At 52.3% G+C, this 66,970-nt stretch overlaps 6 protein-coding genes and 1 long non-coding RNA gene across 11 annotated transcripts in view; 4 read left to right on the top strand and 3 right to left on the bottom strand.

The window, feature by feature from the left end:
* The window catches only part of SIK2 (salt inducible kinase 2), a 40,681-nt gene extending 34,566 nt beyond the window's left edge, over positions 1–6,115 (top strand). For both annotated transcript variants that reach the window (XM_041471406.1, XM_041471405.1), the window contains 5 exons: positions 127–411; positions 615–778; positions 1,230–1,352; positions 1,908–1,999; positions 2,450–6,115. In XM_041471406.1, coding sequence (XP_041327340.1) covers positions 127–411; positions 615–778; positions 1,230–1,352; positions 1,908–1,999; positions 2,450–3,020 — 1,235 coding nt within the window. In that variant the 3' untranslated portion in view covers positions 3,021–6,115. The remainder of the gene's footprint in view (positions 1–126; positions 412–614; positions 779–1,229; positions 1,353–1,907; positions 2,000–2,449) is intronic.
* Positions 6,116–17,554: 11,439 nt separating this feature from the next.
* Positions 17,555–36,854, bottom strand: ALG9 (ALG9 alpha-1,2-mannosyltransferase). Of its 3 annotated transcripts, none has more exons than XM_041471412.1 (15): positions 36,724–36,854; positions 36,433–36,571; positions 36,052–36,186; positions 35,721–35,791; positions 34,755–34,843; positions 34,245–34,380; positions 33,868–33,955; positions 33,649–33,754; positions 29,983–30,105; positions 28,351–28,505; positions 26,583–26,712; positions 25,808–25,955; positions 25,286–25,415; positions 22,701–22,831; positions 17,555–18,385 (listed from the first exon to the last, which is right to left on the bottom strand). In XM_041471412.1, the coding sequence occupies exons 1-15, from the start codon at positions 36,819–36,821 to the stop codon at positions 18,265–18,267; spliced, it is 1,800 nt and encodes a 599-aa protein (XP_041327346.1). In that variant the 5' UTR covers positions 36,822–36,854; the 3' UTR covers positions 17,555–18,264. The 3 variants fall into 3 exon arrangements, with proteins under 3 accessions (XP_041327346.1, XP_041327347.1, XP_041327348.1); XM_041471413.1 differs by having other exon boundaries at positions 26,583–26,688; XM_041471414.1 differs by lacking the exons at positions 34,755–34,843; positions 36,433–36,571; positions 36,724–36,854 and having other exon boundaries at positions 36,052–36,118.
* Positions 36,855–38,152: 1,298 nt separating this feature from the next.
* On the bottom strand, positions 38,153–42,385 carry FDXACB1 (ferredoxin-fold anticodon binding domain containing 1). 2 transcript variants are annotated; one of them, XM_041471428.1, is made up of 5 exons: positions 41,988–42,385; positions 40,837–40,993; positions 40,494–40,697; positions 39,910–40,068; positions 38,153–39,591 (listed from the first exon to the last, which is right to left on the bottom strand). In XM_041471428.1, exons 1-5 carry the CDS (start codon positions 42,226–42,228, stop codon positions 38,433–38,435), a joined length of 1,920 nt encoding a protein of 639 aa, XP_041327362.1. In that variant the 5' UTR covers positions 42,229–42,385; the 3' UTR covers positions 38,153–38,432. The 2 variants fall into 2 exon arrangements, with proteins under 2 accessions (XP_041327362.1, XP_041327363.1); XM_041471429.1 differs by having other exon boundaries at positions 41,992–42,385.
* A 2,840-nt stretch (positions 42,386–45,225) lies between these two features.
* CRYAB (crystallin alpha B) lies at positions 45,226–48,015 on the bottom strand. Its single transcript, XM_041471404.1, has 3 exons — positions 47,552–48,015; positions 46,520–46,642; positions 45,226–45,570 (listed from the first exon to the last, which is right to left on the bottom strand). Exons 1-3 carry the CDS (start codon positions 47,747–47,749, stop codon positions 45,367–45,369), a joined length of 525 nt encoding a protein of 174 aa, XP_041327338.1. The 5' UTR covers positions 47,750–48,015; the 3' UTR covers positions 45,226–45,366.
* Positions 48,016–49,640: 1,625 nt separating this feature from the next.
* Positions 49,641–51,660, top strand: HSPB2 (heat shock protein family B (small) member 2). The gene is made up of 2 exons (XM_041471424.1): positions 49,641–49,877; positions 50,773–51,660. Exons 1-2 carry the CDS (start codon positions 49,784–49,786, stop codon positions 51,222–51,224), a joined length of 546 nt encoding a protein of 181 aa, XP_041327358.1. The 5' UTR covers positions 49,641–49,783; the 3' UTR covers positions 51,225–51,660.
* Positions 51,661–54,938: 3,278 nt separating this feature from the next.
* On the top strand, positions 54,939–58,888 carry LOC121355749. Its single transcript, XR_005955460.1, has 3 exons — positions 54,939–55,036; positions 57,885–57,925; positions 58,591–58,888. It is a non-coding gene; the product is annotated as an uncharacterized LOC121355749 (long non-coding RNA).
* A 4,531-nt stretch (positions 58,889–63,419) lies between these two features.
* Positions 63,420–66,970, top strand: part of DIXDC1 (DIX domain containing 1) — a 24,637-nt gene continuing 21,086 nt past the window's right edge. The window contains exon 1 of the mRNA XM_041471410.1: positions 63,420–63,589. Coding sequence (XP_041327344.1) covers positions 63,530–63,589 — 60 coding nt within the window. The 5' untranslated portion in view covers positions 63,420–63,529. The remainder of the gene's footprint in view (positions 63,590–66,970) is intronic.

Below are 66,970 nucleotides of genomic sequence, written 5' to 3'. Positions count from 1 at the left end.
ATTCCTTTGTCAAAATTGATTTCTTTGGCTGTTCACTCTAAGATAGCCACTGCTGGCAGGAGTAGCTTGAGTCAGTGGTGCTGATTCTCACTTTTATCCTGGTTTTTGGGTTTTTTTTTGTCCCAGGGAAGGTCTATTCCTTGGATGAGAACTCCTCCCTGGGCAGCATCGACTCGGAGTACGACATGGGCTCCATGCAGAGGGATCTCAAATTCCTGGGAGAGACCCCTTCCCTGAAGGAGATGGTGCTGAGCAGCCAGCACGCCCCACGGGTGCCCTCCCCATTCCTGGGGCTCAGGCCTGCCAACCCGGCCATGCAGGCCCTGAGCTCCCAAAAACGAGAGGCTCACAACCGCTCCCCCGTCAGCTTCCGCGAGGGCCGCAGGGCCTCCGACACCTCCCTCACCCAAGGTAACTCCTCTGCAGAGCAGCTGCTCTGTTCAGTAGCCATCATCTCTTTTAATATTCTGGTTTAATGGCAGTGACAGCCTGGCACAGCGGGAAGTGCCCTCCGTGCTCGGCTGTGGCTCGGTTTGTCGCTCGGCTGATCGGTGCTAAACAGAAAATCGGATTTTTCTCACAAGGGGTTTTTGCTCATCTCTTCTCCTCTCCAGGAATTGTAGCATTTAGGCAGCACCTCCAGAACCTGGCACGAACCAAAGGAATCCTGGAGCTGAACAAAGTCCAGCTGCTCTATGAACAAATGGGATCAGAGGAAGAGCCCTCCCTGACGTCAGCTGCCACCCAGCTGCAGGACCTCGTTAACAGCCCTGCACAGGTAATTAAAGCAGAAATCGAGCTCCATCTTAATGCTGTGGGATAGATCAGGAGAGGATGAGGTGGTGTGGAGATCTGGGAACAGCTAATTGACAGATTAAATGTCCTATTCTCCTTTCTGCCTTCCCAGAGTGGAGAATTTGCAGCCTTTGCCCATCCTTGTGTCAGTGAGGGGCTCTGCCAGCTTTCCAAACCCAACAGTCACTGCTTTCACTCTGAAGGGTGTTTGGGATTTAGCAAAGGCCAGTGACACCTTTTCTTGGTGGAGGTACAATTGCAAGAAGCAGATTGCAATTACACACAAATTGATTTGCAGAGTGAATTTTAAAGAGATCCCAGTGAGTTTTTTTGAGTGGAACAGGAACCACAGAATCTCTGGCAGGGAAAACCCTTAAAGCAAGGGTTAAGGGAGCCTTTTCTGCCCATGCAGCTTGTTCCTCTTCCCCCTGCAGGAGGAAGGCTCCCAGCAGCAGCAGCAGCAGGAGGCTCCAGCTGCTTTCCCCAGTGGTGCACAGACCCCACTGCTGTCCCGAAGGCAGAGCCTGGAGACTCAGTACCTGAAACACCGGCTGCAGGTACCCCTTCCCTTCCCTTCCCTTCCCTTCCCTTCCCTTCCCTTCCCAGCAGCTGAACTGGGAGCTGCTCCGTGTTTTTGTGGTGTCAGGCACTGACCCTAATGATGCAAAAAGTGCATTCTTGCTGTTTTCCTCCCCAGCCTGGCAGTGTTTAGTAACTGCTGCTGAATACAGATTATTGCTGTAACATCCCAAAAAGGTTCTGCATCAGCACCTGAGGAGCCACTTCTTAACCCCCTGGGCCTTCCTCTTCCACACTCCCTTCATTTCAAACCCATTTTCATATACCTTTAGATCATAAAAAACTGGTTTTTCCCTAGTTTTCCAGCTTGTAGTTTCTTCCACTTGGGAAAAAAGCTTTCCATGGATTTTTATGGCATAATCTCTCCTGCAAAAACATTGCCTAAGGGTTAGAAGCCAATGGGCAGCATTATGGGTTTAGAGAGTGGCTCTGTGGACAGCTGGGCAGTTACAGGGGTATAAAATCTTTCTGCTGCTTTCTGGACTCATTCATTAAATCAAAAGCCATCTAAAGCAGCTCTGCTTTCCCTGCAGAAGCCCACTCTGCTCTCCAAAGCTCCCAACACTTGCCAGCTCTACTGCAAAGAACTGCCCCGGAGTCTGGAACAGCAGCTCCAGGAGCACAGGTGAGAATCCCCCAAATTATGCAGAAAAATTACTCTCAAGAGCAATAAAAGAACTGGAACTCTCTTTGTCCATTTAGAAATTATCTGAAAAAGCAAAGTTTCACTTCAAAGCTTATTTTAAAAGCAAAACTTCTTTTAAAAGCAAGAACAAGTCTTTCCATGTGTTTACCAATTTCTCTGCCTGATCCTCATCTCCCAAATTCCCCAGAGCAGTGAACAGCAGGCTTTAAAATACAAACACAGTGCATCTCATTCGTAACAAAGTGAATTAAACAATGCATGGGGTTAGCTTAAAAATTTGATAGCGTGCTCAGAGGAGATGTGTGATAACACTGAAAAGGGTAACTTCGATGTGTGTAAAAGTCAACGAGCAGGCTTGCCCGGGGATTTGGAGCTGTGTGAGCTGCCCAAATGACCAAAATAACTGTTTTTTTTCTGTCCTGGCTGCAGGCTGCACCAGAAGAGGCTGTTCCTGCAGAAGCAGTCCCAGCTGCAGGCCTACTTTAACCAGATGCAGATAGCAGAGAGCTCGTACCCCCGGGCCAGCCCGCTGCCCCTGCCCTGCCCGGAGGAGCTGCAGCCCCAGCAGCAGCAGCAGCAGCAGCCCCAGCAGCAGCAGCAGCAGCAGCAGCCAGCCCAGTTCAGCCTGCAGCAGCCCCTGAGCCCCGTGCTGGAGCCTTCCTCGGGGCAGATGCATTTCGAGCCCTTCCTCAGGCAGTACCCCAAGGTGCAGCTGGAGCCGCCGCCCCCCAGCCCATCCCGGCTGTCCCCCCCGGGCCAGGGGCAGCCAGCACAGCCCCTCCCGTTCCCCTACCAGACTTGTGAGCTGCCTGCTGTCCCCTCTGCCGAGCAGTGCCACCTCTCCCAGAGCAGTGGAGCGTTGCCTGAGAGCCAGAGCAGCTCTGCAGAGGCACAGCCCGGCTACGACTCCCTGCCCCTGTCAGAACTGCCCGGACTCTTTGATTGTGAGATGATGGAGGCTGTGGATCCCCAGCACGGTGGTTATGTCCTGGTGAATTAGCACCCAGGGCATACTGGAAGGACAAAAGGAGAAGCATGTCAATTTTTGGTTGGTTTTTATTTTTTTTTCCCCACCGTTCCTACCCCCTCCCCACCCCCGTCGAAGTTTTTCGACCCTCGAATTGACAGGGGAACTGAAAATCCACCTGGCTGGAAGGAAAAAAAAAATAGCAGGAGGTGTTTGGCCCCAGTGGCAGGGGCTGGAGAACAGGGAGTGCAGCTTCATCCCACAAAGTCTGCGTAGAAGGAGGCAAAAAAGGTGAATTTCAGAGGAAGGAAATCGCCCCTTCTGAAAAAATTCGGGGAGTCTGTCAGCATTCATCCACCATCCACTCGGAGAGAGGAGAGTGAGTGCACACTTTTCGTACTTCTTGGCAATAAAAGCAATAGTTTTCACTGAAATTCAGGGTAGATTTGGGTCTGCGCTGATGGCAACTGAAATCCTCTGGAGAACAGGAGCACGAGGTGGAATTCAAGGGAAGTTGCACTTTGGTTGGGCTCCTGGTCTGGGATTACTCCGTGGCCAGCCCTGAGCGTCTCAGGCAGCCTCCACTTCCTCCTGCTGGCACCTAACCAGGATTTCCCAAGCCTGCCAAGGAGCTCTTCACTGTCTGCTGAAGGAATCTGGAGCAAGGGACACCTTGATTTTGTCAAAAGAAACCTGGGATTGTGTGGAGAGACCTCTGGGTGGGGATCGGAATTCTGGAGGATCAAGGATGAGCCAACAGAAGGTAAGAGAGCCATGAGAGAGAGAGCAAAAGCTGCAGGAAATGGCATTAAAAATACAATATCCACCTGGGTGGCTTTTGAAATCACCCCCTATTTCAGGAGGGCTCTGTCCTGGAGAAGTTCTGCTCGCTGGAAAGGATCCACCTGTCCCTGGGTTGCATTTTAAAAACAAACAAGCAAACAAAACTGTGTTTTGAATTTGCAGTATGTGTTGCTGGTGGTTTCTTGAGCTTTGTATATTTGGACAATTATTTAGGGTTTTAGAACTTTAAGGATAAAAAAAAACAATGAGCTTATAAAAAGTAAAAAAAACACCCCTGTGAAGTGATAGTGCTGTGCCTTTTTCAGTTCTTTATCAGCCTATATGCTTTTTTCTGAAGAAAGTAGACAATACCCCATTTATATCCCTGCTGTGGCCAAAGTCCCTTCAGAGCACACGTCCCACCATGTGGGACATGTTTTAACTTCCTTAGTGTTTGAATGGCTCGTGTATATAGGACACTGAAAGTATCACAGCAATATTTCAGCATCAATCTGTTGATGTCTCCACCATTTCAAGGAGATGCTCCAGCTCCAGCAGGAGCTGTGTCTCCAGAACTTTCCACTCATGAAATCCCAGTCACAGGAGGGGGGTGGCTCAGGGAGCTGCAGGAGGATGAGATCTCCAGTTTGGGGTTTGGCTCTGCCCCTCAAGTGTGGCCAGGCCAGCCCTTTCCTGAGCAAACATTAAGCACAATTGCAGCTTCATCAAAGCACAAAGAGCGGGAGGAACTGTGCTGATCACACCAGAGTTTGCTGGAAGGTTTGGTCTTTGATACTGCAAATCCCCAGGGCGGAGGGAGGTGAAAATCAGCGTTTACAGCAATAAGACCACATTAAAACATGGACTAGGAGGGGTTTAGCCACTGTGTGTGAAGGGAGAAGGGTTTAGCAGGTGACAGAAGGCACCCGGTCCGTGTGTGGGCAGGTGGAGACAATTCCTGTTCTCTGGAGCCTGCTCTGGCACTGGCCCAGTCCAAAAGTGCTCAGCTGCTACCTCTGCTAGCACAGGGATCCTCAAGGCAAAGGAGAGTTGGAGGAGCAGGATCACGAGGCAAAGATGGCCAGAAAGCTCTGCTTTAAAGGGCTGAGGGAAAAGGTTTTTGTTGGGAAGGAAATCTGTCTGACACGGTGGAACACAGACCCAGTGACACCTGAAGGGAAACAGCCTGACAAAAACTGCAGCAGAACAGAGCAGGAGCAGAGAGGAAACAGAGTCCTGTCCTTTCACTCCCCCTTCCCTACCCCACAGCACAACCCACACCTTCTGCAATGTGGAATCTGTCCAAGCACTCACAGACCTGGGCAGTGAAAGCTGCTTCCAGGACAGCCCCGCTGCTGCTCCAGGAGCTGGCTGGGTGCCAGAACAATAACCACTTCCTTCCCCATCCAGCTCCAGGATCCTGCACGTTTCAGGACTCAGAAGATAAAAATAATTCCCTTCTGGAGTTCTGCAATTCATTTATCAGGATGTGCCAACCAGTGTGAGCTCCTTGGAGCTTTGCAGTGCTGGGCAGGGGGAAGCTGCAGTATTTTTTAATGTAGTTTAGACTGACTCTTTCCCCTCAGCCAAAAGCATATTTAACATTTCATGTAATTTCCTTTAAGCCAATTAGGACTAAAAGGCTTCTGAAGCCTTCTCATACAGAGAGGATCCATTGGGCACCACTTCCTACTCCTTTGAAGTGGCTTTTTTGTTCCAATCTCTTCTGTTCTAACATTAGAGAACTGTGTACACTACTGTTAGAGTAATTATTAGCTTTATTATCTTGTACTACAGCCTCCTTTGAAGAGACTTTGGTGTGATGTATATGGGGTACAAATTTCATACGGAGAAAAGTGCAATATGTGTGTGTGTGGTATGTTCTTTAATGTATTTTTTTAAGGATTTAGAGGGTTTAGTCTCTGCTTTGGGATAAATGCACTAGTTTTGTGAGCTCCAGTTTGGCAAGTTCATCTGTAGTATTTACATGCAACTGATCTGCTGGACTCTGTAAAGCAGTTACAGTGTATTAATACAAAATAAAGAATATGTGCATTTCATTTTTTAAATTTCTAGTGAGCTAAAGCAGCGCCTGCCACTCTTGTCTTCATTAGGGTCAAGTTATTTTCTCTCTGAGGCACCAAAACAATTGATGTCTGCTGCAAACATTGGATTTTCTAGACTGAGGTTTGCTCCCCATGGTTCTGACACGCTTGGGATTGTTGGTTTGCTAAATATGAATTTGGAAAGACTGGAAAACTTGGTGCCACAGGATTGGCACAGCACTTTGCACTTTCTTTAATAGAAGGCTCGTTCAAAATTAATTAAAAGGAGAACAAAAAACAGTGGAGAGATCGTCAGCAGCTCTTGTTTTAACATCACCAGTGACATTCCTGTGACCCTCATGCTTCCTGCTGATACCACGGTGTGATGTTTGGAGATAAAATGCAAAAGTTTGTGGAGAACCTGTGGATTCTGTTCCCCCACCCCAAAACTGCTTTTAGGCAGTGACTCAGCCCCAAACATCCACCCCTGAGGTGGAAAACCCAACAGAGCTTTAAAACTGGGGCTGAACTCAGTGCAGGCAGCCCTGCTGCTGAGCTGGTTTGAAAAATCCAAATAGAGATTTAAAATTGTACCTGAATTCAGTGCACGCAGCCCTGCTGCTGAGATGGTTTGGAAAATCCAAGAGACACCTAAAATCATGTCTGAACTCTGTGCACAGAGCTCTGCTGCTGAGCAGGCTTGGGAAATCCAAGGAGAGACTTAAAATTGTACCTGAATTCAGTGCACGCAGCCCTGCTGCTGAGATGGTTTGGAAAATCCAAGAGACACCTAAAATCATGTCTGAACTCTGTGCACAGAGGTCTGCTGCTGAGCAGGCTTGGGAATTCCAAAAAGAGCCTTAAAATTGTGTCTGAATTCAGTGCACACAGCCCTGCTGCTGAGATGGTTTGAAAAATCCTAAAATTGAGGAATATGTCAGACTGGCTATAAAATTACAGCAGGAATTAATTCTCCTCTCCTCCCTTTCTCCCTCCAATGCTGGACAAAGTGCAGGACTGGAAAATGAGGCACAAATTCTGCAACCCTGACCCTGATGGGAACGTGGCCAAGCAGGTCACTGTGGGGAAAGAGCTGCAAGTTCAGCCAGCAGAGGGTTTTGCTGATTCAGGTGATTTTCTGATGGGAATATTGCATTGCAGGGGAGGTCAGATGGCAGAGAGCTCATGTGAAATGTGATGAAAAGAAACTTTTAATTGGATGGCTCCCATAGGGCATCAGCTGGGAATTTGAGGCAAACCCTCAAAGGGATAAGAATTGGGAAATGAATGGAGAAATAAGGGAAATGTTTCTGCCCCCAGTGCCTTGAGGATTCCATTGCTTGCACCTCGAGGTACAGAGAATAACTCAGTGCCACTGGCTGAGGTTTGCAAGGCTAAAGGAATAGGCTCTGTGTGGACTAAACCTGATATTCATCTGATTTTGGACAGGTTATCCTGATTCTCAGTGGTTAAAAATTAGCAGAACAAAAAGTTAATTGTGGAAGAGCCTGGACACGCAGGCAAACCAAGAAATTTGAGGTTAATCTGAGTGTAAAACCACAAGATTGAGTGGAAACTGAAACCAAGGAAGGAACATCCTCTAATTTAAAAGAAATGGCCCCTGATGAAAAATCATACCTGCAGCTCCAGCAGCAGAGAATTCCATCCAGTGCTGACAATTTAATAACCACAGAAAACCTGTGCCTGCTGTTAGAAACACCACAGATCTTTAAAAGGACAAGAGTTAACCCTGGGGGTGAAATAAGCAATGGGTGAGGGGTAAAGACTGAGAAACTGAAGCCTGGCAGCTCCAAAAGGCACATCCACAGCCCAGAATCCCCCCTGACCTCAGGATGACCAAGGGGACCCCAGCAGGGATGCCCTGAGGAATCATCCCAGCACAGGCAATCCCAAAAGGAGCACACACCCCCCATGGCAACACGCTCAGGAATGTGGGCACAAGGCTACAGCAGGTTTTATCCTCCTTTGATCTGATTTTTAAAGCTCTATCTGCCCGTTTTCCCAGGGTTTCCAATCCGCCATCCCTCCCAGGAAAGCTCCATTTTCCCCAGAGCTGTCACTCAGTGCTTCTTGAGTTTCAATATGGGGCTTTCAGGAGAGATCTCTCTGCTCAAAAAGCTCCCCAAACGTGGTGATTTCCTGCCAGGGAAATGCCATAATGTGGTTTTATGTAACAGCCCCTGCTGGGGTGACTTATCAGCAAATAAAGGCCGTGGGGTTTTGATAAGGATCCGTGTGGGGTCGGTGTGCAGAGCAGCAGCAAAACCTTTCACACACAGGGAGCTAATGGAGGGTTTGTTCCCAAAATACCCCCAAATGGCCATTCACCCAGCTGAGAGTGCCCTGCCAAGGCCGGGCACATTCTGGGAGCTCAGAACTCCCTGCTGGAGAGCAGAGCTGGGAGCTGACATCAACAGGGGAAATTATCCCAGGGTATAATCACCTGGGTCTGCCTCCCCTGAGCACGGCCCGGCAGGCACAGGGGGCTGTTTCCATGGAAAACGCTTCAGCAGAGCCAGGCAGCCTTCTGCAGGACCACCAGCCCCCACCAAAATGGTACAGGATCTATATTGCTGTGAAAATAAACACCTTGAGCTTCTGCGGCTCTGCGAAAGCTCAGCTCAGGTGCACAGATTGCACAGAGCAAAACCTCCCAGAAGGGAGCAAAAGGATCGTTTTCCTCTTCCTTCCCTATTCCAGGGCAGGCTGTTCTGTTCAAAATTAACAATTTACATCTTGGTCACTTGGAGAAGCTCCTGGTCTGGGGAATCAGGAGCTTCAACTTCACCAAAAAGTTCCTTTTCATGGCAGAGGAAGCTGCAGGAGCTGAGTCCTGTCCTTCAGCAAACCACAACACCCAGGCTGGCGTCCAACAGCACCCAGAAAAGGCAGGTGAGGAACTCTGAACACCCAGAAAGGCACAGAAGAACTCCTGGAGCTGGAAGATGAGCCCAGCATCCCCCCGGCAGCAGTTCCCAGCTTCCCCATCAAACTGGGCACAGAGCAGGGCTGTTCAGGCTGAATCCAGGGGCAGAGCTCAGCAATTCCCTTTTCCCCCGGACTCCCAGCCCTGGCTGGGGTGAAGAGAAGAACAAACCCGCAGGAAAAGCGGCTTTAACTCCCCCTTCCCAAAGCGGGAGAGCATCGTCATTAATGCAGCAAATTAACAGCCGGGCCTCGTCAGCCCTGCTCGCGTCAGCGCCGCTGCACGGAGGGGCTGCTGGAGGGATAATTAATTATTGCCGCTAATCAGGGGCTGGGGCAGGGCAGGGCTGCGGCTCCCCTTCCCCAGCGGCGTTTCCTTGGAGCCGTTGCCATGCCAACACATCTGTCTGGGCCATCCCAAGTTTCAGGTAATTCAGCTCAGAAAGGTTCTGAAGGGCTTTAACCCTTTCCCTTCCCCTCGGGTTTGGTCACAGAACTCTCACAGGTGCCGGTGGGGAAGGAAACTGGTGCTCGATTTCCTCTGCCAAGGGATCCACCAGCTCTGGATGCAGCAAGGTAAAAAAAAAACCACCACGAAAACGTCACAAAAACACACAGAAAACCCTGAAAATCCAGCAGGAATTGCCTAGAGCCTGAGTCACAAACCAGCCACTGAGAGGGGCATGTCCTGCTTTAAACCACACAAAAAGGGGTCTCAGACCTCACCCCCTCACTGCCCCCCACCACAATTCCACATTTCCAGCCCCAAATCACCCTCGGCCAACAGACACAGATCCCAGCTGTGCCAAGCTCCCGTTAAAAATAAGGAAAACCTTGACCTCCCCCTGGGACCAGGAGCCTTCAGCCTCACCCTTCCCAGCTCAACCCTCAGCCTCTGCCTCCAAAGACACTCCTGGCCCCCAAACACTTCACCTCTCCTTCATATTTATTGGAAATAAGCACATTTTTGGAGAGAGGCCAGAGCTGTTTCTCAGTTCTTTGACCAAATTTATCCTAAATATTGACCATAATGACAACAAGTGGTGCATTTCATATTCCACAGGGCAAGACGGATTTGAAAAGCAAATTTCAAAAAATGAGTGCCATCCACTTCATTTCAGCAGTTAAAACACCAGGATTTTGGGGGGAAGGCTCAGGAAAGTCACTCTCCAAGAAGCCCCAATAATTCTGTCCCGATCTGCACGGATGCCACGATTTAATCAAGATAAACACAGAGCAGCAGCAGGAAAACAAGGGTTTGGGAGCAGCTCATCCCAGCCTCACCCCTGACTCAGAACTGGGGGCTGGGTAAGAAGAGCAAAGTGGAAGCAAAACCCTCCATTCCTGGTTTATTTTGAACACGTTGCCTGGAACCATGGCACGACACAGCCACATTTTTCCCTTTCCCTGGGGGATTTGTCCCAGAATACCAGCCTTTAAAAGGGCTGATTTTTAATTTTTTTATTTTTTTTATCAACAGTTCTTAGAAGCCACAAATTGGTTTTTTTTCTCTGAAAGAGTTAATTGTAAACTGCCTGAAAATAAGGCTGGAGAGACTCAGAGGGGAAGGCAACAGCTCCTGGGAGCTCTGCATTGTTCACTGGGGGATGGGGGAAACCTTTCCCAACCCAGAGACCTCCTGAAGAGCCTCGAAAAGAGAAATAAAAGAAAAAAAAAGGGGGGAACAGCCACACTTTTCAGCTGATAACCAAAAGGAGCTGTGATCAGGAGCAACCCCCTCTCTGAAATCAAGGTTTAAAAAAATAAAAGAACACCAAAGGAACCTTCAGCTGGCAATGCAAACTCAACCTCAGCTGCAAACTCAGCCCTGCCTGGTCCAGCTCAGCCTCGGGGCATCCTCAGAGCCCGCAGGTGGTGCCAGTTTGGGCAGCTGGAGCCCTTTGTCCCCAGCAGAGGTGCCCAGGGGCTGCGCTGTCCCCCTGCCCACCTTCCTCCACAGGGAATGGCCAAGGTGTGGTTTGGGCGCAGAAAATGTTGGGATGGGGCTGGCATGACCCAAGCACAAGGGAGAGCTCTGGGAAGAGAGAAGGTGACACATAAAATGCTCTTTTTTTATCAGCACCTGGCCCCAGGTTTTGGGGACAATCCCTCGGAGTGATGCCTGGTGCAAAAAACAGAAAAAAATCCAGATATTTCCCTCCACCTGTCCCCAAGTTTTGGGGACAACACTTCAGAGTGATGCCTGGTGCAAAAAACAGAAAAAAATCCAGATATTTCCCTCCACCTGTTCCCAGGTTTTGGGGACAATCCCTCAGACTGATGCCTGGTGCAAAAAACAGAAAAAAATCCAGATATTTCCCTCCCAGGCACTAAAGGCTTTCCCAAACCCACGGTGATCTGGGGCAGGGTGGGATTCACAGAACACACTGTGGTTTTTTTGGGGTGAAGGCAGCATGTGAGGGTTTATTTTGGGCTGTATCCAGACAGAAATGGCCAAAACATTTCCTAAGGGCAGAGGCAGCTGCTGGGTTGGGTGCCAGGGGTGCCCCTCTCCCCTCGGTTTCGGTCACAAGGCAGGCGAGGCCAAAGGTTTGCTGGAGGGATTTGCTGTGTCAGGGGTGATTTTGGACACAGCAGGCTACAAATCCTCCATAAAGTGGGTTTTTTTGGTTTTTTTTTCCCTTAAAACAAGATGTAGAAGTCTCTGTTTTATAAACAAAAAATATATCCAAACCCTTCATGGGAGTGGGGTTAAAATGCAACTGGGAAAAACCAGATTTTTCTCACCAGAATGTGAGGACAAGGTTCTAGTCCAAGCTCCATTCTGCCCTTTTTGGGGCATTTATTTCTGGGAAAACACCAAGTGTCCCTGCAGAAGGAAATCCAGGCCCTTCCTGCAAGGGAACAGCTCCAGCTGCTCAGATCCCATCAAGACCCACAGGGTTTCACCCCCAAACACTGCTGCAGTTTAACAGAGGAGCTGCTCCCTCCCCAGGAAGATCAGCCAAGTCCTACAGAATTACAGAGCAACCTTTGACACCTATCATTAAATATTCATAAATAATTGTAATAGAGCTTTTAATTATAGCACCTATACATGCTTAAATCCACTATTATTCATATCTGCTGGTAATTGCTCATTAATCACACACCAAGTCAAGCTGGAAGCACCTGAAAAATTCCACTTAAGCTTTGAAAATGACCGTGGGTTAGAGGGATGGAAGCAGCCCAAAGTTTGCCTTCAGGAAAGCTGGACCACCCTCACAGGGAAGGATTTCTCCCCAGTATCCAACCCAAACTTCCCCTCTTTCAGCCAGGAAGGTCCTCATCCTGTTGTTCTAATTCAGTCCAGTCTGGGCTTTAACCTGAGAGGTTTAGGGAAATTAAACCTGTTCCTATTCCCACTGGAAAGGCAAAACAACCTTTGGCTTTGGGGCTTTATTCCCCTCCCTCCCCTGCAAGGGTTTGAATAGTGGCTGAAAAGGTTCCAAGGTTTCCCACACAGATTCCAGGATTCTTGTCAAGGCTTCCCAGGATTTTTCTCCCCACTCCCCACCCTGTGTGCCTCTTACTTTTGACTGCACCAGCCAGGGGTAAGAAATTATGGAACTGGGGTTTTGAACAAACCCCTCAAAATAGCTCAAAGTGCAAAGGGCAGAGCAGAAACCGAGCAGACTAAAACTGATGAATTGACCAAATAATTCCCAACAGGAGAGATGAATCCAGCTGGTGCCAGCAGGTGAAACAAACACCTTTTCCACCAGTGATTTCTCCTTTCTGAGGCAGAACTAAACCAAGATAAACTGGTGCAAATCACCTCCAAAGCCAACGTGGAGCCCTCCTGCACACAGGAGCTTTAAATCTTCCTCCTCCAGAGGATAAATCCAGGAGAGACAGGCTTGGAAGCAGGAGGAGTTCCACAGCACAAGGGACCATCGGGGATATTTTTTTTGGCTTCAGCCCCGAGGGCACAGAGATGGATTTCACTTGGCCAAGCTGCAGAAAGCAATTAAGGAGCAGGCTGCCTTCCCCTACCAGTGGAGGAGAAAAGTTTCCTGCTGCAGCCAAACAACTTTAACAAATCAAACAGTTTGCCAGGGAAGATCTTTGCCAGGGAGGATCTTCAAGCCTCTTGTTAGAGGAGTAGAAAAGCAACGCTGAGCTGAAAGGCAGGGCAGTAAATGTCATTTCTCTCTGGGAAAAAAAAAAAAATCTTGGGGATCATAGGAATTGCAGCAATAGGGAAATTAAGTGTTTCAGTAGTTGAAAATAAAGAGATCAAGGACTTGCAGTGACAAAGCTCCAGGTAATGCTGCACATACCAAAAATCCTCTTGGACAGGGCTCTGGCAAAGTTTGGTTATCAGGACTCCTAAAAAACTGCTGGAAACCATCCTTGTTACCTTCCCTCCTGGATTTTTGTGGAAGTTGGGTTTCACCTTGGGCTTGAATAAATGATCCCGTGGCTTCCTCTCAAGATTTCACCTTGGCATTGAGTAGATTATCCCGTGGCTTCCCCTGCCCAAACTCCAGCCTTCCTGGAGGCAGATGGGCTGGAACCCTCCCCGCTCTCGGAGGAGAGGATGCAAACACGACCTGGCAGTCCCTGCAAGGCTCCCCCAGCCTTGTCTTTAGGAACACCCACGTGCCACTGCTGCACAAACAAAAGCTGCCAGTGTGGGAGACTCTGGGGCAAGATTCCAGCGAGGCAGGAGGAACAAACACCAAAACCAAGAGAGCAGCAGCATTTTAACAGCTTGCCTGGGAGAGTAAATATTGACTGGTTAAGGGGGAAAAGACAGCTCATCCTCCTTTTCGGTGGCACAGAGGAGGAGCCCTCCCAAGCCACAAGAACACAAAACACAAGGAAATCCCTCAGCAAATATTTCTGGAAGGTGGTACTGGATGATTGATCTGCACAACGGCAGAAGAATCCCAGAGGCTGCCTGCAGTCCCCAGAGGGGAGCTGAAAACATCCAGGGAATTCCCATGGCAGGGAAATGGGTTCTCCACACCCCTGGAGCACACAGAGTGCTCCAGCAGAGCAGGAAACCAAGCCCAGCTCCTCCCGGGGAGATGCTGGACCCTCCCTGCCCTCTTTTATCAAGGAGTCCTCTCCAGAGGTTGCAGGAATCAGCTTTTGCCTGCACCAGTTTCCCTGGGCAGAATTTGCTGTCCAAGCAGCATCAGCACTTCAGTCAGCTGAGCAGAACTGGCCAGAGCTATTTAGGGCGTGAAGAAGCGAGCACAAAAACACATCAACAGTTTTCATCACCCCTCTGGGAGGTGCAGAGTCCACAGAAACGCATCTGTGAACTCACCAGCAAAAACAACAGAGCATGGAATATCCTGAATGGAAGGGAGCCACGGGGGCTGTGGAGTGCAGCTCCTGGCCCTGCACAGACACCCCAAAATCCCACCCTGAGCATCCCTGAGAGTGGGGTCCTGGAGCTCTGGCAGCCTGGGGAGTGTGACATTCCCTGTGACCAACACCCTCTGTCCTGACACCCAGCTCAAAGCTCCCCTGGCACAGCTCCAGCCGTTCCCTGGTCACTCAGAGCTGCAAAAAATGCCCAAATTCAGTCCCCTTGCCATGCACAGCCCTTTGCTGGTGTAACGGGAGGGCCCTGCGTGGGGAAAAGCAGATTTTGGGGGCTGGAACACAGCTCTGGATCATCTGACAGCCCCAGCTCAGAGCTGCTGTTCCTGTGAATCATTCATGCAGTCAGAGCCCAGGTGACATTTCAGAGTCTGCCCTGCTAACCCTGACACTGTCGGTGAGCTCCCTGAAATCTTCTCTTTCCCTTTTGTTTAAACATTTTAAATACCTCCCTGCCTGAAAACACACTGCAGCCAAAATCCCAGCGAGTTTTTATGACGGAAAAAAAAAGGAAAATAAAAAGGTCCTGTGGTTTGTTCTGCCTTGCTCTCCTGATTTTCACAAAATGGACGAGTCAGATCACCCATTTCTCTCATAAATTATTGCTCCCTCTCACCTATTTGGGCCCAAAAAAGTGAATCTAATCCTCCTCAAGGATTCCCCCCTCCAGGCCTGTCATTGCTGGGAAGGACAAGCACAGCCCTGCATTTCCAAGCAGCTCCCACAAGTTTTTCTTTTGGACTGCCAGGGATTTCCAATGTTTGTGAGCAAACTCTGCGAGCCAGAGCCCAGGGAGCCCAAGTGAGAGGAAGCAATTAATCACGAGTTTTCCATAGAGGATGGATTATCTGTCAATAAGTGTCAGCTCTCTGGAGAAAATGAGATCCACAAATAATCCCAATTAGGCAGGGATTGTCCATCACAGCCCAGGGACATGAAGGGAGGGAGGCTCCCCCTCTCCAGCCATGGAAACCACCAGGAACACCTGGAAAATGCCTTGAACACCTTCAAAACCACCTGGAACACCTGAAACTGAAACCCCGGGGATGTCACAGCAGCAGGGACAGGTCACTGGAGGCAGAACAAGCCAGCAGCACCTCCTTCAGGGCAGCGCCTCCATCCTGAAATCCCAAATTTTACCGGCAGCAAAAGCCCCAGTTCCTCCCCCCATGCCCGGGGCTTTCACCCCTGAAACCCCGGCTCGTCCCGGTTCTCTGGAGCACGGTGCCCTCTCCCGGGAGCCCGAGGAAGAGCTGGAGCAGCCTTTCCCAGCCCGGAGTGGGGTTAAATCCCGAAGTCCCCAGCAGGGACACTCAGGATGGAAAGGAGGGACAGGAGGCAGAAAGAGCAGCCAGCGCCCAGCACAGCCTGCAGAGGAGGCAGCTGAAGGATCCCAGAAACAGCAGCTGGGATTTGCCACCCTCCCACAGCTGGAATTTGGGGGGCTCAGCTGGGGAGAAGCTCCACCAGCAGGTCAGGCAGGTTCTGGCCAAGCAGAGATCCCTTTTCCTTGGCAGCTTTGGAGAGCCAGAGAGAAAATCATGGGTATTTATAAGCAAACCTGTCTCTAAGGCAGCCGTTTCCAGAGTCTAATAATAGGGTTTGGGCTGGGTTTGCTGTGATTCAGGCAGAGCTGCTGGAGAGCTCCTGTCCCGAGAGCAGATCCTGGGAAGCTGGGAAGGAAAGGAATTGCTGGGAATTGCTCTGACCCTCTGGATTCTCACACCTGAGCACCCCTGGCACAAGGCAGGGAAGGGCTGCACCTGCTGCAGAGGAACCAGGGCTGTGGAAAAGCCACCTGTCCCCAAAATCAAGGTGAGACCACAACTGTGCCGTGCCCTGAGCACCGGGCAGGTCTCAACCCAGAGCTGGCAGTGTGAATCCACCACCAAGCCCACATCCAGAGGCCCTGGAGCTGCTTCTTGCTGACTCAAAGGGTTGGAGCTTCCCCAGGCAGCTCCCAGGGGAGGATGAAAAACAGGAAAGGTCAAAACAGCCTCGACTTTGTGCAAGGGAGAGAACAGGGCTGGGCTGGGCAGCACCTGGACAGGCTGTTCTGAGGCTGGGTAATTTCAGGGAGCAGCTCCCCACCCTGCTCCTCACTCAGAGCCTTCCCAAGCAGCTCATTCCAACACAGAATTCCTGTGTACTCCCTCCGGGCTGGACAAGGATACAGCAGTGCCACAAGGAGGAGCGCAGAGCAGCTGGGTGGGACACGGAGGAGCTTCACCCTCTCTGCAGAAAGGTGTTTGCAGCCTGTTTGATCTGTCATGTCTGACACCCAACAATTCACCTCCCCAGCAGGGTTCATGGGGCTGCAGCACAGCGAGGGACAGCACTGCCCCTGTTCCAGAGGAACAAAACTCGCTGTGTTCCTCTGGAAAACACTGACAACTCCTAATTATGGCCAAGTTATCAGCTCCCAGCCAGCACTCCAGAACAGGAATCCAAGTGGAAAGAAAGGTGGAGCAGGCACAGTGGTTTCAGTGGGTGTTCACTGCTCTGTGCCCACACCAAGCACAGGCTGAGGGCTGGCACAGGGGACAGTCACAGCAGCACAGAGCTGCTGCAGCCACTGCTGGGGCTGGTGCTTTGTTGCAGAGCAAGTTTTGGTTTGGATTTGCCAGCACCACAGCCCTGTGTGAACTCCACCGAGGGCAGAGCTGGGAGGGGGGAGATGGTGAACACAGAAGCTGCTGTCAGCTCTGCCCTCCCCAGCCAGCACTGCAGGAAAACCTCAGACTCCAGAGCTGCCACTTGGGAAGGTGAGAGCTGCCTTTCCCCAAGGTTGGCACCACTCAGACACCACCCCAAATCTGAATTTAGAGCCTCAGCTTCCAGCTGCTGCCCCGGGGAGTGGGGTGCAATGGATTCTCCGTGCTGTGACCATCCAGGTTCCAGGCAGGGCACTGGTTGTAGCACAAACATTAAAAAAAACCCTTAGTGGGGTTCAGAACCTCCTCCTGTTTCTGAGGTTTATCCTATGATTCAGCCCAGCCTTGCTGCTCATCCAGCTCCTCCTGCTCTGTCCCAGCAGGATCAGGTTGGACCACAGCCCTCCCTGCTGAGATCTGCACCCACCACCTGAACCAACACATGGATTCCCAGAGCTTTTCTGGATCCCAAACATCTAAATCTGCTCCCCAGTCCCCCAGCTCAGACCAACCCAACCCCAGGCACAGCATGGAGCAGGTGCAGAACCTCCCCTGTGCTCCATCCCATCCCATCCCATCCCATCCCATCCCATCCCAATCCCACCCCAATCCCATCCCACCCCCACAGAATTCCAGGGAAGTGAGTGAAAGCAGCTTCCTCCATCCAGCTGGTGATGCTGCATGTTTAAAAATGGAAATATAACAAGCACAGCACTGCTCTGAGGCGTGTTGGACCCACGTAACACATCCTGGCTATTCTGGGAAACAGAACTGCAACAAAAAAAAAAAAAAAATTTGATTCATCCTTCTCCTCTCTGGATGATTCCAGAATTTTTAAGATGCTGAAGTCTAGAAGTCAAAGGATCTTGAAAAAAACATTATAAATAGCAAACAAACACTTGGCTTCACAGATAACACAAACACTGATCCCATTAAACACATAATTGTCCCAGTTTGGTTTTTTCTTCCCAAAAGCACAGGTTTATCCCTGGAAATGTCTCCTGGACAGAGCAGCTTTGGCTGTTCCTCTGTGGTGCACGATGGTTCATTCCTGGAGATTCAATGCACTCCAGTTCATTGTCAGTCAGGTGTTCTTCCTCCCTTTCCCCTTGGAAAAGGAAAATTCCTAAGCTTTGTTACCTGAAACAAACCAATTCCCTGGGTGAAAGACAGCAGGTGAGGAGAGCAGAGGGTGGATGGGGCAGAGACAGAGAGAATTTGAGCTGGATTTCCCCACATTTGCAGCCTGCAGCAGAACCTCACGGTGCCACCCCCTGTTTTATTTTCCATTTTTCTCTTCTCTGGTGTAAGAGGGAACACGGGGAGCAGCAGGGATAACCCATCCATGGATTTTCCAACGGCTTGAGGCAGAGGAGCAGAGGCTGCCAGAGCTCCTCAAGGAATCCTCCAGCACCATCCTTCACTCAGGGAGCTGCAGGGGCTCAGGGGGCTGTCCAAGAGTGCCAGCAGACGCTTTGGGTGGGTTTTTGGGCTGGCCCAGGTGCGTTCCTAGCCTCCCACTTTCCTCCTGGGCTGCCTCCTGCGGGATTTCAGGATGGTGTAGTTGGCGTAGCGCGTGTGCCGCTCCGACAGCAGCGGGACGTAGAACGCCCGCAGCAGCCGCGAGGACCTGGACAAGCAGAGGGGAAAAGCAAATCCATCATCCCTTCAGCACCCAATTCTCTCCTCCTTGGTGCCACCAGAGCTGGTTGGCACCGGTTTAAGAGGCCAACCTTGTGGAAAAATCTCTTTGCCCAGGGTTTTTCTCCCGGGAAGCTGAGAAGCCTCAGAGAAAAATGAAAACAGTTTTATCTCATTTGTTTCTCCTGTGCTTTGCTCATGTGGAATGTGTTTGGAGATTGTTCACCCACAGGTGATTGTTTCACTGGATTCTGGTGTGAGTTGTTTTCACTCTTTGGCCAATCAGTTTCCAAGACTCTGAAACTCTTTCAGAGTTTTCCAAGACTCTGGAAAAAGTCATGAGTTTTCATTATTATCTTTTCGGCATTCTGTAAGTATCCTTTCTGTATTCTTTAGTTAGTTAGTATAGTGTTCTTTTATACAATATAGTATCATAAAATAATAAATTAGCCTTCTGAGAACGTGGAGTCAGATCCATCATTCCTGCCTTCATCTGGGGGCAACACAAATACAATACAACCTCGTGCCCACCGTCCATTCCCAGCAGGATTGAGGGGGAGAGAAGGCAGGGAGGTAATTACTGAGAGTAATTATGAATTCTTAAAATTATTGAGAGAAATTAAATTGAACTGTAATTATTGAAAGACATTAAATCCCAGATATCAGCAACCAGGGTGTCTTGGGGGTCACACAGCCCTGTCCTTTGGGGCACTGTGAAGGTGAAGAGCTGCATTTCCCTCCTGGAATCTCCTCTTTTCTACCCCATCCCTTTCCCCCCACGCCTCTCTGAGAAACAAAAAGCAGCTTTGATGGGCACTGGCATTTTGGAGTTTGGCTCTTGAGCCAATCTTCTGTGGAAATATTGAATTACAGAGGGCTGGGCAGCTCTAAAAGCCACACTCACCCCATGCCCTGCCAGTGCTGGGAGCTGGCATTTCACAGCCTTTCAAAAACTGGACCAGTGGAGCACGGAGGGCTTAATGATGTCTGGGTGAAATTAGCACCTTTGATTGGGTTGCTAATTGCTGGAGCTGTGCTGGCTGAGAGCATTGTGAATGAATGTATTCTCTCACTAATGGTACAGTCCGGGTTTCAGTGTGAAGTGGACAAATAAAATCCTTCAGCAGCAGCTCTGAGCTTTGTGAGGCTTCAAAAATCCGAGCAACTCATTGAAATTGGGGCTGAGGCAGAGTTTTGCTTCCTCAGCACCACAGCTTCTCTTTTTGTGTGTTTAAGATCACCTGGATGGGAAAACATCAACCTTTGCCAGCCACAAGTGTCACCCCAGTCACAGAAAGCTTGGAAAGGCAGCAGCAGCTCTCAGATTTGGACTGCTGAGTGCTCAGGGATGGCACACTCCTGCTGGTCACTCACTCCCAGCTCTGCTGCTCTGGACACCCAATTCTAGCGATTTTTTTATTTTTTTTCAGCAGAAAGAAGAATTGTGTTTTGTTTGCTTGCACTGGAGATCTTTCAAAAGCACAGCACAAAAACAAAGGCAGGAACTGCCACTGGGAGCTGCATCTCCCCAGGGGCTCCCGAGGCTCTGGCACAGCCTGGCTGGGCTCAGCTGGGCTCAGGCAGCTCCTGCACCCTCCCTGTCCCCTCCCAGCTCAGAGAGAAGGAACCTTCACCTCCTGTCACCTCTCTGTGTCAGCTCAGCCACCTCAGACAGCAGATGGCACATGGAAGGGGCTGGGTGACAGATGACAGGGAATATATTTAATGTTCTATTTGCATTTGCTGCTAAATTTGTCCCCCAGAGACAGAGTGTGTGGAGCCTTGATCAGCTCTCAGCTCCCACAGCAGGAGCAGGGCCGGGACTGCTCCAAGCTGGCTGAGCAGGGTTTGTTTTTCCAGGGTTTTTGGGCTCTGAAGGAGGCACTGCTGCAGGACAGAGCAGCTCCCAGCTACCAGAGCTGGAAGCACAGTGATCCTTGGAGCTAAGCCTGTTTCTGCCTGAATTTCAGGAGAAACAAACCAAAAACTGCTCCAGCAGTGCCAGAGGAAGCTGTTGTGGGATGGAAGGAAATCCCAAGTGAAGATGTCCTCCCTTCCCAATTCCCAGACTAACATGGACTGGCAGCACTTGGACACCTGCAGTGCTGAGATCCCTCCTAAAACTGCATTTTGTAACTTGAGTTTGGTGACAGCAGAGCTCAGAGAGAGGCAGGAGGAGGGAGCAGAGCAGGGAATGGCAGGAGGAAGCTGAACTCTGCCACAGAGCCACCTGGACAGGTCCCAGTGCCACCTGGGCAGGTCCCAGTGCCACTTGAGCAGGTCCCAGTCACATGGACAGGTCCCAGTGCCACCTGGGCAGGTCCCAGAGCCACCTGGACAGGTCCCAGTCACATGGACAGGTCCCAGAGTCACTTGAGCAGGTCCCAGTCACATGGACATGTCCCAGTGCCACCTGGACAGGCCCCAGTGCCACCTGGGCAGGTCCCAGTGCCTCCAAGGCACAAGAAGCTCATGATCAAAGCTCTCTGAAAACCCTTTAATGTCTGCACTTCCTCTGGAGGTTAAACTCTGTACCAACACATACATTTCAGAAGTAATTCAGCTACTTTAAAAACAAAAATATGGAAAACAACTGGAGGAAAACTCCATTAAAGGGAACAAGACAGCCTCTTATCAAAGCAGGGTAATGCTATGCTCCAGCAAGGTGACCCAATCATTAATTTTGCACAGAGAATTTTATTTTTTTTTATGGAAAACCCAAGTGTTTGGAGCAAGCAGACAGCTCAGCCCTAAAGAGCTGGAAAATATGTGCTCCTCAGAGGGGAGCTGTGATATATTTCCCCTTTTCTGTGCCAGATTCGGAGCATTCAGCCAATATAGAATTAAATGGACCTTGGCAAAGCAGCTTCCTGAGGAGCATAATTAGCTGGTGGCTGGGAGTGCTCTCTAATTCAATTAGCAGCACCATTTATCAGAGCCAGCTGAGATTTACATTTGCACTTGCTGACGTCAATGGGAGACTCACAGCGAGCCCCAGAAGCCTCCAGTGCAGCAGGACTGAACTGAGCTGCTGGGGTCATTGATTGCAATTTTTCATTTATTTTCACACAAAAGCTGCACTTTGGGCTGAGCTGGGGAGGTCCTTGATGGGTTTGGGGGTTGTTTTGGTTTTTTTTTGCCCCTTGCCTGCAAACCTGAAACCTCAACTCAGCTCCAAAGATAAAGCAAGGAGGGTAAAGCAGCTGTAAGAACACACAAATGTGGCTTTAAAGCAGAAATGCACATTTAAGGGCAAATCCTCTGCACAAGGAGTGCCTTTGATGCTTCAATTGCCTCGTTAATAAAATTCATTGGCCACCTCCTTCTCCCTTCCCAAAGTGCTGCCCAAATGTAGCAGCAGGTTCTCCTGGAAAATGCAGCTCATGGAAGACCTTGCCAAGGAAAGCTGTTTGTGTCAGCGAGCTGGGAACACCAGAGCCCTCCTGGGAGCTGCTCAAACATTGCCACTCCTTCCCCTGCTCTTCCCAGCCCCACTCCCTGCAGGGCCCAAGCACCAGGAAGCAATCAGGTCTCTCATGGAAAACAGGAGGGCACTGAACTCTGGGTTCGTTTCTTACAGAGGTTTTTCCAGTCTCTGTCCTGGGGTGACACCTTCGTGAGCTCTGAAGGGCTAAATCACATCCTTGTACAGCTCAGGAGGGTTCCTGTGTTTGCAGGAATGTAGGAACAACATTCCCAGTCTGACAGCCCTGGTCCCACTCCCTGAGAGCCTGGAGGAGAGCAAATCCCAGTCTGCTTCTCACAGACTCCTGGCCAGACACTCCAGCAAGGTGCTCAGTGAGCAGACAGCTCTGCAGAGCAGACTCCAGCAGGGATCTCTTCCATGGATTTTCTGGTGCTTAGTAAAGGTGTGGCCCTGCTGACTGCCTCTTCTCTCTGCCAGCTTTCATAACATTTTTCAGAGCTCATCCCCCCTGATGATTTATACCTGTCTTGAATGTGCCTGGGACAGAAGAGAGTGAAAAGTCTCCTGGGAGGAGGTGACATCCACCTCATTTCTTTGGAAAGCAACCACAAAAAACATTGCTTCAGCAGGAAGCTTTATAAAGAAATTGTTTATTTCTTTATAAAAATATTCCTTCTCACCACCCTCCTCACAGACTTTCAACTCTAAAACAACTTAGGTCATAAATTTTGCAAGCAGGAGTTTGACAAAGGCTCTACTTTGCTGGGAGAGCAGTAGAAAGCTGGCATTTACCCACGGATCTCTCCTCCCTGTCCACTTTTGCCAACAGAAATCCCAGACTGCCCCTATCCCTCCCTCTCCAAAGTGCAAATCCTACCTGGAAGCATCAAGGAATGGCTTGTAGGCAATGGTCACCCACTCCTCTCTGTTGGAGGAGTACCTTGGCTCCCTGGGGGTCTCTGTTGCTGTGTCCAAGTCCACCAGGTAGTGGCATTTGGAGATGTCAATCTGCAGGAACACAGAAGTGCTGGGATTTATTTCCTGTGGGTTTGCTTCTGCGCTCATTCACAGCAATCACAAGAGGGCTGCATTCCCAGCAGCAGGTGAAATGCTTTGTGCAGGACACAGGTAACATAATTTGAAGGTTTTCAACCAAAACCTTTGTGGGGGAATCCAGCAGGAGACATCATTATGAAACCTCCTCCTTCCTGCTGGGAATCCTATGTCTTATCCTGCCTTACTCCCTGAAACTCTTCCTTGAGGGATTTCAGCTCACTCTCCCACAAAATTGTACTGCCAACTTCCTTGGCCATGCTTGAGATCCCTTTTCTGAAGCACCTTTGGGGTTTAATGTAACAATTTAGGCTGGAAACAATTTAATTAGCTGGATAGCAGATGGCTCTGTGGCATCACAACTGAGTGGCAAATGAAATTACACCACAGGAAACGCAGCTGAGGATGCTGAATCCACTTCTTGCTCTGTGTGAGAGGAACATTCCAGGCCCTGGGAGAGGCTCTGGCTCATTAGCAGAAGGACTCCCAAGCCACTAACCAAGTTTATCTGGAAGTGATGTAGAATCATTCAGAGAAAGACAAGCTGCTGCCTCAAGGACCTCACTTGTCTCAGCCTAAATGCCACCCTAAAAGGGCTGGGACTCTAAATTCCAGGTGCAAGCCATGTTTCCCTTGTATTTTCACACGTTACAGTGAAGCCAAGGATGATATTCCTCCTGCTCTGAAGGCCAACATGGCACCTCTGCATTGATTTGGGGATTTACACAAGACTTGGGTGATGCACAGACCTTGAAATGAAAGAAAGGAACGAGTTCTACTGAACAAAGCTGCGAGGGATTTCTAAATTACATCCTCTCCTCTTCTGTTCCCCTTTCCTTTTCCCCCTCCCACTCTTTATTTGATACCACTGCTCTGCCAAGTGGAGGAGAGCTGAATTGGATCCCCTGCTGGCTGACAGGAGTGGGAACAGCCCAGAGCTGGAGCTAAGGGCACATCTGCTGCTGCCATGGGGTCTGGATGGTGCTGGAAGTGAAGAGAAAAGTGCTTAAAAAGCCCCTTCTCTGAAGGCAGCTGCTGTTAGCAGCTTTCAGGCCTAATCTGCTGGTCCTGCTTGGATGTATCTTGGGAAGAATAATATTCCTTATCTCTTTCTTAGCACTTTCAGAGACAAATGCACCTCCCCAGCTGGGCAAGTGCAAGGTAAGTGCAGCTCGATGTGATTGAGGAATGAGAGATTGCAAAACAAGATCAAATCACTCTTCCCCCAGTGTCTCATAGCAACAGGAACACCGAGGTTCCCTCTTCCATTTCCAAGCAGAGCAGTAATAGATACTTACACCTGAAACAGTGAGATCACAGCCATTAATGGTTTTATCCATGGCTCAGATAATCCTCCTGAACCATTTGTTTTCTCCCCTTTAAATGACCAACAGCCTCGTGCTATTTAGAATTATCCCCTCTCACAGTCCTGTGCAGTTCTTGCTAATTATTATTCTACTTTTTAAAAAATCTGAATATGCTCTTACTCACTAAATCTGGGGAAAGATCTTAATCTCTTGGGGTAATTAGCAGGTCAAAAGTAAGAGTTTTAAGCCCCTGTTTAATTTCAGATTTCTCAAGTCCCAGGCCCTTGAGCTTGCATGAGAAATAACAAAGTTGTAGGGTGACATTAAGGAACAAGCATGAAACAAAAGTGTGTTTTGCTCTATTAGTCACAGGCTGTAGCAGCCAGCTGTCTGTGCTAAAAATAAGCCCCAGTTAAAGATTTCATAAATTAAATGCACTGCAGCAGACAGCTCCTCTCAGGTGGGAAAACGCCTCCTTCCCATTTCCAGTAACTGCATAATGAGCCTCAAAATAAGAGTTTTAACCCACAAGACTGCCAAGACTGAACCTGTTAGTAATTTTAAACATGCCAGCTAGCAATAATTTTAAGACATTCCTATCTGTGCACTGGTTTTGTTCAATTCAACCAGGAAATAAATCAATAATACCAATATACATTATCTTAGCAGATTCCCACTAACGCAATTAAGTTCCAAATTAAGTTCCTCCTCCTCAGTTGAAAATATGATGAATAGTTTTATATTTAAAAAGAAATAAAAGAGGAACATTTCAATTCCTGCTCAGTGACAAATATTTTCTGTGGGGGACTTCAAATTACGCATTCCTGTGATCACATTAACACACTACACTAAACCCAAAACTGCAATAATTAGGAGTTCTTACTTCTGCTGCTTCTTTTATTACCATGATGTCCTCAAACTGGCAGATGAAAGGCAAACAGAAGCCACTCACAAGAATGGGGAGATTTTCAAGTGCTGCAGAGGGACCAGTTTTGCTTTGGAACTCCCCAGGAAGCAGAAATGGGGAGATCCACTGTGAGGCACTGCATTAATTGAAATTACCCAGCGAGGCAAGGGAAAGAAAGCAGGAACAAATCCTTACATATCGAGATGGCTCCTCCTTGTTCTGGTCGTTCATGTCTGCAGGAATGATCCTGGTGGCCAAGGGCCCCTTGGCAAAGGGTTTGGGCAGCTGGCCCCGGAATTCTGACAGGATGAACTGGAGCTGCCAGCTGCAGGGAACAGGGAGAACACTTTGTGTGAGAGCACCAAAACCAGAGCCAAGGACACCATCCCCAGGCACACCAGAGCTCCCCAGGAACTTGTGGCCAGTGTGCTGATGAAAAACCTTCAGAACCCTTTATTTGGATACTTTCAGCACCAAAACCAGAACCAAGGACACCATCCTCAGGCACACCAAAGATTCCCAGGAACTTGTGGCCAGTGTGCTGATGAAAAACCTTCAGAATCCTTTATTTGGGTGCTTTAACACTGTTTATGCCACTGCTGGTGACACCAGAGATCCAAGCTCCTGAGGGTTCCCCACACCCACTATTCTGCCCCTCATTACTGCGCCCTCGTTATCCACCTCACCTAATTGCACCTTTCCCATGGCAGCACTCACTTGTCTGGCAGGAGGAAGCTGCTGGGGAACCTGTGCCACTCCTTTCCCACACAGACATGGACTGGCCTCCCCTCTGGCACCGTGTGGATGCTGGGGTCAGTGGCAATCCTGTGGAATTCAGGGTACAGGTCCAGGGGCCCGTGGTAGCCTGTGGCAGGCAGATCATAATTAAGGTTAAAGTAAGAGGGGTATTTAATGAAAGCCTACAAAAATTGTTTCATGTATAAATTTTTAACTGATAACTCAGTGAATAAATGAACTGGTCTGTGCTAAGAAGTGGCTGGATTCAAAGCTTCCCCTCTTAACCTTAGTGCCCCTGCCAATTTTATTCACATTTCCCTGTTCTGGCTGTCAGTGGCCACCAAAACCTCAAAAAATACTGATGAGGTGGAAGGCTCTGATTCCAGGAATGTCCAATCCATTTCTATTAAGGATTCATGCACCTAATTCATGTTTTACACAAGAAAATGCTTTTCCTATAGGATAACCTATTTGAAAGCTGAACTATCTGCTTTAATACCAGGTTTTAGATCAGTGGAGTTGTACTGGTGGAAGATGAAGAGGATTTTTAAGTGATGCAATTCTGGTGACCCATTCATACACACATATGGATGAATGTATAATTAATAATTAATGAATGGTGACCAGCAGAACTTATTCCTTCCCCTGCAGCAACAACACCCAAACTTCTCGAGGTTCCTGATTTGCACAGCACAATTTCTGCAGAACTGAGCCCAAGAGGCAGGAGAGCAGAGGGCAAACAAGAAATACCAACCTTTGAATAAGGCAACAGAGCGTGACAGTGACAAAAGGCCAAAGAGGAGGACAGTCCCCAGGGCCAGCCAGTTGGAGGACACTGTGTAGTGTTCCAGGCGGTAGCGCTGGAAGATGAAGTGGTAACATTTCTCAGGGAAGAGATTAAAAAAAAAAGAGAGACAATATGAAGTTACTCCAAGTCTGATCCATTCAGCAAAATTCTCATTTTTCACAAAGCTCTTACAACAATGCATCCCCCACCAGATCTTTGGGCTTTTTAAACTCAGAGCCATCAAAATGTACAGAAATTCAGAGGGTTTAGACATATTTCAGTGAAAATTTGGGGTATTTCAAGAAGTTTTCAGCTCTTTTCCCTAGGAAGGCCTCTGGACCTAAAGTGCTCTCTCAGGGGCTGCAGCTTGGTTGCTCCCAGGTGAACCAGGGGCAAGGGTCCCTTTCAGACAGCTCTGCAGAAGTTCCCTGCAGACTCACCTGATTTTCCATGCTGGACTGAATTCCTGCCTAACACAAGCTCCATGACCCAGATTTCCAGAGTGACCTCTGGTTGTTTACCCTGCCTGCACAAACCACAGCTTTGAAGTGAATAAAACACCACAGAGCACATTCTGCATCCAGCTTTAAACACAAGTCACTCTGAAACTGATAAAAGAAAAACTGATAAAAGAAAAATTGATAAAAAGAAAATTTGTAAAAGAAAAATTGATAAAAGAAAAATTGTAACTCTCAGTATCCTTTAGGTTTGGTTTTTTACAATTAAAAAGCCTTTCTGGGAACAGCCAGGAGGAAACACATCCAGTCCTTGCCTTGGTGCCTCCCTGCTGTTCTGCAGGAGTGGTTATTCACTCCCTACCCTCAGCTGGTTTGTTTCTCTTGTCCTGTTTGCATTTTGCTCATAACATCCAAGAGGGGGAGAATGACAAACTTGTCCTGCTGGTGGGCAATCAGTTCCAGATTCTCAGCTGGATGCTCCATACTGGGCAAAATGTCATCAAACAGTGGCAAAATATGCAAGAAACGTACACGAAACTTTCCTCAAGCCATATTCACAATGAAAATAAATGAACATTGCTCTGTGATGCTCTGAGAGCACAGAGGAATTCTCAGTCAGAGCCAGAAAATTGGTGCCATTCCAGGCTGGATCCTCTGTGAAGGCAAGGACTGGAACTCCTGTGGGAGTGAGTGGAGATGCAGAGTGAGAACAGCACCTGAAGGATGAGGGACTGAGGGGTGAGCAGGAATTCCAGCAGTGCTGCACAGCAGGGTGAGGCCAAACAGCTGGAACAGGCTCCAGCAGGGACTCCTGGCTGCATTCCTGAGCCTTTTTAACAGCAGGAGATTAATAATTCTGAGCTTTGGGAAGGTTTATATCAGTCTCTATTAGTGCTTTGCTCTGTGAAGTGTTTCAAGTGATGTTTACTAAACATCCAGGTTTTGGCTCTTCCAAATGTTCAATGCAATCCCAACATTTAAACGAGATCCCTTTGCCTTTTTTCAACCCAGTGAGGGAGGGATTCCTTCTGAGACACATCAAAATGCATCTCCTGCACACCCACATTCCTGCCCTTGGAGCTGAGCAGCCAAGGAGGCACAATTCCATCAGCACGTTACTGAACCCTCAGGGAATCTCTTGGATTTTGGGTGGTGTTGGCACTACAGCATCACAGCTCCAAGAATTCCCACTTGGGACTGGAGATCAACTCAAAATGGTCATGAAATAATGGCTGGGAAATATTCTCAGCTATTTATTAAAAACCACTGGAATTTACCTGAAGAGCAGAGAGAGCCACAGCACCAGAGAGACAGATGAGGGGATAGATGGGGAAGAGAAATCTCTCTTCTTTGTGGGGCTGGCTGAAAAAAATCAGGATCCAGATGTACATGGGAGCCAGGGTCAGCCAGTAGGGACGGCCCAGATTCTGAACTGGAAGAAACAAAACCTCAGCAAAGGAGTAAAGCAAGAATTCCTTCTCTAGCAAAATCCCCTCTCCCACCCAAAGCCCACTCTGGAGACCCAAACACGCCCTGCTCTGAGCACCCCTGCTGCTAAAACCCAGGTAACACACCCAAAGAGCCAGCAGGGCATTTTCCTCAGAGGATTTTTGCAAATTCCTACAATACTGACAATTCCAATGGCCTTAGGAAGAGGAAAAGCAGAAAATAAGTGTTAGTGGATCCAAGAAGACACAAAACCCATCAGGAAGTGCCAGGTCTGAAGAGGCAGACAGGAGTGCTGGGTTTCCTGCTGGGCATTGTACACACCAAGATCAGAAAGGGCCTCCTCAGGAGCTCCCCTTCCCCTCCCAAATGCTTGTTTAGATCCTGAAGTTTGCCCAACCTTCAGTGCCTCATTACAAAAATAACATCAGGAGAGGTCTCTCAGGCGCCTTCTGCTTAACAGAGGAAATAACTGATTCAAAAATAACAACAATTACCCTGAATTTCAGTCACACTGAGGAGGGCTCTACACTGCCTGACAATTTTCAGTCCCTCTCCTACCCCTTGCTACTCCCAACAGCAGAGTTAAGCAATTAAGCCAACGGCATTTCACAGACAATAAGAACAAAGCACTTGGCAGAGTCGCTCCTGCTGCTCAGAACAAGAACACCAAGTGAACAGCAGGAAATCTTGCATTTACAGGAGCCCCCACTGAGCTTTTACTGCTTTCTGAGAGTTTGTCACTCACAGCCAAGGAACAGATATAAGCAAACATCCCTTAACATACATTTTCATCGAGGATTGTGTTACTGTTTGTTGTAGTCAGTAAAAGAAACCAGAGAGAGAGCAAAGCACTGACTGGACTGATGAATCTGGAGGCTGCTGCTGAGCCTCGATGACTCTTCCTTAGGAAAACAGCAGAGAAGAATTTACACTTCCTCTGGAGTCACTTACAAGTGTCATGTGTTCAAACTGATGTCATTTTATTCAAGAAAAAGCCCAGTGTGAAGCAGGGAATATTCTGGTTCCTCTATTTTTTTTTTTAACTCTCAGTATATCCACACCCACAGGGACACTTCCCAGAGAGGGCTCAGTCCTGGCAGCTGAAAAACCCACAGTGCCCAGAACAGTCCAGCTTCAATCCCAAAAGGTTTCTACCCATTTCCAGCTGCAGACAAGATGGGAACAACACCAGGTTCAGCTTCCTTCCCCTTCAGGACTATTGACTGGGCCATTCCTGATGCATTAAATGTCACAATGAAGCTGAGGAACCACACACCTTGGCAGGCTTGCTTTTTTTAATACATTTTTCCTCTTGAGGTGGAGGCAAGGAACAATCCTGAACTCTAATGAGCTCCAGAACTTTCCTGCTGCTCCAAAGGCTCTCACTGCTCCCAGTTTCACTTCCAGAAAGGAAAAGCTGCTCTTTGACAGGCAAACCCTGCCAGCTGCCCTGCACTCACCACGGAATTTCTGCAGCAGACACTCCATCAGACAGGTCAGAGGCAGCACGAGCAGGGCCAGCACAAAAACCACATTGAAATTCAGAAAGCCATTGATGAAATAGAAGTACCAGGGTTCTGTACCTGAAGGGTGAGAAAAAAAGGAAAAAAGAGGTTTAAAACACAAGCATGAATGATGGAACAGCAGCTTTGGCCCTTCTTTGCCTGACACAGCCCACCAGAGCAGCTCACACTCCCACCTGCCCAAGAAACTTCATTGTCTTCCTGCTCAGAAATTATTTTTCTCCTTATTTTTTCCCTGAGGGTGAAAAATAGTCAGTATTACATCTGCTGCTCATGACTCCCAGAGCACTCCAACAGCCAGCAGAACTCTGTGACACACAGCTCACCCCTGCATTCAGAAGGACAGCAAGGAAGCAGAGGTGGAAACTTGACCCCAAATTCATTCTTTCTTTCTAACTGCAGAGGAGTAACACAAAACCACACAATGTCATGTAATTCTGGAGTGAGGATGTTCATTCTGGGTTGGCAGGAACAGAAAAGGTACCAAAAAGGATTAAGGAGGAAAGGAGTTTGTATTCTCACTTCACCCCAACAAAGACTCTGCCACTAAATGCTGGTTTTGGTCCCTCCTTAGACTCAGCACTATTTAAATGTCCCAAATTCAGCCTGTTCTGACACAAACAGGAGCCAGGCAGCTCTGCCTCCACACTTGGGAACTGGCTGCAAGCTCTGGAGGATGTAAACTGAAAGAAACTCCAGTCCAACTGTCATTTATTTAGACTCTTAATTCAGGATGCTTAAAGCCCTTAACAATGAGGAATGCCAGTTCCTCTCCACACATTTCCCACTCTCTCAGTGTGATTAGCTCAATCAGCCAGTAAATGACACGCGGGGGCTTTAATCACTGCACTGTTGTGACATGTGTCACATGCCACAGCAATTTCCTGCAATCAGAGCCACTTACATCGGGTCCGTGTTGAAATTAATCAGACAACTGAATAGCAGCAAGGAAAACCCAAAAGCTCTGCAGCTCCTGCAGCTAAAAAAAGGGAGAAGCTGCACTGGGAGTGTCACAAACATGGCACTGGAGTCACTGCTTGGCCAAGCAGCTTGGGTTTATGGAGGAAAGCCTGAGTTGTCAGCTCTGAAAGCAAACAGCAATTATATAAATAAGTTTTAAATCTTTGAAGGTAAGTTCAGGGACCATCCTGTCACCTTTCTGGCTGTGATGGAAAGCAAAGGGAACTCACCCTGAATTCACCTCTCCCTGCTCTGGTTTCAGATTTGGCAGCCTGGGGGTCAGGAGTGAAGGACACTTCACGAAACACAACTCCTCCACGATCCATACAGCCCAGATAACACTGCTAATAAACAGATCAGCTGCTCTGAAGCACAGCTTTCACCAAAAAAAAGCTGCTCGCTCACATTTTTTTGCAGTGTGACTGAATTGCCCAGAAAAAAAAGCACCAGAGCCTCCCCTCTTTCTCCAAGGAGAGATTTTCTTCTCTCTGAGAGGCTAAAAAAAAATGAAAAGGGGGAAAAAAGGAGAAGAGAACAGTGCACAGCAGGCAAAGAGCACCAGGCTGGCTCACTGGTGACGCAGCCATTCAGAGGCACTCAGGCTCAAAGCCTCCCAGGGCAGAAGGGTTTTTATTCCTCTTATCCACATGGCTCAAGGTGAACTGAGACAGAACTGCAGCCTCAAAAAGGAACAACCCCACTGCAGGCAAGAAATCCTGGCCCAGAACAACATCTTTGATGCAGGGAGGGGCACTGAGAACTCTCCACGCTCAGGGTAATGGGAATATGCTTGCAGAGCAGGAGAGGAGCTGGAGAATCCTTCCTGCAAGGATCCACATCCCAGACTGGGCAGGTGTGGGATACAGGAGACAGACTGGTGGAGGCAGTGGGAAAGGAACAGCAGGCAGCTCCTGGCACGGTGCTTCCATGGGGAAAACCAGCTGGAAGCACTGTCAGACCCCCAGTGAGAACAGGCTTTGAACTCTGAGTCTGGGAACGGCCCCGGGAGCAATTCCAGAACTCAAACTCAGGAGTGAATCAAATTTAGCCACGCTGCACCTTGACCACAGGAATGGTGAGGGCAGCTCAGGCCAGAGCTGTAAAAGAGGTTTAGGACAAGAAGCCCCACCCTGGGCTGAAGCCTGAGTGCAGGAACTGCAGCTGGCAAGCAGTAACTAAGCTGCAATAATTTGGTCATGAGTCACAGCCCTCATTCTGATTCAGTGCTGCTACAATGAACAGTCTGCTCGCTGCATTTCATTTATTCTCACTCTGCTCAAGAAGCAGGGCTCCACAGAGAAAGGTGTCACATGAACAGCTCCAGCATGTTCCACCCAAGCTGAATAAAGCTTTCCAAAGTGGGACAAAACTCTGGTCACAAATTATGACTTCTTAGAATGTAAGGACACAAAAACACCCCAAAGCCTCAGAAACAGGGATATACTCTTGGCAGCTATTTTCCCTTGGCTGTAGAAACCTAATCACTCCAGGGAAATATTAATTGCACAGACAATATTTATGTAGAGGGAGGATATTGCTAAAGACAGAAGAAAAAAAAATTAATTGAACCTTGTCTCAAAAATACTGCAGTGCTTACACTGGAGATGATCTGGGCTGGTGACTCTGCCCCCATCATGTGAACGTTGGGAAATCCCAGCTTCCAGAGCCAAGAGGGATTGGCCAGCCTTTCATCTCCCCTGGCAGTGTTATTTTTCCCCAGTGTTTTGAAGCTCTCTAAACACACAGCGTTGTCCTGGCCACACTGCATTAAAGAGCAATTCCAGGCAGGCTCTTTTACTAGCCCGAGGATGTTGTATGAATGTCACTGTGAATAAAACTCTTCAGGACAGATTGGTCCCTGGAGCCTTCTGCAAACAACTCATGCACCAGTGTGGAAAAGGTCAGGCACAAGGCCCTGCCAAAACCTATCAGAGACAGAGCCTGGAGTTTACTTACACAAAACTTCAGCCCCACACTTCAGAGCCTCCCTGCAGAGCCCAAGAGCCGTGGCAGAGCAGCTGCTGTCCTGCTGTGCCAGGCACAAGTGACAAATCAGCACTCACACCACCCAAAACAGCCCCTCAACCCAAGCAGCAATGCCAGCTGCCAGAGAAAGCCTTGCTGCTGCTCACCACTGCTGAGCCCCTCTGGAACAGCTCCTCGGGCCTCAGACAGAGCACAGAGGTGGTGCAGGCATCCTCTGGTCTCTGCCAGCCCTTCTGAAGCCCTGCTAGAATTAATTTCCAGCTCTAAAGGTGCAGGATATGGACAGAAAGAAGCATGGATTCTGCACCACTCCTCACTTTCCCAAAGTTCTGCAGCCTGACTGCGAGGAGCAGCAGCCAGGAACAAGATTCAAGCTGACAAACACACACAGCCACTTGTGCACAGCCAGTGAGACACCTCCTGGCAGTTTCACAGGAGTGGAAAGTGAACAAAAGCAGCACAACTCCCAGCGTGGAGGAAGCGGGAGCGCATTGCCAGCTCGACAGAGACATCCCGTGTCCAGAAGCAGCAGCTGCAGCCCTTGGAGCTGGCAGGCTGCTTTTGCTTTAGGGCACGGCACAAAAAGCACTGCCAATCAAGGGCCAGGGCAGCCAGGAAACCTCGGGCTGCCTCCCTGGCTTGTAATCCCAAACTCACCGTAGAGATCAGGCCCGTGGGGGGTGAAGACATTGTACAAAACGATGTTGAGAGGTGCCACCACCAGCTTCCCATAGTAATAGCTGTCCACCACCACCAAGGGCACCTGGAAGAAAGCAGATTTTGGTTCAAGTGCCAGCAGCTCCAGCAGATTTTCCTAAAGTAACTCATCCCTTCTGTTGCCATCCATTCCCTCTTTGTGCTGTTACAGGCACTCACCAAAAACAGGATCAAGGACACCACACACCAGTTTAGGAAACTTTTCCACCTCTTCTTCAGGATCAGTAAGTCAAAGGCAATAGGAAGCCTGAAAGAGAGACCAGCTGTCAGCTGGAGACTTTGAGAACCCCACTGCAGCTTCTGCTGCCCCTTCAAAGCAAGAGACAACCACCACTCCACTGGCCTCTGCTCCTACTCCAGATTCATCATCCAGCTCAGGTTTTACCCATATTAATGCCAGGAAATCTGCCCAGCTGAGCTGTTCAAAAGCCAGGAAGCCTGTACAATGATCCTGGGCTAAGCTGGCAGCTCAGTGCCTGCTGGTTCTCCCCAGGCAGGTGAAAAGCACCTGAGGAAGGGCAGAAAGTGCTCCTTACCCCAGAGCTGCGCTGAAGGGCCAGCCCAGCAGGGCTCCAGCAGCCACCCCCAGCACTGCCACCGAGGTCCTGTCCATGTACCAGCCCGTCATGGCCACCACCGTGGTGTACATGCAGAAACTGCTGGGCAGGAAAGCTGCAACACAAAGGGATTAAAGGTCAGCACGGCTTCCCCACACTTCACCCAACACCTGCAGCAAGTCTTACAGTGGCTGGGAAAACAGGTACAGCCAGCCAGAGGGGCCAGCACACAAAGGCAAAGTGCCAAAGTGTCAGCCTCCTTCCTTGGAACAAAGCATGTCCAAGGAAGGCAGGCCAAGAGCCTGTTTAAAAGGCACAGCAATATTAAAAAACAGGAGGCAGCAACAGAAACAGGCCTGGAAATTGTAACACAGAGAACAAAATTTGAATCAACGCTTATTCTGCCATGAGAATACAACAGAGAGTACCCTGGAGATGTGATTTTCTTCTCTCTGAACCTTTGTTAGTGCCAGTGCCAAGCCAACTCACCTGCAGAAGCACAGAACATCCCCGTGCTGAGCACTAGGAAGGCCAACATCAGCCTGCTCACGTGCAGCCCAAACTTCTTGCACACAGCCCTGGGGAAGCAGCAGAGAAACAGGTACCACAAAATAGCCCCAGGGCAAGAATCAGCAGCACCAAGGCATGCAGAACCACAAACAACCCATGGAGCAGCCTGAGAGATCTGGGCTGGGGGATTCCCAACACTCAGCTGCTGCCTCAGGCCTGGGATTTCAGACCCTGAGTTACCCCAGTGCAAAACTCTGGGTGGGGCCTGGCTTCTCCCAGCTGTGCTTGTGCAAATCTCAGGAGCTTGTGGCTGCACTGCTGCACACTTCCATCCATCCGTGATCCCCACCCCTCACAAAACCCCACCATGCAAAAAAAGGCACAGTTCATCTCTTCAAATCAGAATGTGGATGAGAAAATTCCTGTCAGTGCTCTGGTTTAAGGAGATGAACTGTGGCTTCCGACAAACAAAAAACTCATGCAGGGTAGTGGCTTGAGCATCAGGAATCAAGAGGCAGCAGGTAAAAATAAAATTCCAATTTAGACAAAATAATTGCATGTTAGGGCTACTGATTTTAGTGGCTGTAAACAGCACTGGCAGAGAGATTACAGACAGCAGCAATCAATGTGTTCCAGTCAAATTCACTGTGATAAGCAAACACAGCACCAGACTCTCCTCAGTCTGCAACACTCCCACCCTGCTTGCTGCCAGCAGTGAGGAAACGAGTGCAGACAACAAAATGCTGGAGTAGAGGTGTGGGTGGGAGATCTGGGAGTGCAATTTTGTCCTAATTGCGGCGTTCTGACCAACATCTCAGTGAGTTATCACGAGAACATGCATTTTCTCATCTACACACGAGCCTCAAAGCTTATTTCCTGTGGCAGGAACTGTCCCTGGCACTCACACTGCTCCCACACATCCCCTGCAGACACTCTGACACTCACTTGTAGAAGTAGAGTTCACAAATGCAGCTCAGGAAGGCCAGGAAGCATCGCAGGAAATAGAAGATGAGAACCTAGCAGACACAGACAGAGTCTGAATGAAGCACAGGACACAAAATGGGCTTGTAAAACATCAGGGGAAAGCCACAAACCCTTGGAAATCCTTCCAGGGAGGTCAATGTTTGTCAACAAACCAGTTTTATAAACATGAAGTCAATTTAAACCATGTTTTATAAACACGAAGTCAATTTCAACACCAAACCAGGCAGCCATTTCCCACACACGAAATGTACATTTCATCCTCACAAAAGCAGCTTCCACACACGAAATTTACCTTGTTGGTTTGCAGAACCCTGGCATGGAACCAGGCTGGCAAGGCATGGAGCCACAGGTAAGCATAGGAGCGGATGGCGTAGGCAGGAGAGTACTCCCATGTCTGAAACCCCTTCCCATAAATGAGGTAGTGTGTCTACAACAGAGATCAAACAAATACATTAACAAGCAGCACACAAAGCAGAGAGTTTTCCACAAAGCAGACAGTTTCCAGAGCAAAATATTTCTCATTGAAACAGAAGGATCAGCACGAGGCTCTAAATAAATCTGCATTTGCACAAGCCAGCTGGAAAGTGAAACAGAGAGCACAAGGTCCTAAATAAATGGGTATTTGCACAGGCCAAATTCAAATTGCCAATCCCAAGGGCAGGAAGGGACTCACCGGCTCCCAGTAGTTAAAGGTCTCGTCACAATCCGAGATGTTGCTCAGCAGAGCTGCACAGAACCTGGCCGAGATGAGACACTTGAAAGCTGTTGATCCTTCAGGGGCCCAGACGTGCCCTGCTTTGCTCCCGGATGATCTAATCCAAAAGGGAAGGGGGGGGGCCCCGGTGGCCCCGGTAGCCTCAGCAGCCCCGGTGGCCTCAGCAGCCCCGGTAGCCCCCGTAGCCCCGGTCGGCCCCAGCAGCCTCAGCAGCCCCGGTGGCCCCGCTCCGACCCCGGCAGCACCCACTCGTTCCGCGCCTCCTCGCTGCCCCCGGGCTCGGGCCGCCGCCCCGCCGCGTCCCCGCCGCCCGCCCGCGGCCGCTGCCGGGCCCCCTTGGCGGCCATGCCGGGTACGGGCAGGCAGCGCCCGCCGGCCGCCGCGGCCGGGCCCGAGCAGCTGCGGGAGCGCGGCCGAAGCCGCCGCCGCCATCACGGGTGTGGGCAGCGCGCTCCATGCGGCGGCGGGAGAGCGACAGGGACAGGGATCGACTGAGGGACAGGGACAGGGACCGAGACGGCGATAGGGACCGCGACAGGGAGAGTGCTGCCCCACACACCGGGGTCCATCACCCATCTTGTGTCCATCGCCCACCCGGGTCCATCACCCACCCGCCCGGTCCCTGTCCTACACACCCGGTCCCGTCCCTCACCTCGTCACGTGCCCTGCTTTGCTCCCGGATGATCTAATCCAAAAGGGAAGGGGGGGGGCAAAAAATTACAAATATGCAGCAGGAAGACTCAGCAATGAGATCACGGCTCACAAGGTGACAGCGAGCAAGGTGACACGGCTCACAAGGTGACACCCTCAGAGGGCTGAGGGTGGCATTAGGAGATGGGGATGCCAGCCCCTCACAAGGGGCAGCACAGCACCCCCAAAGCAGCCGGGCCGGGGATGCTCCGGCACCGTCCCCACAGCACGGACCGCCCGTGTAAAACCCGGCACCGGCGGCACCGGCGGCTTCAGCAGCCCCGGCATCCCCGGTGGCCTCAGCAGCCCCAGCATCCCCGGTTCAGCAGCCCCGGCGGCTCCGGTGGTCTCAGCAGCCCCGGTAGCCCCGATAGCTCCGCCAGCCTCAGCAGCCCCGGTGGCCCCGGTAGCCTCAGCAGCCCCGGTGGCCTCAGCAGCCCCGGTAGCCCCCGTAGCCCCGGTCGGCCCCAGCAGCCTCAGCAGCCCCGGTGGCCCCGGTGGCCTCAGCAGCCCCGGTGGCCCCCGTAGCCTCAGCAGCCCCGGTGGCCCCGCTCCGACCCCGGCAGCACCCACTCGTTCCGCGCCTCCTCGCTGCCCCCGGGCTCGGGCCGCCGCCCCGCCGCGTCCCCGCCGCCCGCCCGCGGCCGCTGCCGGGCCCCCTTGGCGGCCATGCCGGGTACGGGCAGGCAGCGCCCGCCGGCCGCCGCGGCCGGGCCCGAGCAGCTGCGGGAGCGCGGCCGAAGCCGCCGCCGCCATCACGGGTGTGGGCAGCGCGCTCCATGCGGCGGCGGGAGAGCGACAGGGACAGGGATCGACTGAGGGACAGGGACAGGGACCGAGACGGCGATAGGGACCGCGACAGGGAGAGTGCTGCCCCACACACCGGGGTCCATCACCCATCTTGTGTCCATCGCCCACCCGGGTCCATCACCCACCCGCCCGGTCCCTGTCCTACACACCCGGTCCCGTCCCTCACCTCGTCCCAGGAGGAATTTGCATTAGTAAAGAGATTAATCCCCTCTCACAGGACCCTAGGAAAGAAACGCTCCACTTTACAAAACGAGGTTTCATTACACACACAGAGAGAACAGGAGTGCTTGGCCCTCATTAACAGGAACTCCCACAGGTGCTCAAAGTCCACCCTGCCCTTGTGACAGGCACTGCAGTAACACAGCGTGAGGTCCACGGACATGCAGGTGACATTTTCCAGGTCCCAAAGTGGCACAGGAGCTGCTGGAGCCCCTGCAAACCACGGGAGGTGTTCTGTTCTACCTCAGGGTCACACCCAGGTGTTGCTGGATTTCCTCCCGAAAGTGCAGCTGCATCTCCGCTGCCTTCCTGCAGCCCAAGGCCCTGTCACAGGACTGGAAAGTCACCCTGTAGCACAGGCTCCTCCGTCCTGTCCCTGGCTGCTGGAAATTGTCCCTTAGCTGGATGGAAACGACCATTTCACCTGACACCCTCCTGGCAAGGGTGTGAAAAGCCACTTCATCAAAGACCTCCCCGTCAGGAACCCAGAAGCTGACATCGTGCACGTAGGAAGGTGGATAGAGGGAAAAACTCTTGAAAAGCCTCAACTCTCCCTCAGGAAACTGCCTGAGGAAGCGCCTGTCCCATGTCCAGAGCATTCTCCAGTCGGATATTCCACACAGCAGCATGGCCAGGAGGTCAAGGTTCAGCGAGGCAGAGACAACAACCAGCTCCTGGCTTTTTAATTCATCAGGAGCCGTCCTGATAACCCCCACACAGGAGCCTGAGGGGTCAGGGTCTGTCCCCACACTGAGGAAATGCTGGATTTCACCAAGCTGCCTTTCAAAAGCAGCAAAGTCACTTAGCTCAGTTCCAAAACTTGTTGCTTCCTGCAGGCTGATGCTGGGCTTGACACCAGAAATGTCCTGGTGGAGGGAATTCATGGTGGCTTTAATATTATCCACCAACATCTGGACACAGCTGCTCTCCGTGCCCCTGCTAGCTGCAAGCACAAGGAGCATCTCATGGAAAGCAGGCATGGAGTGGGGAGTGATCCAACATTTCCTAAAAACTGGCCCAGAAAGAACCAGAAGTGTCCCTGGGGAAAAAGCTCCTTTTTTTATTATTGCCTGAGCATGAGGCAGCAGGGAAGGCCTGAGGTAAAACTGCTTTGGAACTGGGCATCCTTCCTGTACACTCTCATCTGTGTCCTGGCCAAAATGGGAACACAAGAGTGTGTTTGTCAATCCCTGAGATATTTTGTCAGTGCTTGGAGCCTCCCCTGGGCTCAGGGTGATCCAGAAGATGTTGGAGTGGCAAACACCACCGGGGTGACCTTGGTGCAGCAGGGGAAGGCAGGAGCTGATGTTCTGCAGAGGAAAAACTTGGCTGAGCCCTGCACTGAGCTTCTCCTTTATTGTCCTTACTGGATGACTTGAATTCACTTCGAGGAAACCCCTGTGAAAAATAAAAGTGCAAATTACAGACACCATCTGTGATTTCCTCCCTGTGGCCATAATTTGAGTGCAGCAATTCACCCAAAACATTCTTAAGCCAGCAATGACCTGACCAAGCCAAGACTTTCCCCAAAGGTGTTGCACATTTTCAGGGCACTGGTGTTTGTCTGCAGGTTAGAATCAAGAATTCACTGCAATTTGCTGGGGAAAAAAAGGATTTCCCAGTCATCATATCCATTTATCTGACCCCACTGCTGGGCATTCCCACTGAGAGCAGGAGAGCTGCTACTGCCAAAGAGAAAACAATTATAAAACTCACCTATTAATTTTATCCACGAGGACTTCTGGCACTTGAAAAGAAACTTTTTGGCTTCCCAGTTGTGTCTGGCAGCTCACAGGTGTGAAACACGGGGGTGCTGTGCTCCATGTGAAAATGTGGTTCAAAGCACCCTCTACACAGAAGGATTTATCCTGACTCCTGAAAATACACAAAACCAGAGCAAAGTCACTGCTAATTTCTGATATTTAATATGCCCCAAGTAGGCAGGAGCAGATGATGGCCAGAGGTCCCTGCCAGCACCACCCCCCAGTCCTCCTGTCTTTAGGCTGAGATTGATATTTGCTCTCAAACGGATGCTTTTGACCTTTAAAATCCTCAGATAGTCTTATTTTTAGAGGGCGCTTTGGCAGGAAGCTTGCATTTTAATCTTGGTTATTCTGCTTAGAGATGAACAAGAACTGCAGCTATTTTAAGGAAAATTTCAAGGAAAATTTCAAGGAAAATTTCAAGGAAAATTAAAAGGAGTTCCACTCCAGCTAACAAGACACTAAAAGAATATTCTAGCACTGGGGCACTTTAAGAGCACAGACATCAGAATTCCAGTTTTGCCACACGATGGTTACCTGTAACCTGTGCATTTGTATCCATCGATAGTCTCTGCTTTAAAAGGATGCACGTCGCTCAGGATAAACCCGGCTCCTGCAGCCACAGCCACGATTTGCCAGCTGTTGTGCCACTCCCTCCTGGGCTGATCCGCAGGAGTCCCTCCCTGGCCATTGCAAAGGGCCACGTGGACCTGTCCCTCCTGTGCCAGCACTTCTGCACAGCTGGGAGGGAAAGCAGAGCAGAAAATCCTGTTTGCACAGCCCCAAATCCCCCAGCGCCCGAAAAACACCCGGAACGCGGCTGAAAAGCTGTGCCACTGCCGGTAATTAACACGGAATTAATTAATTCGGGTTTACTCACCTATGGAAAAAGCCGGCAAGGAGCTGCCTGTTCTTCACCACCCCGGCCTTCCTCCCGCAGTGAGGGAAGTTGAAATAAATGCGATCAAATTCCCGTTTTCCCGGTGAAAAGTGCTCCTTCAGCTTGGTGCAGTCCACGGAAAACACAACCTCGGCTCCTGCGACAGCAAAACAAGGCTCTGCTGGCTATCGGAGGAAAATTTTAAACAAAGGTGGGAATGTAAATTCTCCAGGGCGTTTTGAAGTAAGTGAGAGCTGCCTGGAGCATTGGGAACGCCAGGGAGCCCCGTGGGGTTCTCTTTGCTCTTTGCTCTCTTTCAAGGCAGCAGAAACTTCTGAAAACAGATGAAAATAATAGTTTCAGTACTATTTCATCCTGATCAGATTTTAAAGCATTTCATTTGGCCAGCTGGGCAATTCCAGTCCCTCCCCTGAGACGCCTGGAGGAGCGGGGGGCTCCAAGGCACAGAGCAGCGGGGCGGGGGGGGGGGGCGCGGCGATCACGGGTGTGGGCAGCGCGCTCCATGCGGCGGCGGGAGAGCGACAGGGACAGGGATCGACTGAGGGACAGGGACAGGGACCGAGACGGCGATAGGGACCGCGACAGGGAGAGTGCTGCCCCACACACCGGGGTCCATCACCCATCTTGTGTCCATCGCCCACCCGGGTCCATCACCCACCCGCCCGGTCCCTGTCCCACACACCCGGTCCCGTCCCTCCCCTCCTCCCTGTCCCTCACACCCGGCTCCGTCCCTCACCTCGTCCCTGTCCCTCACACCCGGGTCCGTCCCTCACCTCGTCCCTGTCCCTCACACCCGGGTCCGTCCCTCACACCCGGCTCCGTCCCTCACCCCGTCCCGGTCCCTCACGCCCAGGTCCGAGCCAGGGTCCATCCCCGCCCTGGCCCTGCCCGCCCTGTTGGGCAGGAAAGTGAGGGAATGGGGAACGCACCGACAGATAATGTTCTTTATTTGGTACCCTCTGTGATCAGGAGATGGGGAAAGGACAGCCGGGAGGGATGTGGAGGGGTTGGAGCGTGTACAAGGAAAGGAACGGAGCTGGGAAGGGGCTTTGACAGCGATGGCAGGAGGGTGACAGCAGAGCTCCCAGCAGCCGCTCCGTGCCCATCCCCAGCCCGTCCCCGGCGCGCACCCACCGCTGTCCCGCAGCCGGCGGATGCTCCGCGCCGCTCCCCCGCGCCCGGCCGCCTCCTCCTCGCTCTCGTAGCAAGTGGCCACCACGTGCGTGGCCTGGGCCCCGCAGAGCGCCGCGGCGAAGGAGAAGTTGCCCTCTCCGAGCAGCAGGACGCGGCGGAGCGGCGGCCCCATGGCCCCGGCCGGGAGCGGCGCTCGCAGCCCCGGGCGCTCGCTCGCAGCCACCGGCGCTCGCTCATGACGTGCGGCCGGTCAGCGGCCACTGCTGGTGGCGTTGTGGCCCCGCGGGCATCCCCGGGGACTCCTCGGTAGCCGCTGCTCCTCCCCCGAGCGCGGAGAGGTGGCGGTGTCCCCGTAAAGGATGCGCCGCGGCTTCCCCGGCAGCGGGAGCGGGGATTCGGGGAGCTCGCCCCGCCGCCGTGCAACAGGAAATGGGTGTTGCGTTCAAAGAAAAAAAAAAAAAAAAAGCTCTTTAAAAAGCCGAGGAGTCGCAGACTCGCAGAGACACAGAATGGTTCGGGTTAGAAGGGGCTTTAAAGCTGATCTTGTGCTGGGACACCTTTCTCTACCCCAGGTCAGGTTGCTCCAAGCCCCATCCTCAAACACTTCCAGCACTTCCCAGCTTCTCTGAGCAGCCTGTGCCCGAGCCTCACCACCCTCACAGGGTAAAATTTCTTGTTAATACATTTCCAGCACTTCCCAGCTTCTCTGGGCAGCCTGTGCCCGAGCCTCACCACCCTCACAGGGTAAAATTTCATGTTAATGTCCAATCTAACCCTGCTCTCTGTCGGGTTGGAGCCATTCCCCCTCAGCCTGTCACTCCAGGTCTTTGGGAACAGTCTCTCTGCATCTTTCCTGGGGGCTCCCATCAGGTAATGCAAGGCCACAATTAATTCACCCTGAAATCTCCTTTCCAGGCTCAACAATCCCAATTCTCTCAGCCTTTCCTTATAGCAGAGGTGTTCCAACCCTGGAATCAATTTGGTGGCCTCCTCTGAACTGACCTTTGCCTGTACCTGTAATTTTTATTCTTTGACAATCTTTGTGCTGCTCGAATTCCCAAAGGGGAGAAGCAGAGGCAGACAGAAAGAGAAGAAAAAGAGAAGAGGAGCAGTGGAAAGGTGCTGGAAGCATCATTAGGTGTCAGATAATTGCAAGGGGTAATAAGAAGGTCCCTAATTCCTCAAGAGGATGATACAAGGTAAATTAATTACCCTGCCTCACATATGTGCGTGATGCCTTTGAGAAGGAAGGAAATTATGGTCTAGAATATCTACAACAGCCAGGCTTGGGTGTCACCTGCTCCATTTGTGTGCCCACAGCTGGCCCACAGGGCAGGGACAGTGTTTCACACAGATAATGACAGAGGAAGGTTTGAAATGGGCACAGCTGAGCTCCTGCACAGCCCCACTGCCACAATTTGTGAGCTCTGTGCTGGGCACTGTGGCCTTGAGAGAATCATTTTGTCTATTTTAAATGATGTGCAGTGGCCTGGAGAGGTGTTGGGTACTGAGAAAATAGTTACCACACAACCTTCCCATTGCAATAATTATGAAAAACCCCTCCAAACTTATATTTAGCCATGCTAAATGGGAGTTTTCCTTTTCAGCACCCTCACTGCTTTGGAAAAAACCTGCTTCAGATTAGAGGGGAACATCAGAGAGGAACTTGTACGTGAGCAGAACTGGGATGATCTGCTGGATGTGAGGAGCTCCTCGGTGATGTTTGTGCCTGGAGATGACAGAGATGTTTTGTGTCATTCTCCCGTGCTGGGCTGTGCTCCTGTGCCACCCCAGAACAGGTATTTCAGGTCACTCAGGGAGTGGTTCTGCATTTCAAGTATTCTTGTCTGGCTGACCTCATCCAGTTTATCCCCAGAGAGCTTTCACTCAAAATTCCCATTTCTGGCTGCTGATTTGAGCCTGACAAAACCCCTGTGCTGTAAAAAACATTTCCCTCAGTTGCACTTTCTGGCTAAATTCTTACTATTTTACATTTACTTCCTTTCAATGTTGATTCTTTTAGGATTTGAACAAAAACCTCATTGATTTCCAGGCCACTACCCTGAGCTGGAACCTCTTTTGTGCAGCCCAGCTGCCCAGTGCTGCTGCACTCCAGGCCTGCAGGTGGAGAAGGACCAAGAAGGAAGCAGGAGAAGCAGCAGAAACCCCAGGAACCAGCGGTGCTGTGATTTCCTTCAGCACCAAGACCATGAAAGCCATGTGGGAAATGTTCTTCCTGATTTTTAATCTCTGCCTGGGGTTTGTTCATGTGTGCAGAGGTTGTGTCTGGCCAGACAAGCCCAATTAACACCTGAGCTGGGAGAGCTAATTAGAACCAGCTAATAGGAAAGAGCAGACTACGAAATGAGGGGGGATTGGGGGTGTTTGACAGCGACCCTGCATCACAGAGTGCTCATTTTCTTTCTCTCACCTACAGCCATGGAAGGATGTCCTCCCTGCTCAGCTGAGGTGTGCTGTGAGCCCTGCTAACAGAACTTTTGTCTCAGCAGGTGTAAGGAACACAGAAAATAGGTCATGACTGGGTCTGAACTGATGATCTGTGTGACAGATCTGTCCTTTGTGAAGATCAATTTCAGAAATTCAGTTCCAGTCATCCAAACTTGCCTTTCTACCCCTTTGAAGAGAGGTGCTAGGCAGATGAAGATGCCTGAAAAGGACTTTAGTAGTGGTTTGTATCACTCAGCAATGCTGGCGTAAATCAGATTATTGCTGTAGACATCAGATCCTGCTCAGTGTTTGAAGGGCACTAACAGCAGAGTTTCAAAGGGATGTGATTTGCATCACCAGAGCAAGATGTTTTCCTTCTCTTTGGGGAGATGTGTGTTTACTGCAGCCCTGCAGTTTTCACCTGAAGCTGCTCTGAACTGGCTGCAGCCCCTGGATGTTTCTCCATCACATGAATCATTGGAGAGATTTAAGATACAGTTGTCTTGCAGCCAGCTGTTATCAAATCCCCACACTTCAGATGGGTTGCAATTGGCATGGAGCTGTTTTACCAGTTTAATCTCCACGGGAGAAACTCTCCTGTTGCTTGTGAAACACTCTGAAATCCTCTGGCAGCGTTGAAGGGAGAGAGAACACAAGGTGTGATGAGCAAAGTGCTTCTGAACACCCAGATAAGCTGTCCTGGGCACACCTGCCACCCAAAAACCATGTTGCCCTGCACCTTTTCTCCACCTTTCTCAACCCAACCCAAAACAAACCAATCCAAACTGCTTCTCCATGGTTTTATTCGTTAGTAAACTTACTCAGCATAAATAATACGAGCAGCCGTTCAGTACAGCCGGCACCTGGCGGAGGAAAGAGCTCTGGAATGGCCCTCCAGGGGTGGCTTTGGGGACAGCAGAGCAGCCCTCACTTCCTCTGGGCTCCTGCGATGGCCGGTTTGTCCTCGCGGGTGATGGGGATGCTGTGCTCGGGGACATCGCTCTGCTTGCGGGGAGCGCTGACGGTCAGCACCCCGTCCAGCGACAGCGACGACGTGATGGTCAGCGGGTCCACGTCGTCCGGGATCCGGTATTTCCTGCTGAACTCCCTGGCGATGAAGCCGTGCTCGTCCTGAGCGAAGGGGAGGAGAAAAATCGTGACCACACAGCCTTTTAATTAAGGAGGGTTCGCCCGGTGCCGCCTCAACCACGGGGTCTTGCTCAAAGGGAGTTGGGGCTCTCAAAGGAAAGATTTTGAGGGAGTTAAAAGGGTTTTGAGGATGAGCTGCCCTATTTAAAGAGCCGGAGTGGGGCAGTGCCTGCAGAGTTTACAGGGGGAGGCTTTGTGCCCACCCCGTGCCAGCCAGAGGCTCCCCTGCACTCTGTGTGCCATTCCCCAGGTGCCACTCCAGCCACACCTGCCCCCGAGACCCTCAGTGTCTGATTTGTCTTCTTAGCCAAAAAGGATTCCAGAAATGGTGTCAGGATTACAGGCCCCCCGTGCTGCAGGAGCACTGCATCTCCTGGTGACACGCTGTGCTCCTAGGGGTGACAATTCCAGGGACACAGCTACTTTGGGGACGGGGAAGTGCTGTTCCATCCAGCTCTGGGCATGGCTTTGCCTTTCTGCCTGCCCAGTGTCCACACAGGTCTCCAGAGCCAGCAGGGAGAGGGATGAATGACAGCAGAACACAACTTTAAGGATTAGAAACTGATAGCTGGGCCTAGGAAAGGTAACACACAGAACAATGCACTGATTTTTTATGTGGCTTGATTGTTACAGTTAATTTTTAGCTCATTGGACACCTCCCTGCATTCCTGGCCTCTTCCCAGAAAGAGGGGAAGCCCAAAAATGCCCATTTCACAGATGATTTTCCAGTTCAGTTCACAGTTCATGCAACATCAGCAATAAACCTCCACCCCCTTGCTGCCCTGTCTGGGATCAGCTGGGGGGGATTGCATGGAGCATCTTGATTTAAAAAATGACAAATATTTGAGATGAGCAGGGGGTTGTTTTGCAGTCACCAGGGCTGAGGGAGTTCCCAGTGACTCCCTCAGAGGTGAATTAAAGCAGGGGGTACCTGGCGCTCCTCGTGCTTGCCGTGGATCTCGATCATGTCCCCGAGCACCTTCACCTTCAGCTCCTCAGGGGAGAAATGCTTCACATCCAGGTTCACATAAAATTTGTCCTTGTCCAGTCGCATCTGCAAAAACCAGGAGGTGACTTCAGAAAAGAGCAAAAGCAAGGAGGTGACTTCAGGAAAGAGCAGGTGAGGGTTTCAGCTTAAAAAACAATGCAGTGGGTCAAGACTCAGGCTGGTCTCTACACGCACACTGACCTTTATTTTGGGATCTGATCTGAGTGGCTCTGTCCCTTGCTGGCCTTGTGCTAATGCCCATCACTGCAGGACCTGAGATTCTCCACCTGAATTAGTTAAAACTGACCCTTGACTTAAAGCTGACTCTTCATTATGGCTGCTTCACTGGGCAGCAAGACCCAGGTCACTAAATCAAGAGGGACATTATGCAAGGATTAAAATAATACTTTCACTCCTTCTGCTTGGAATAGCTCCTCAAGCTCCTTGTAAAGAAGACAGTTGACTTGCAGGACAGGCAAAAGCCTCTTGGCTCAGCCCCTGGAGGAAGGAGGTGCCTGCTCCATGATCCTCTGGATCCTGGATCTTATTAAAAGGCTGCTTTTCAGGGCAGTGATTGTTTAAAGTAGGCCCTTTTCCCTCAGCAGCCATGGGCTCCTGCACGGCTTGGCATGAGGACCCCACTGCCCCTCTGCTCTTCACTTCTCGGGTGGGAGTGGGGTTGAAAGTTTGGTGCAGCAGACTGGGAAATTAGGGAAATTAGAGAAATTAGAGAAATTAGGGAAATTAGGTTCCCTTCTTTCCTCTGCCTGCTCCTAGGGTGATCTGCCACGCACACTGAGCTCTGTCCCCATCACTATGGCCAGACTCGCTCCATCCCAAACAACGCAGAGGTGCAAACACAGCACCTTTCCCCCAGCCTCCTTCCTTAAAAAAAAACACCTAGGAGCATCTTCCAAGCTCTCAGCTCTCCTGGGCCCCCAGCAGCCACCAAGAGCCCAAAGAAGCAAAGATTACCTCCGAGAGTCCTGTCTCTAGCCAACTGGGCATCCGAAGGATGGGGGATCTCATCAGGAAGGGGCTGAAGCTGGGGGAAACAGGGAGCAGCTCCGACTCGGGCAGGTGCTCCCCGAAAATCTGGTCAAAGATACGACTCGGTGCCAACCAAGAGAAGAAAGGTCTGCGGATCAGGGGGTTGTGGATGGTGATATCCATTGGAGAGCGCTGGAGGAGCCTGGCAAACAACTGTGCTGCAGTGCCGTGCCGGGAGCGGGGACAGCTTTATACCCGTGCAGCTGGCCTGGCCTTCCACCCCCCCGAGGCCTCTTGAACAGTGGTGTCAGGGATTTTATTGTCCCACTCCTGGGCTGGGCCCTTCGGCGGTGCCCAGTAGCTGTCTGAGGGATTTGAGCTCGCTGCTGAGGAGGAGGGGGAAGGGGAGAGGAGGAAGAGGAGCCCAATGGGGCAGCAAGAAGGCAGAATGGCCCGGTGCCCGCCCTGCTGCCCACGTGCTGTTTATCCACAGTCCTGGGCAGGCTTGGCCCGTGGTCCAGCTGCCCTGGATGCCAGCGGGATCAATGCAGCTCCTATCTTTGGATAGGAGGAGCAGGACAAGGGGCCCTTGTTCCCAGGACCTCAGCATCACCCAGCAGGGCTGAGCCTGTCCCGGCAGCAAAGGGAGCCCCAAAATCAGGGCTAGGGAAGGTGCCAGGAGGGCTTTGCTGGGATCCTGGCACTGCAGCTGTGCAGCCCAGCGAGCCCTGCTGCCCTCATGGTGGGTGTGAATAAAGGAGGATCTCTCCACCAACACCTCTTGTCTTTTGCAGACTGCAGAGCACATTGTTCTGGAGGGAAGAACCCCACGCTGTGAGCCCAGAGAGAACCTGGGCATGGTCACGGCCTCCAGGGTGCTGCCCTGCACCCAGGGGTGCAGAAACTCTGCCCCTGCACCCAGGGGTGCAGAACACCTCTGCCCCTGCACCCAGGGGTGCAGAAACTCTGCCCCTGCACCCAGGGGTGCAGAACACCTCTGCCCCTGCACTAACCTGCTTTCCTGCAGCTTGCCCCCTAACAATTCATCCGTTTATTTTAATTCCTGCCTTGCCCGTGAACCCAAATCACAGGAATGGGTTTAGCTTAGCTTCTGTTGAAGAGCAACAGCTTCTCTGCCTGTGAGAGCTCGCAATTTAAACACAATTTCTGCCTCAGAGGCATTGCCAGCTCTGCCAGCCCTTTGCCAAAGGCTCTGAGCCTCTTCCTCTCGGCTTGCCTGCAAGAATAGGGAGCAGGATTTGCTCTGTGCAGCAGCCCAGGCCATAAATACCCTCTCCAAGTCCCCATTACATCAGCAGCACTGCACCTGCTCTCCCACACTGCAGGGCTCAAGGAAATCTCTGCTTTCAGGGTGTGCAGAGCTCAGCTGGACACTCCTCCCCTGCTGCAGCACCAGCAGCCCACCAGCCCTGCTCAGTAAAACTGGATTGAGGCCAGCTTCAGAGTCTGGGTTAACTGGCACCAGCATTTCTCCATGGCCTTGTGCCAAACCCTGGCCAAGGGAAGAGCCTGGGCAGGGTTCAGGCTGGGGAGGTGACAGCAGTGGGACCTGGATCCCTGCTTCCCTCCTGCAGCCCTTCACCTCTGAAGGAGCAGCAGACTCGAGCTCAGCTCCTGGGGAGATCAGGCTCCTCACAGAGGGAACGGGAGGGCTTTGAGCCCCAAGCTCAAGGTGGGCAATGGGTGTGGGCAGTGGCTTCACTGCACGGGCTGAACAAGCCCCAGCCACCCACGGGGGCTCAGGGCCACCAATTCCAGTGCCAGGGACTCCCTGAGCTGCTCCAACGAGCCCCTCTTGCTTTGGAACAGCAGAGCCTGGGGTCTGTCCTGCTCTCCTCAGCCCCTGAGTCTGGGCTGGGCTTGGCTGCCCATCACCCCCTGCTCCGGGAAGAGTCCCCAAGGTGTCCCCAAGGTGTCCCCTGCCCTCCCTGCTGGAATGCAGCGAGAAGCTGCCCTGGCCCCCCTAGGCATCCTGGGGCCTGCACGGGGCTATTTTGGTCCCTCTTTTTTATCACTCACTCACTCCTCCCTTTGGAATCCACCCAGCTGGAGCCTTGCAGCCTGCAGCCCTCACTCGGAGAGGCAGCGAGGGCTGGGAAGGAAGGCAGACAGGAAGGAAGGAAGGAAGGAAAGAAGGAAGGAAAGAAGGAAAGAAAGAAAGAAGGGAAGAAGGAAGGTGTCTGTCCTGGACACGCCATGGCCGCCCGCACCGTGCCCCACGCCTACCCCATGAGCTCTGAGTACGAGTTTGCCAACCCCAGCAAGATCTACGACCAGAACTTTGGAGAAGGTAAGGAAGGAGGAGGGATCCCCCCCTCTTTGCAACTTTCTCCCCTCTGCTGCTGCAGGGCTGGTGGAATTCCCTCTGGGGAGCTTGAGCTTCAGAGGGGGAAGGAATTTTGAGTGGAGGAACCCAGATCAAATCAAGGGGGAACAGCCAGGGAATAGCCAGGAAAAAACAGGGAATAGACAGGGAAAAACCAGGGAAAAAACAAAATATCCAGGGACTAGCCAGGGAATGACCAGGGAATAGCCAGGGAATAGCGAGGGAATAGCCAGGGAAAAAACAGGGAATAGCCAGGGAATAGCCAGGGTCTCTCTCTTCATGTCCACTTCCCCATCCATGCCCTGTGCTGCCCATCCCTCCCTCCCTCGTGCCAGCCATGCTCTGGCATTCATGCACATGCTGTGAAAACATGGGGAGGGGGGGGAAGCTTTTCCAGCCGGGGGGGATGTGGAGAAAAGCTGAGCTGGGGCGTTCAGCACAAAGCTGGGCAGTGGCTGGCCGAGGGGAAGGAATGTGGGCAGCAGCAGAACCATTCAGCACCAGCACAACAGCGTGAAAAGGCAAAAAGCTCCAAGGAAAGCCCTGTGGACAATGGCACACAAAAGGCCTTTAGTTGTTCGCCATCAGCAGTTTCCATGCCCATCCCTGGCTGTGGAGAGGGATCCACAGCAGGCCCTCCCTGTGCACCCAACATGTGAAGCTGGATGCCAGCCCCGGGCTCGCTGGCAGCTCTGGGCAGCAGCTGGCAGGGATGTGGCTCTGGGTTGGTTTTAGGGGCACAAAGGTGGGAACTGCAGCAGACTCCACCCCTGCTGTGGGCATGTGGCAAAGCCAAGGTGTTCTCTAGGTCCCAAACTGCTCCAGCCGGAAAACTCCTCACTCAGAGTCTCCTCTGCAGGTGTGTCCCCGTCGGAGATTTTAGCCCCTGCCCTGTACCACGGCTACTACATCCGACCCCGCATCAACAAGCAGCTGGAGAGGGGCACCTCGGAGATCTGCCTGAACCAGCACAAGTTCCAGGTGTTCCTGGACGTCTGCCAGTTCCTGCCCGACGAGCTCAGCGTCCGCACCGTGGACAACCTGCTGGAGGTGGTGGGGCAGCACCCGCAGAAGGCTGATCGCCACGGCTTCGTCTCCAGGGAGTTCACCAGGACCTACATCCTGCCCCTGGACGTGGATCCCTTGCTGGTCAGGGCCACCCTGTCCCACGATGGCATCCTGAGCATTGTGGCTCCCCGGACGGGCAAGGAGGTGAAGGCCAGGGTCAACGAGGTGAAGATAACCCAGCAGGAGCAGCCAGTGGGGAAGGAGGAACAGGCTGAGGAAGGAAAAGAGAAGGAAAAATCCTAAAGGCCGCAGATCTGGGAAGGTGGGGGGGACAGGGATGGGGAATCCGCAGTGCCAGACCCCTGTTCCTCACCATCAGAGTTTAGCAGGGCCTTGAGGCAGCCACACTTCTGCTTCTCGAGGCTGATGGCTGGGAACAAAAGGAACTTGGAACTGGAAAAAAGAGTGGGACTGAAGTGTGAGTGTGAGTGACTGTAATGCAAGTTTTCTCCTAGGTCAGGCGAGCATGCAGGCAGCTCTGCTCTCACCCTTAACTGTGAGGCTGTGTCTCAATGGACTGAGCTCTAGCCCAGAAGGGCACTGGGAAGAGAAAAGGGGATCCCAGTGCCTGGCTCCTGAGCTGGAGGCTGAGATTGGTGGCTGTGCAAGGTGGGTGTTGGTCTGTAAAAGTGCCTGCAGCAATCAGGAGGAGAGAGGAATAAATCTGCCTCTGCTCTTCTCTTGTTTGCCTTGGACTCGTGTTGCTCCTGTGCAGCAGGGAGGGTGGACAGTGCCCAGCTGGCACTGGGCTCACCTGTGGAAGTGGCACCAGTGGGGACATGGAGGGACTGTGCCACCTCTGTGCCACACCCCAGCTGCTGGTTCAGGGAGCCCAGAGTGAGGTGTGACCACCTCACCAGAGTGACCTCAAGGACAAAAAGGTGAGAGGAGTGATGAGCCCTTGGAAGGTCCCTGAGCATCTCCAGAGCTGCAGCTGGAAGGAGCCCGAGTTAATGGGGCACAAATGAGTGCCCAGCACATTCTGTGCCTGCTCAGCCCTTCAGCTGCAGGACATCCCTCACACACAGCCCTCTGTGGGGGGACTGAACCCAAAATCCTGACGGGAAAGGCTCTGCTCAGACCCCAGCTGCCTGGCTGGTGCCCCAGCCCTGTCTGTGAAGGCAGGGAGGGGCTGAATTTGGCCCCTTTTGCAGACACTGTGTGCTACGTGAGCAATGTCCCCGTGGTGGGGACAGGGATCGTGTGTGCTGCGCTGGCAGCTGCCGCTCCGGCGGCCCCAGGGCTCAGCAGGTGACAGTTGCCACCCTTGTGTCGTCAGAGCCAAGCCAGGCACACAAAATGCTGTGTCAGTGGCTAAATTTGGGGGTGCCTGGCATGCCTGGTGCTGCTCTCCCTACAGAGAGGAGGGGAGGCTCCAAAATCCTGGGGGATGTGACTTCCCCCACTCCCTGTGGCTCTGCCCACCCCGGGGCAGGAATGCCCCCTCAGGCCCTGCCCAAAACATCCCTTGGGACTGGAACACGGATATCAGGATGATTTTTGCCCCCTGCCAGGCCCAGTGGGATGCAGAGCAGGGCACTGCCCAGCTATTTTCAGCTCTCTGCCCTGGGGATCAGTCAGACGAGGAGCAGCCCTGCCTGCCAGGCTCAGGGGGCACAGCGAGGGCACTGAGCCCAGGGCAGAGCTGCTGCCCTCAGTGCCCAACCTCCTGCCCTGGCCCCTGGAGTAGAACCAGATAAACTGCCAAAATAAAAAATCACCTTTCCAACAGGCGTTGTCTAAGTCATTAATAATAATTCCAGCTTAATTTTGGGCTTGGGGCTTTGAATCACCTTTCACTCAGACCCCAGATGAGGAGGGCTGAGCTCCTGAGCCCTGTGGTGGGGGCAGAGCCCCAAGGGTGTGTGTGGGCTCAGGCATGGCCATCATTTCCTCACTCCCCTCCTAAAATCTTCCTCAGACCCACAGACACACTCTGGCAGCAGCTCCAAAAGGCTTCTCTTTGCCCCTGCTCTGGCAAAAGTGCTTCCCTTTGCTCCCTGCAGGTTTCCTGTGATGGGGACGAGCTCCTGCCCTGGCTGGGGACGGGGGATGGCCAGCAGGTGATGGGCAAGGAGAGCACCCACACAGCCTGGCACACGTGGCACAGCCTGGACCATCAGGTGCCTTCTGTGCCTGCTCAGCAGCTCTGGGGGCTGAAACAGCTCTGGGGCTGCCCTGGGAGAGGATTCTGAGACAAAAGGAGTGCCCAGACCAGCACAGAGCTCTCTTCTGCATTTCTGATAGACCATGCCAGCCCTGTGTGCTGCACCACACCTGTCCTGGTGCCTGAGGGACCTTTTGCCATAAAAATGCCCAGAATTAGTAGTGACTACCCAATTCTGTGCTTTGGCCCTGATTTTGCTCTCCCCTGTTCATTCCCCTCGCCCTGGTTTTGCTGTCCCCTGGCCCTGGTTTTGCTGTCCCCTGTTCATTCTCCTGGCCCTGGTTTTGCTGTCCCCTGCTCATTCTCCCCTCCGGGCTCTTGTGCCGTGCTGGTGTCACAGCTGTGTCACGATGCAGGACAGGGGCTGGCAGTGCCCGGGGCGGGCAGGGCTGTCCCCGCTGTCCCCTGCAGGACAGGCTGTCCCCGCTCCCATCCCCGCAGACACCGCCGGCAGGGAATGCGGGGTGGCAGCCAAGCGCTGCCGGCCCCGCCAGTGTTTGTGATGCTTTTCTGTTTCTCTGCTGGAGCTCAAAGCGGCAGCTCCAGTGTTTGTGGGAGAGGCTGATGGGAACAGGCTCCCAGCCGGTTTTTTTTGCTCCTTCCCCACAAAGCAACAAAGCCTGAGTTATCCCAGAAATCACAACAGACGCTGGCTCATTAAAACAACAGAGACAGAGACACAGAGTCTGCAGCTTCCCAGGCAGGGACAGGCTCCTGGGAGCACCTGGACTCTGCAGCAGCCTGAGAACACTGAATCCCAGCTGTCTGCACAGATCTAATCCTAAATTCTGTGGCATTTCTCCAGCCCCAAGCTGAGGAGCAGTGTCAGAGCAAGGCAGGTCACAGTGCTGCTCACCCAGAGCCAGCTGTGACCCCTCCAAAGCAGAATCCTGCTCCTTCTGCCACTCCTGGGCAGGTCCAAGCCTTGCTGTGCCCTGGGGCAGGGGGTAGCTGGGGCTGTGAGCCTGGCTGAGAGCGTGGGTACACCTGGAGTAGGAAACAGAGCCAGCTCCTGCCACGGAAATGTGAATTAATGCTCACCCCGTTGTTGGACACCCCTCGAGGGATCAGACCTGTTCAGAACCAGGGCTGGCTGCCAGGTCAGGGCTGTGGGCAGAGTTGCTGCTCGAGAATGACATTTAAATTATATCTTTCAGGAGGATCTGTTCTCTTAGACCTGCCTGAGACAAGGTCCCAGGAATTACCCAATCCTTAGGTGCAGCAGTGACCAGGGCTCTGGTCACTCAGGCTGGCCACTCGGAGGGGTCTCACCCGGGGCACAGAGGTGAAATGCAGGTCCCTGTTCCCACCTGACCCACTGGGGCTGAGCTGAGAGCTGCTCTGCAGCTCCTTGAGGCTGTGGGGGCTCTCCTGGGACCCTGCACTCTCAGAGGCACAGAACTGAACCCTTTTACCCAGCTAGCTTGAAAGAAAGTGGATTTCCACCGTCCCTGAGGCCGTGGGGCAGCAGCAGCAGACCTCACTGAGAAGAGAACTGCAGGAAATCCTCTGGTTCCCAGGTGTGCCACACCTGGCACAGCTTTCCCCGGGGTGCGAGGATGGGCAGCGGGAGCAGCACCGTGCTCCCACCCTGGGGCTTCTCCTTTTGTCTGAAGTCCCTCCTCCGTCCCCTTTTGCGGGGACAGAGGGACAGCGGAGGGACGGGTGACAAAGGCGAGTTTTGGCCGCAGGGGACACGGCAGCGGGGACAGCTCCGGTAGATGGCACACGGGGCCAGCGCTCCGAAACCCGACACTGGCAGACACTCCCCGAGAGCCAGGGGCCGAGCAGGAACCAGGAAATACAAGCTGAGCCTGCCCGGAGAGCTCGGGATCGGCGGGGAAGGAGGGAGCGACATGGGCAACCTGTGCGGCTGCGGCTGGCGCTGGTGAGTGCGGGCCGGGCACCGGGCACCGGCACCGGGCACCGGGCAGCGGCACCGGGCAGCGGCGGGATCCGGGAGGATGCGGGAGCTCCGCGCCCTTGTGCTGGGCTGGCCGGGGCTCTGAGCCCTGTCCCTGCCCGCCGGGGACAGCTGGGCACGGCAGCACGGCTCTGCGGGTGCCCGGGGCACGGCGGCACCGCGACACGGGGCGTTTGTCACATCCCAGCCCGGGCGGGAGCGGCGGCTTGGGGTGATGCAGCTGGGAAGGAGCTGGGGACATCGCAAATCGCTGTCCTCAATCGCTGTGCCCATGCCACAGCTCCCATAAGGCGTCCCTTTGAGGGGTCCCTGGGACAAGGGGGGCTTGTCACATCTCAGCCCGGACGGGAGGGGCAGCTTGGGGTGATGCAGCCGCCCAGCAGCTGGGAAGGAGCTGGGGAAATCCCAAATCCCTGTCCTCAAATCGCTGTCCTCAAATCTCTCTGCTCATGCCAGAGCTCCCATAAGGTGTCCCTTTGAGGGGTTCAGCCACCCCGTCCTGCCCGCAGCTGTCCCAGCCCCTCTCCCTGCCCGCGTCTGTCCGGGTTTATTTCTGCTCGGGAAATCCACGTTGTTGAGATGCTGTGGCTCTTTCTCCCTGGCAGGGGGGGTGGCACTTTAATCCCTCCTGGCTCCTGCTGTGCCCTGCACCTCCTGCTCGCAAAGGGCAGCACTCGCTGTGGGAATATTTTCAGCTCTGCCAGGGGAAGAGCCGTGAATTTCAGACTAAGCTCCCAGGGCGTTCTCTCTCCTGCGTTTGTTCAAAGTACGAGAAATTCATCCGGTGGTTAATAATTCCAAGAGGCACAGCATCACCTAGTGGAGGAAGGCTCAGGAGCTGAGGACAGCCAGCTTCTTCCAAGCCCTGAGCCTCGAGGAGTTTGGGATTTCGGAACAGGAGTTGGAGGTGGGAGGTGGAAAGCTGGCCACCACCAAAACTCCCATTTTCATTTCCTCTGCCCTGTGGCAGGGGGTAAATGAGGCACCCAGGGCATCAGCAGGCAAGGGCTCGGTCAGGGGATGCCCGGGGCACAGTCTGAGGTCTGTAAAGAAAAGCTGTCACAGCAAATCGATTCTGTCTGGGAAGTCATTGATGAAGGAATTGTGCCCTCGGGTCCGGCTCCTCTGCCCCGTGCAGGGCAAGCCCAGGCTCTCACCATCCAAGTGGCACTAGAGTGGCACAGACACGGCAAGCTGCCCAAATCCAGGCCCCAGGATTGTGTGGGGCAGGAATCAGCCTGGCCTGGGCACGGGGAGAGTCAGGCAGCAGTGCAGGAATGGGGCTGTGCCTGCTGCCCTGGAGAATCCTCTCAGCCTGGGAGCTCCAGCTGCCTGACCCGCTTTGGAGAGCAGGGGAGAGGCTTCCCTGCTCCCATTTCCCGTGCCACACGTGTCCCCATTCCCGGGGAGATGCCTGGCTGTGATTATCCTGCAGACAGGAATAGCTGCAGCCCACACACTGCCTGCAATGTTCCCTGCACCGAGGGAGGCAGCCTGGGATGTCTGCCCAGAGAGGGGAGGGAGCCTGCTGCTTCTGCCCCAAAAGGTGCTGGTTTGGTGAAATACTTCATGTTTGGCTGCTGAAGGGAAATGGAAGAAGGGAAATGGGGGAAGGGAAATGTCCCAAAAGGTGCTGGTTTGGTGGGATCCTGCTGGCAGGAAGGGAAATGCCCCAAAAGGTGCTGGTTTGGTGGAATCCTGCTGGCAGGAAGGGAAATGCCCCAAAAGGTGCTGGTTTGGTGAAATACTTCATGTTTGGCTGCTGAAGGGAAATGGAAGAAGGGAAATGGGGGAAGGGAAATGTCCCAAAAGGTGCTGGTTTGGTGAAACCCTCCATGCCTGGGTGCTGGAGGGAAATGGAGGAAGGGAAATGTCCCAAAAGGTGCTGGTTTGGTGGAATCCTGCTGGCAGGAAGGGAAATGTCCCAAAACGTGCTGGTTTGGTGGAATCCTCCCTGCCTGGCTGCTGGCAGGAGGCAAAGTGCTCTCCACACAAACCTGGGCAAGGAGGAGACGCTGCAGACAGAGGAGGAGGAGGAGGAGGAGGAGGCTGTGAGAGTCCCACAGAGGAGTGCTGCTGTGAGTTAAAGCCCAAATTCCTGGGAAGAACCGCCTGGATTTTGCCCGTGGAGGGCAGGAGGTGCCCCTGTGGCAGCGCTGGAGCCTCGGCCACCCTGTCCTGCCCAAACTGCCTCTGCCTGCCCAGGCTGGTTAATCATTACTGCCCATTCCAGAGCTCCCTGCCGGCATTCCCGGGGTTTTTGTTTTCCCACTGCAGTGCCAGGGCATGGCTGCACACCCCTGGAGCTGCCTGGGAGAGCTGGCACAGGCACAGCCCTGCCCGGGGCACTGCTCTGTGCCAGGGCTCAGCCTGTGGGACACGCAGCATTCCCTGAGCCCACCCAGGGCTCTGCCTGCTGTAAGAGCTGAAATGAGGGGTGTGGGACTCCAGGCAGCTCTTCCAAATGCAGTTTATTGTACCCAAGATGTCACAGCAGGCCAGGGTGTGGGTGACAGAGCCTGTGCCCACAGCTGTCAGCTCCAGCTGCAGGCAGCCTGGGGACCCTTTAATTTTGGTTACAATGCATTCTATACTTTTCTTTGCTGAGCATCTTCATTCATAAGAACCAATCTATACCTTGACTTCTACCTATAGCCCATCATAACTACTGTAATTACCATATTCATGTTGCTGTTCTCCAATCACTAAAAGTTGGTACATTACAGTTGAAGCTAGAAGTTGTTTCTCAGTTTTCTTGCAGTGGAAAATTCGGAGACCTTTTTTCAGGGCTGATGTGTCTCTCTGATTGCAGGAAGTGTCCTTCACCTTTCAAGAGGAAGAAGGAGAAGCAAGGTAAAGGGTGGGTGACAGCGCTGTGAGTGACAGAGCCCCTGGGGAGGTGACATCCGTGCCCAGCCTGAGGCTGAGCTCCCCTCCCACGCTCCTTTTGCACTGAACCTTCCTCAGGAGAAGCTTGAGGCAGTATTTCTTTAAATCTTGAAGCAAGGAGGGTGATGTGCCATGAATTTGGGGAAGGAAGGGACTTCAGCAGTGCCTTTAAAACAACGCAGTCCCTCCTCAAAACACAGCCAAGGGCTCTCCAGCAGGGCAGGAGCTGCAAACATCCCTCTGACAGCACTCCCGGGATCAAGGGCATTCCTCAAGCTGTGTCCTGTGGCCTTTGGACCGTGCTGAGCAAAACATGTTTGCCAGGCAGCAGAGGAAATCACAAAGTTAAAGAGGATCTGACTCCTCCGAGGGCCTGACAAGAAGCTCTCTGTGCTGTGTCTGTGGCTTTGCCAAGAACTCCGTGCTCCACAGCGTGCTGCCATCCTGGGAAACCTCATTTTTCCCAAAGAAACAAGCCCAGGCTTTCTTCTTGGACACATTAGGGCTGAGGGAGTCAGATGAGTTGAAAATCTGATTTGTGCCCAGGGGGAGAGCCCGCACAGCACTGCGGCATCCCAAGGTGGAAAAACAAACTGGTTTAAGCTGACCTCCTGCTGTTTCTTTTGCAGGAGCTAATGTGAGGCATGAGGCTCAACAGCAGCAGCCTGGCAGGAAGGTAAACAGCTGCCCAGAGGGTTTTCCCTGAGTCCCTGAGCGTGTGTGGAGGAGACAGAGCTGCCCTGAGCTCCGTGGGCCAGGAGGGCACGGGGCAGGATCCAGAGCCAAGAATCCTCTCCTGCTGGGCAGCCTCTAACCTGGGCACGGTGCCCGTGGCTTTTCCCACATTTTTTGCCCCCTGCCTATAGGAATGTGTCCCCTGTGGAGGGAGTGACCAAATTATTCTTTGTCTGCTTAAAAAGGCAAAAAGCTCGGAAGTTTCTGTCCCAAAAGAGGACAGCATCCACTATGCCGACATCCAGGTGTTCTCCAGGGCAGGGCAGCGCTCGGCGGCCGAGCTGAGGAGCCTGCAGCTGCAGAACGCCACCGAGTACGCCACCCTCAACTTCCCCAGGGCCAGGCTCAAGTACGACAGCAAAAACGGGACCTTGGTCTAAAAGACTCCGTGGCCTCGTCCTCGTCTTTCGGCAGGAAAAGGAGGTCGCAGCTGTCGGTGCAAGGAAACCTCGTGGGCACGGCTGGGAGTTGGGAGAGGTGTGTGTCCCACCTCAGACATTCTCACTGAGGAGATTCCCGTCTGATTGTGCTGGAAAAAACGCCTGCTGCCCTCGGGAGAGCTGCCCCCGGAGTTGGCAGCCAGCTCCTGCCAGCCCTGCAGAGCTGCTGGAGGCTCAGGGCTGCAGGCAGAGAATCCCTGCTGTGGCACAGCTCCAGCCTTGGGAATGCTGCTCTGGGAATCCAGGAGTTCAGCACTGAAGAGAGGTTTTGGTGCTGCCTCTGGGAATCCAGGAGTTCAGCACTGAAGGGAGGTTTTGGTGCTGCTCTGGGAGTCCAGGAATTCAGCACTAAAGGGAGGTTTTGGTGCTGCCTCGGGGAATCCTGGAATTCAGCACTAAAGCGAGGTTTTGGTGCTGCCTCTGGGAATTCAGCACTGAAGGGAGGTTTTGGTGTTGCCTTTGGGAATCCAGGAATTCAGCACTGAAGGGAGGTTTTGGTGCTGCCTCGGGGAATCCAGGAATTCAGGACTAAGGGGCACAGCACCTGGCAGCCAGAAATGCAGAATTAGGAGGGTGCAGAACGATTTCTGTCACTGATGGGCTGTTCAGAGGTGCATCCTCACTCCCCTGTGCAAACAAGCGAGGAGAGAGCTCCTGGCTGGGACTGGAAGTGAAACCAGGGGAAATTGGCAGTTTAGCTGCAGATCACTGCCTCTGTTTAGGGCACTTCTCCAAGTCCAGCAGCTGCCTGGGATACTGGGAATGAACCCTGGGCAGCTGCAGAGAAGACTTTGGACTTTGCCTCCGCTTTTCCATCATTTTGTGCTGCCAGCCCTGGTTATAAACCCCGGTGACACAGAGCACACACCTCGTGGGGCTGTCAGCTCCACCTCTGTTTCTGGATTTGAAATAGTGTCCACAATTCAGTGTAGCAATGGTGCAAACTGGGCAGCACTGGCAGGGCACCAGGGCTCCCCAAACCCCATCTGCAGGCGCTAAAGCAAGGCCTGGCACGTTCTGCTCCTCAGTCATGGCCTGCAGAGCAGATTCTGGGGCAGCTCTGGGCACGTTTGGAGATGGTTCCTTTTATAAACACACAGAACTTTGCAGTTTATAACTCAGTTGGGTGGGAAAAGCACGAAGGAGTTCCTGCTCGTGGTGAAAAATAAAGCTGCTCTTTATTTTTCTGTGCTGTGTTTGCCAAGGTGGAAGTGTTTGAGGACCAATCTTCCCATTTTCCTACGTGTTTTAATGAGTGCCCGAGCCCCTGGAATGGTTCTTTATCTCCCATTCCCGAGGAGCTCTGGCTTCCACACCACCCTCGGGGCTGTTCCTGGAAGCACAGCTCATCCTAGAGACAATTCCACGCTCCCATTCCGGAGATTTTCCCCTGGCTTTCCATGGAGAATTGTGGAATCCACGTGTTCTGCAGTAGAGATTTTCCTGAAGGACTCTGTTTTGCACTGAATATTAAAATCGCCTGTACTGCCCGCGCTTGCCGTGTGTGCCAAACGAGTGCTGATGTATCATTAAAGACGCAATATTCAGTTTTAATTGAGAAATCCGCACTTTGGGCGAGGCTTTGCGGGGCTGGGGGCACACAGAGGGTCCCGCTGCTGGGGCGGCGGTGCGGGGCTGGGCAGGGGCTTCCCTGATCCCGATCCTGATCCCGATCCCGATCCCGATCCCAATCCCGGCCCCCGATGCCGGGGCGGAGCCAGCGCCATCCCGCCCCCGTTCCCGTGGCAACCGGAGACGCGCCGGGAGCAGGTAGGGCCGGGGGTGCGGGTCCTCGTACCCACCGCAGTCCCATCCCATCCCAATCCCTGGTGGATTTGCTGTTCCCCTCAGGTTCAGGAGTGCTGGGACCCCCCTTGGCACTGAGGTGACATCCAGCATGGGGACTCTGATGGGCACGGGGCCCCGCCACCCCCCTCAGCCTCCTGCAGCCTCTGTGAGTTCCCAGCAGCCTTTTCGGTGTCCTTTCTGTCCCTTTTGGTGCTTCAGAGGAGTTTGGGGTCAGTGACACGAGTGCAGCCATGGCCTTAGGCAGCTCTTTGGGTTCTTGCTGCAGTCACGGCCCCACAAACCCCACGGGTGAATCCCTGCCCCAGGAATCCCTGCCCCAGGAATTCCTCCTTTGTTTTCACCCTTCCAACCCCGATTTAGTGACCAGAAGTGTGCAAGGACAAGGGCTGGGGTCATGCTGGAAGTGGCCAGGAGATGGCAATGCCACCAGCCCAGTGCCACCAGCTCAGTGCCACCAGCCCAGTGCCACCACGCCTGGCTGGGCTCTCTCACCCCAGGGGCACTGCTGGGGCACCCTTTGGTGACATCCTTTGGGTGTCACTGCCCCAAGGGGGTTGGAGTCACTGGGCAGAGGATTCCTTTCGAAAATTCGGGGAGAATTCTGAAGGTTTTTCCTGTTAGTGAGAGGCTTCTTGCAAAAGCAGCACTGAGAGGCACCTCTTGTGTAAAACTGACAGCAAAAAACTTTCCCTGCCACAAGCAGCTGGAAACTTGGAAGTCAAGCACAAAGGGAGAAGTGCAATTTAATTTTTAAAAGTTATTTTTAGCCCACACACCCACCCCATGCCCATTTGTGTCCCCACAATGGACGGAGAATGGCTCAGCATGTCCAGCCTGGTTTCTGTTCCCTGGCATTCAGGCAGAGATAAAAAAAACCTCCTGCAGAAGGAAATCTTTGATGAGAAAACCTCTGAGCAGGGCTGTACCTGAGCCTGGCAGGGAAAAGGAGAACATTTGGAACATTTTGCCTTTGCTGGGCTGGTGTTGGGGCAGGAGGGGGCTCTGCAGGAGGGAGAGGGGATGAAAGGGAGCCCCTGCATCCCAGACTTCAGTCCCAGCTCTTCTGGGTCAGCCCAAAAATCTCAGCATCCTTCCTTGTCATATTACAAATCCCCTGTGAATGTGTGTTTGCCATGTAAAAAGCAGGTGGTAAATATATATAATGCAATAAATATAAATATATGTAGTAAATTATTAGTCAGGAAGAGCATTTTAAAGTCCACAGTGGAAGCTCAGAGTGTGTTTTGTTGGTTTTTCCTTCAAAATTAGGTCGCTTTTTGTCTCATGGGGGAACCACTTCGTTTTCCCACTAAATTTTATTGGAATTGCACAAGCATAAGCTACTCAATTGCATTAAAAAATGGGGTTAAATATTTATTTAATGGCATTTTGAAGCTCAAAAGTAAACGGGATCAAGGCTCCAACCCCCCAGCAGCTCCAGCTTACGAGGCTTTGTGCAAAGCCTCGCTGTAATCTGTTGTTTTGCTTAACAGATGTAGTATTAGAACCGATGAAAACATAAAAATCTCCACTCCCACGGAATTATGAAAAGCAGGGAGAGCAAACGTGAATAATTTAAAACGGGAGGAGAGGGAACTGCCTCCTTTTGGGCTGGTCACAGAGGGAAGCGATCTGTTGCTTCTCTTTCTGTGTTTTAGCTGTGCCAGGCTAAAATTGTGACATTATGCCATTGATTATTCCTCGGGATGCTTCAACACTTAGGCAGGAGGGAAAAAAATGTTTGTTTTTAATTGCGTCTCACACTTAGAAATGCCTGGCAAGACATTTCGGGAGGGCAGCGGGGCCGGTGCCGCCCTGTGCCCGCCAGGCAGAGCCCCTGCCTGGAGCGCTTTTCACCCGTTCCACTCTGATTTTCCTTTTTTTCTGTCCCCCCGGGCACTTCCTGTAAGGTGACACCAACTTCGAGAGGCAGCCTGGGGACACCCGATACTTATTTCTGTGATGGGTGCGCTTATTGGTGTGGGGGTTGTGTTTAATTGTTTGAACTTTTTCTCTCGGGTTTTGGGGGGTTTTTAATGTTTGGTTTTTTTTTCCTTGAAAAATGCAAAGTTCAAACCTGCAAACCTCCCAGCTCTCGTGGCCTGCCTTGCAGCTTCCTGTGGCTGCAGAACGATCTTCTCTCAGTGCTTTGCTGCCCGTGCATGGTATCACCTCCCTCCCTTCCTCCTCTTCCTCCTCCTCCTCCTCCTCTCTCCCCCCACACCAACCAGAGCTCGCTGCGTACGGCGTGTTTGAAAAATCCCATTTACACAGCGGGTTCGGGGAGGGTTTTTGAGCATTTCTTTTCCCTTTTGGCTGGAAATGGGTTTCAGATGTTTTTTTCCCCGCGCCTGCATCTCGTAAAGCCGCGGCGTTGCCGTGACAACCCAGTGACATCCCTGCCCGCTCGCTCCCTCCTCCCGCCGAGCATGCCCAAAGCGAGCCGCTCCGGCTCAACTCTGCCCGGGCTGCACAGATGGGACCATGAGCGCCCTTCCCCGTGAGCTGCCGGCCTTTGTGCTCGCGAGGAAGAGGAGGGAGAGCAGCCCCGAGGCGCCCCGCAGCCCCTGAGCCCCCCGGGACGATGCTCGCCTGCCTGGCCAGGGGGAATCTGCTGGATATCCTTCAGGAGGGCTTCACCGAGGTAAAGCCACGTCCCCGAGCTTCCCCCGGAGGAAGGCAGGATGGTTTTGTGGGGCGGAAAACGCGGGGGGAACAGCGAGGCTCCTGGCGGGGGCTGCGCTGCGGCAGGAGTTGGGTGAGGAGTTCGTGGCCGGTTTTACCGGCGGGGTTTGCGGAGCTCGGGGGGTTTGTGCTCTTCCCGCTGCTCTGCTGCTGTCCCGGGAAATAATACAAACTGCTGGAGGGCTGCGGGGCAGCGTTTGTTGTGTAAAACCCGCTCCTCTCCCGGGGGATGTGCGGTGTCTGTGTGCTGGGGGCTGTGAGTCTGCTTCATGGACTCGCATTGCTTGAAAGAGGCTGGCAAAAAGCTGGTTTGGGGTTTGCCTCCCCATCTTTTTCTGTAAATTGAATCCCCCAGGGGACTGAAATGGAACTTGGTCGGGAAAATGTAATTTTCAAAGTGTTTTTCATTCGCCTATTCTGCTAGGAGAGTAATGAATTGTAAAATAAGGACATGCACCAAGAAACGGCAGATGGGAATCCCGCGGCTGTGTGGGACTTCCCTCTCTGGGGGGCACAAAAAATGAGTTTTGTTTGGTGTTTACACACAGCAATGCCCGGGCAGCCCATGCTGGAGCACGATCTGCTCTCTGTGAGCTGAAAAGGAAGAAAAACCGGGGGGGATTTGCTGGAACCACAGAGCTGCCGCTATTTTATATCTCGCTTTTGGGGGGTTTTATTCTTTCTGTTTACTGGTGGGTGACTCCTGAGCCGTGCAGTGCCTGGGTGCTGTGCCTCCACGAGCCCAGAAAATGAATATATTCACAGAAAATGAATATATCCACAGAAAATGAATACCACAGAAAATGAATATCCACAGAAAATGAACCCTGGACGTCCCTGCTGGACTTCCCGGCTCCGATCCCCTCCCGGGAAAAACAACTGGGAGTGAAACCTGAGCCCGGCCCGGCCCGGCCCCAGCGCTCCCCGGGCTGGGCTGGAGCCGCTCCATCCCCTCCTCCTCCTCCTCTTCCTCCTCCTCACAGCGTCAGGCTCGTTTCTAGCCAGCCAAAGTCTGGGTTTAGATGGAGCTCGAACTTCCTGTGCTCGGGGGCAGCACATCCTCCTCAGGCGCAATTAGTAACTTATTCATTAAGAACGTAATCAGTGGTGGGAGCGAACCCCAGCGATGTTCGGTGCCTGGCCCTGGCTGGTTTTACCCACAGGAAGAAACTTCCCTGTCCCACCAGAAAAACACATTCTGGGGGTCTCTGCCTCCTCACAGCCTCCAACAAAAGTAAAACTAAACTGGGTTTAGAGGGAGGAGCTGTGATTTGCCAAGGGCGAGCATCACAGACTGGAAATGAGAGAGGAGCTCTCATTTTCGTGCTGGGGCGATCACCAGCTGTGCCCGTCTCTGTTTGCCTGTTTCGGTGTTTATTTACACAGAAATGAACGTGTAAATAAACGCGTTGTTTGTGTTGATTGTTATTTGTGGAACTGTGTCCCGATGCCGGGTGCTGAGCGAACCCAGCACGGCCGAGAGCCTCCGGGGAGGTTCCTTTGTCCCCTTGCCTGCTTTTCCCTCTCCATCCATCCGACTGAGGGCACCTCAGCAGCCCAATTATCCCCTAATTAGTGCTGGAGCAGCAGCAGCATTGTCCTTCTGCGCAGCTCTCCCTGCGCTGCTGAGGAATCACATCCTGCTCAAGGCCCCCGAAATTGCTGAATTGTCACTTCGGGCCCCTTTATTTCCCTTTTCCCCCTTCCCTTTCAGAGTCAGAGCCCTCGTGGACGCTGTCACCTGCAGACATCTGAAGCCAGGATGGTTTTGTTTGATGCTGAGATGCAGCAAAGTCCCCCCCGTGGGCATTAAAGCCCCTCGTTAATGGCCTGCCCTGCCTTGAAGGTGTTTCCCTGCTGCTTGTGGGGACTTCTCCAGCTCCCAGGCAGATAAATAATTCAATCCCACAGCTGGATGGGGCCCTGGGGATGCGTGCCTGCTAAAAGCAGGAGTTTATAATGAAAGGGAATCACAGAGAGGGGTCTCATCTGCTCTGACTCTGTCCATGTGGCCCCAGCCTGTTCCCTTTCCTCGGGGAAATGCAGTTTATTTATGTGCTGACACTTCTGTCAGCTCTTGAAAACAGATGGGGCACAGAGAAACGTGTCACAAGTGGGCCTGGCAGCTCCGAGCTGCATTTTAACAATAACACACCTTCTCTTTTTCCAGCCGGAGGATCATTTCCTGTGGCAAACTTAATTATGTGGCTGCTTGTGCGCAGCGAGTCATTTAAAAGAACTATTTTCGAGATGATGTTGAACAAACAATCCGTTCCAGAGAGGACAGGGAGCCTTGGAGGGCCCAAGCAGAGGGTTTTTGGCAAGGAGGACAAAGTGAAATGCAGGGTCAGCTGCCCACGGGGGGAAACCTCCCCCATTTCTGGGCTGGGGAAGCAGAAGCGCTGCAGGGCTCTTCTGTCCCTCACCCCGTGTTCCATGGAGTATTTCCCCTGGCTCTCAGCTGAGAGGGTGATCCCTGCATTTCCCACACCCTCTCCTTCACCCTGGAGGGGTGGAGGTGCCATCCTGCCTGCCAGGTGTGGCTCCTCACCCCGGGCACTGCCCTGCGGGGGATTTTGGTGATTTAACCCTATTTGGGGTTATTTTCTGGCCCTGCGGCTCTGCTCCCCTCGGGGCAAGGTCCTGATCTGCGACAAAAAGCTCTCGGCTGGGTGATCTGAGCACAAGGAGCTGGCACTCACCCTCTCCTGCCGCCAGGGCTATTTATAGGGTTAATAGGATTCACCATGGCGAGCTGTTTTGACTTCTGGCTCCCTCATCCTGCTCAGCCCCGGCGAATCCCCGCCTGGACACAGCAAGCTCCAGAGGTGCTGCCTCATCACCCCAGCTCTGTTTTGGGGCGAGGCTGGCAGCATTTCACACCTTCCCACCCTGTTAGAGCCACGGGGAGGGTTTAACCTCGGCTGGGTCTCAGGAGCCCTTTGCAGGGTGTCTGACCTGCCTGGGCTGCCCTGAAACCCCCCCAGGCCTCCAGCACGGACAGAAAACACAGCTGGGGCTCCCCACGCCTGGGTTACCCCCAGATGTGCTCTAGCAGACCTGTCCTTGCTCTGTCATCAGTTTCCCCCCAAACCCTGGTGCCTGGCCAGCAGTGGGACTCCTCAGCAAATATTTGCTGCTCTGTGGGATTAGGGGGAGCAGTGAGGACTCAATCCCTGCCTTGATGGCTGAGCCAGGCTGGCCCTTGGCAGGGTGTCTTTACAGAGCATTTGCACAGGAGCACTCACAGATTTTTGCTTTTCAAACGCCAAAAAAAAAAAACACCAAAAAAACAAACAAACAAACAAACAAACAAACAAAAAAAAACACCAAAACAAAA

Source organism: Pyrgilauda ruficollis, unplaced genomic scaffold (assembly GCF_017590135.1).
Source record: "Pyrgilauda ruficollis isolate IOZ18807 unplaced genomic scaffold, ASM1759013v1 scaffold268, whole genome shotgun sequence".
Taxonomy (NCBI): domain Eukaryota; kingdom Metazoa; phylum Chordata; class Aves; order Passeriformes; family Passeridae; genus Pyrgilauda; species Pyrgilauda ruficollis.
Note: the sequence above shows the minus strand (reverse complement) of the source record. Positions and strands in the feature narration are given on the sequence as shown.

What these genes read in the sequence shown, in the direction of transcription:
- ALG9 (XM_041471412.1), bottom strand. Translation starts at nt 36,821, where the DNA reads ATGGCCGCCAAGGGGGCCCGGCAGCGGCCGCGGGCGGGCGGCGGGGAC. An exon ending in CCTTTAACTACTGGGAGCCG is followed by an intron (nt 36,187 to 36,432) that starts GTGAGTCCCTTC and finishes TCTCTGTTGTAG; the next exon opens with ACACACTACCTCATTTATGG. An exon ending in GGGTTCTGCAAACCAACAAG is followed by an intron (nt 35,792 to 36,051) that starts GTAAATTTCGTG and finishes TGTGTCTGCTAG; the next exon opens with GTTCTCATCTTCTATTTCCT.
- FDXACB1 (XM_041471428.1), bottom strand. Translation starts at nt 42,228, where the DNA reads ATGAGCGAGCGCCGGTGGCTGCGAGCGAGCGCCCGGGGCTGCGAGCGC. An exon ending in CTTGCCGGCTTTTTCCATAG is followed by an intron (nt 40,698 to 40,836) that starts GTGAGTAAACCC and finishes TTTCCCTCCCAG; the next exon opens with CTGTGCAGAAGTGCTGGCAC. An exon ending in CTCGTGGATAAAATTAATAG is followed by an intron (nt 39,592 to 39,909) that starts GTGAGTTTTATA and finishes TATTTTTCACAG; the next exon opens with GGGTTTCCTCGAAGTGAATT.
- CRYAB (XM_041471404.1), bottom strand. Translation starts at nt 47,749, where the DNA reads ATGGATATCACCATCCACAACCCCCTGATCCGCAGACCTTTCTTCTCT. An exon ending in TAGAGACAGGACTCTCGGAG is followed by an intron (nt 46,643 to 47,551) that starts GTAATCTTTGCT and finishes TGGTTTTTGCAG; the next exon opens with ATGCGACTGGACAAGGACAA. An exon ending in GCAAGCACGAGGAGCGCCAG is followed by an intron (nt 45,571 to 46,519) that starts GTACCCCCTGCT and finishes CCCTTCGCTCAG; the next exon opens with GACGAGCACGGCTTCATCGC.
- HSPB2 (XM_041471424.1), top strand. Translation starts at nt 49,784, where the DNA reads ATGGCCGCCCGCACCGTGCCCCACGCCTACCCCATGAGCTCTGAGTAC. An exon ending in CGACCAGAACTTTGGAGAAG is followed by an intron (nt 49,878 to 50,772) that starts GTAAGGAAGGAG and finishes TCTCCTCTGCAG; the next exon opens with GTGTGTCCCCGTCGGAGATT.